At 42.6% G+C, this 72,089-nt stretch overlaps 2 protein-coding genes and 1 long non-coding RNA gene across 3 annotated transcripts; 1 reads left to right on the top strand and 2 right to left on the bottom strand.

The window, feature by feature from the left end:
• Positions 1 to 529: 529 nt before the first annotated feature.
• On the bottom strand, positions 530 to 3,726 carry LOC109758108 (F-box protein SKIP19-like). The gene is made up of 2 exons (XM_020316951.4): positions 3,073 to 3,726; positions 530 to 1,499 (listed from the first exon to the last, which is right to left on the bottom strand). The coding sequence occupies exons 1-2, from the start codon at positions 3,462 to 3,464 to the stop codon at positions 839 to 841; spliced, it is 1,053 nt and encodes a 350-aa protein (XP_020172540.1). The 5' UTR covers positions 3,465 to 3,726; the 3' UTR covers positions 530 to 838.
• Positions 3,727 to 14,550: 10,824 nt separating this feature from the next.
• Positions 14,551 to 17,300, bottom strand: LOC109758113 (NEP1-interacting protein-like 1). Its single transcript, XM_020316956.4, has 5 exons — positions 16,934 to 17,300; positions 16,296 to 16,474; positions 15,852 to 15,935; positions 15,104 to 15,271; positions 14,551 to 15,002 (listed from the first exon to the last, which is right to left on the bottom strand). Exons 1-5 carry the CDS (start codon positions 17,097 to 17,099, stop codon positions 14,859 to 14,861), a joined length of 741 nt encoding a protein of 246 aa, XP_020172545.1. The 5' UTR covers positions 17,100 to 17,300; the 3' UTR covers positions 14,551 to 14,858.
• Positions 17,301 to 39,557: 22,257 nt separating this feature from the next.
• On the top strand, positions 39,558 to 42,143 carry LOC120976189 (uncharacterized). Its single transcript, XR_012181040.1, has 4 exons — positions 39,558 to 40,538; positions 40,628 to 40,822; positions 40,896 to 41,175; positions 41,925 to 42,143. It is a non-coding gene; the product is annotated as an uncharacterized lncRNA (long non-coding RNA).
• The last annotated feature ends 29,946 nt before the right edge of the window (positions 42,144 to 72,089 follow it).

The following is a 72,089-nucleotide window of genomic DNA, read 5'->3' as shown; positions in this document are numbered from 1 at the left end:
TAACATTTATCAACAACCCAAGAAGCCAATACTTTCCGCAAGTACGACTTTATCAACTGTGATTCTAACCTCCAGATTTATGGTATGCATGTAACAACTTCAATCCTATACATGGAACCCAGGATTTACCTTCTACTATATGCCATCTCAACTGATCGAAACGGGAGACAAATAAATTCAGGGAAGAAAGATCAATAAAATGCAGCTAACCCCTGTCAATCAAAGAAAAACTGTGAAAGTTGGTCGATGCACACAGGCCGTGTGTTCCCTTTTAATTCCCCGGAAGTCTCATTTCACAGTTGATTAATAGTGAGGATTAACACCAGCATTATCATCATAGTCAACGGCAATGGTAGGGGAGCAAGTTGCCACGGGTCCATGCCAGGGCAATCAGAACTGGGAAGCTCCAACCTCCGGGGGCAGAGCTGCAGCAAACGTCACCGGAGCGATGACCAAAATCGCCTGACAGAGTTACGAGGTCCTGAAACTGCAACGTGGGCGGTATGCACCACAGGCACAGGCACCGATCAAACATATTGAGTTCTTCTTTACAACTAAGCAAATCGGTGCTTACTACAGAGCATATTTCACAGCGACTTCAACTAAACTGAAAAGGTAAAGGACTCCCAAAACACCACATGTTTCACTAGCAACTAGTAAGATGGCTGGACAAAGCACGAAACAGAGCCTACGATATTCTAGGGCAAGTCAACGCAGAAGCGGATCCACGGCACTGACAGAAGCGGCAAAGTACAGACCATGCCTAGCGTAGTGCAGATACTTCAGCAAAAGAAATGAGGAACATCCGGCCATTTCGATCGCAACATCGCGATGGAGCTCACTTAATAAGCATACACATGCCCCTGAGAATCATCCTCGCTTCATCATTAAGCTCGTCCTCATACACACCATCAAGGTAGCGTGAAGGATCGCAGTAGTCATCGTAATCATCCGAGCCAAGCTCGTAGTCAGAATCAGATCCCACATAATCACCCAGAAAGGACTCTGAATTCCTCCAAATAGGGCTCTTGACAATGAAGTCGTAGTCATCGGTTGAGTCATTCGGAAGCCTCAGTGTGCTTATCCTGGCACACTTTGCACGCAGGGCATCGTCCATGGTGACGTTGAAACAATGGCGGATGTCAAGGGACTCCAGGTGGTGGCAATTGTCCAGGATGGCTGTCAGCCCTTTGTTGGTGAGGCTATTGCTAAACAGCTGCAAAGAGCGTAGCTCGTGCATAGTCGCAATCCCCATGGCTTCCTCGTCCTTTTCCTGGTCACCAGCTTCATAATCAAAGAACACATTCTTACTCAGTCTGAAGCGTTTCAGCTGTGGGCATGCTTTGCCGATAACCCCAAAGACACCACTGTCATCCACATTTGGACACAGTGAAAGCTCGAGCTCCTCAAGCAAAGGGAACTTCATTATCGCCTCTGTGAGTCCATCATCAAAAACATCATAGCAAGAAATGAGGCGAAGGCTCTTAAGAGATGGTGCCCTGCAAATACAACACTTGGATCTCAATAACCAATAAATATGCCGTGTGTATGGAAAGGCATAAGCATGCTGTATAAAATAGGCAGCTAGAGTGAATGTTTTGGAAGACTTGCATGGCTCCAATCGCAGTCCATGCATAGAACATTTTATAAATTCAGATAATTGCATAGCATCATAGGTACACAATTTAGAGGGATTTAGTATAATTCAATTAATAATTAATTGCTAGGTTTAACAGAGAATATTTCAGGGATGCTAACTTGCCGATGCCTGCAATTGCAGATTGCATATAAAGATAAATTCTGCACTCTGGCACATGTACTCAGCTGAGTTTTTTCTGTTTAACCATATCATTAAACTCAAATTATTGCCAATTCGACAGTTTCACCAGGAAATGGTCAGAAGCCTGAAAAGCTAACTTCCAAATGATTTTTTTCTCGAACCAATCCAAAGAAGCCTCCCACATCGCATTAAGAAACGAAGATGTGAAGAACCCGGCTGAGTTCAATGCCAGACCATGCATAGGCTGACGACACAACATCAATGTTTTGGTTGGATGTAAAACTCAACATTCCTTTTAAATGAGAGGTGGACACAGAGGAATGGGTTCATGTGTGTGTTGCGGGGTACATCGATCACCTGCGGGTGGCTAAATGTTGGGATAAGAGAAATTCAGCAGAATAAAACTTGAGGCGGTGTCAGAATCATCCTGATTGGAAACTTTCAGAATCAATTGTTAGATTTAAGGGACGGTGAACATTTCAGGGATGCGAACTTGTCGACGCCTGTAACAGCAGGTTGCATATTAGGAAAAATTCTGCACTCTAGCATATGAACTCAACTGAGTTCGTTCTGTTTAAGAATCAACAGAACTAAAATGATTGCCAAATTGACTGCTTCCCTAGAAACTGCCCAGAAGCCCTGAAAAGTTAACTGGCAACTGTTTCTGTTTCGAACCAAACCAAAAAAGCCTTCCCAATTGTATAAGACCAATGCATACGATGCAAACACACATCAATGTTTGGTTGGATGGAAACTCAGCATTCCTATTGAATACGGGATTGAGTGCTGGCACAGAGGAATAGGTTCATGAGCATGTTACTGTTGCCTTTTACCCTTTGCTACTTAAATTCGCTGTAATCTGAAGAACCTATGGTTTCTAATGTTAGCAATCGGAGATGAAACTCTCTTTTATTAAAAAAAATCCCCATGTGAGCACCTCGTGTGCAGCAGCTGTATCATCACCAATCAGCATCAGATTTATGCACACCGTATCTTCAGTACAGACCTAGAAAGCTATCTTTACGAAGATGTATTTCAAATTGCAAGCATGCTGTTGTTAGTTTACACTAACCCCACTCTCCATTACACGATAAAATTGCATGATTCTTATTTCCTACAGACCCAAATTTCTACCGAATTTTTCCGCAGACAATAAACAAGACCCAAAGGTAACATACATTGCAGCAAATGGCAACGGTAACAGAGATATGTAGCCAATGCGAAACAAATCGAATCAAAACGAAAGCCCTTAAAATCAGGGGAGAGGGGAGGGTGGGGATTCAAAATCTCACTGGTCGGCGAGGTAGAGGAGGAAGTCGTGGTCGGCGGTGTACTCGCCCCAGAACGCCTCGCACCTCCCGGCGCTGCGGCGGACTGCGGCCTGCGCCATCCCGGGGAAGTTGAGCTCGTGCTCGAGGTCGGCGTGGCCTAGTATGTTGATGCGGCGCCACAGCTCGGGCTCGTCGCGGGCGGCGCCGCGCCAGGAGCGGCACACCTGGCCCGCCCCCATCAGGATGTCCACGTGGTCGAGCTTGTGGAGGACGGCCGAGATCGCGTCCAGCGGCAGCTCCGCCCAGTTCCTCGTCTCCGTTTCATCCGCGGCCGCCGGCGCCGTCGGCGCATTGCGGCCGCGTCGTCCGCGGCGCCCGCCTCGACGACGGCGGGACGAGGAGGACGAGGGCATCGCGCTGGGTAGGTTTGAGGGTTAGGGTTCGGGGGAAGGAAGGCGCGGGAATGGTGCGCCGTTTGGGGGGTGGTGGTGAGTGAGGAAGGTGGCAACAGGTAGTGTGGAAGAGTCGGGTCAGCTGAACGTGGGGCAATATTTGACGGGGAGTAATAGGCGCCGGCGCGCCGGCCGAAAGTTTCGGCCGGTCGCCTGCCAGCCGTGCCATACGAGTCATGTGGGCCATGCGATTCTGGCGTCATCCTCATAATACAACTGCTTCGCAGAAAAAAAAGGAAAAACGGCCCACGACCTCGTCGCTATTTTTTTAAAATAATACATTTTTTATTAATTCTCATAAAAATTACGCTGGATAAAAAAAATCAAAAATAATACAGCGTCGGCCCGCCGCCTAGTCGGCCCACAGCAGGCCGATTGACCGACTGGCCCCTGTCGGCCCACTGTGGGCTGATTGCGTCCTGAAGTTGGCTCGCTGTGGGCTAATTGTTTTTGCAAAAAAAGTAGGCATAAAAAATATATGTTTAAAAAAATGTTAATCATGTAATTAAAAAATGTTAAACGTGTATAAAAAATGTTCCTGATGTATACAAAAAATGTACAATATATATGAAAAAAGTTGACATAAAAAATATGTTTTAAAAAGTGTTAAGCATGTATTTAAAAATTGTTAAATGTGTGTATAAAAAATGTTCCTTATTTATAAAAAAATATAGAATGTGTATGAAAAAAAGTTGACACCAAAAAAATATGTTTGAAAAGTTGACATTTTTTCAAATACATGATTAAAAATTGTTAAATGTGTGTATAAAAAATGTTTCTTATCTATTCAAAAAATATAGAATGTGTATGAAAAAAGTTGACACCAAAAAAATATGTTTGAAAAAAATGTTCCAGTTCCATACAAAAAGAGCAACCAATCATGCTTAGGTCCGTGATGCTCCCATACCGGATCCGGAGCTGGAACATTTTATTATACACGTTTAACCTTTCATTCCAATACATGAAACATTTTTGTGTACTCGTTGAACATTTTTTCAAATACATGATTAACATCTTTTTCAAACATAATTTTTTGGTGTCAACTTTTTTTCATACACATTCTATATCTTTTGTATTTATAAGGAACATTTTTTCAAATACATGATTAACATTTTTTTTCAAACATATTTTTTTGGTGTCAACTTTTTTCATACACATTCTATATTTTTTTATAGATAAGGAACATTTTTTATACACACATTTAACAATTTTTAAATACATGATTAACACTTTTTAAAACATATTTTTAGTCAACTTTTTTGCATATATATTGTACATTTTTTGTATACATCAAGAACATTTTTTATACACGTTTAACATTTTTTATTAATAATTAACATTTTTTAAACATATATTTTTTATGCCTACTTTTTTGCAAAAACAATTAGCCCACAGCGAGCCAATTAGCTCCAGTCGGCCCACAGTGGGCCGACAGGACCCAATCAGCCCATAGTGGGCCGACAGGGGCCAGTCGACCAGCTGTAGGCCGACTGGAGTATTTATGAAAAAATTTACCCAGCGTAATATTTATGAAAATTAATAAAAAATGTATTATTTAAAAAAAATTAGCGACCTCGTCAAACCACCGCAAATCTGGGCTCGGGCGTGCACTTCGCCAACGCCCTGCTTCCAGCACATAGTGCGCGCTCATTGGCGCTACACTCTTAGGCTCCATCGTGCGCCGCCGAATCCAGTTGTAGCGCTTCGTGGCCCTCGCCGAGCTAGCACTATGTCGTCGGCGAGCTCGTTGCTCCACGCCGCCCCGGTCGCAGCACCCGCCGTCGTGCTCGCGGCACACGTCGCTGCAGTCGCTGGACGTACTCCATGGCTCGTCACCGTCCTGCTCCATTAAACACATGCAGCAAAAAAAGCTCATTAGTCACAGCAAAAAAAATTGTTAGGTCAGTGCTGGGACATGAATGGTTGAAGCTTTCTTCATCGCCGGTTGTAGCTTTTGTCACCGACAGTTGTAGCTTTTCATCGCCGTTCATAACTTCCGTAGTCTATGGTTGAAGCTTTTCTCATCGCCGGTTGAAGCTTTTCTCATCACCGTTTCCAGCATAAAAATCATTGTAGCATCTTCTTCTCGCCCACCCCGGTCACCGGTTGTAGCAATTGTGATCACCGGTCGTGCTTTCCCCCCGGTTGCAGTTGCAACTTTCCCATGGCCATGGACGCTTCTGCTATCACCGGTTGCAGCACCCCATGATGCCGCTTCCAGCAAATGCGCAGCTCGTGGTCACCGCCGATGTAGCTCGTGGTCACCGCCGATGTACCCCATGACAATGGTTGAAGCTTTTTTGTTTGCCGGTTGTAACTTTTCACATAGCCGGTTCCAGCTTTTTTCATGGCAGCAGCTTCCGCCATTCTCTGACGCAACAAAAAAACTCGCCGGTCCCAGCAAAAACTCTTGCCAGTTGTAGCCCTGTGTTATGCCGGTTGAAGCACATCGACTCGCCGCCTGTGCCATACAACGTCTACGCTCCAGTCATCTACGGGTGCCCCCGTTTTGCAGCCGCCGGTGGTCATCGTTCCCAGCTCCGGCGAGTGCTGGTTGCAGCACCCGTCGTCGTGCGCCCCCTGTTGTAGGATCTCCTGCTGACGGCCATGGCGTCCGTAGCAAAGGAGCAGCGCGAGGTGTGCGGGACGAACACTGGGCAGAGAGATTTGGGAAGGGGAAGACGAGACAGAGGTGGGAGGAGATAAGGCGAATCTGTCAATGGGTGGGCCTCCCTCGGGCCCGCGTGGGCGCAACCAATTAGGCGCGTGTGAGCGGGAGCGTCCGGCCGAGCTTTCCGCCGGCGCGCCGTTCCCAAACGATTCCCATATTTGACGTGTATGTACACGCGTAGCTCACGGGGCCTAATACTCACTCCGTACCGGTGCTTATAGTTTTTTTTAAGTCAAACCTCATCAACTTTAATCAAATTAGTGGTGAAAAACATTTACTCCGAAAAAGCTTGTCCCTTAAATGGATATATCTAGCATCAACTTAGTGCTAGATACATCCATTTGAAAAACAAGATTTTTGATACGAAGGAAGTACATGTAGTATGGCAAATATTTATAATTAAATTCATCATAAGACGTAGTTTGGCATGTGTGGGCAGGAGCATTTCTTTTTCGGAAGAAGTTGTCTGGTAGTCCATGGATTTTTTTGTCTCCCTGCCTTACAGCTTCTGTAGACGGACCCCTCAAATCACCTCTATGCGTTCTGGGCGGACGACTTGATCTTGAAAATGCGACCCAATTGTCCCCTTTAAACCGGCACGGTATGTTTGGATTGTCCTACACCTCTCAAAACCAGCCCATATCTGGGATGCAAATGAGGAAGCCCTGGCGCACCGAACACGTCCGTCAAGACAGATCATGCCAAAATCCCTTCAAATTGTTTCTAACCTAGTCCGACATGCCCTCTTCGTCTCCTCTCTTCTGCCTCGTCCGCGCCTCTCCTTCACTAGCTCTGTCTTCGTCCCGACCCCATAGCGTCATCATCACCGGCACAAAAACGCTCCCGTCATCCTCGTCGCCCCTGACATAGTCGCCAGCTTGGATGCAGATGCAATACGTCCTGCTCCTTCGGTCATACACCTTGCCCTCTATTGTTCGAGAAAATGTCCAAATTGTTATTTTATTCTTTTGTAGGTAAAATAATGGATTCGTCAGATGGGAGTTTCAGAACAATGAGTTTGATGAACGTAATCAGAAAGAGTTTGTCGATTAGTCGGATTCGTCCGATGAAGAGTGCATGATGATGATGAGCATCCAAGAGGTAATGGAGAAGAAAGTGGAGCATTGTACACGAGGTGGCTCAAGTTTTGCCGCAACGCTCTCAAATTTTTACCACACCCCACATGGGTCCAATGAAGACATAATGCCAAGTTTCATCTCTTTCGAAGCTCGTTTCCCCCGCTATTTTGTACCGAAGAGTGTTCTGCTTTTTTTAGTGGTCGAAAATTAGTTAATGCCTTGAAAATAGTAGACCAACTCAAAAAGTTCTCAAATTTGAGCATGGGGCTTTGGATCGTGTGTAGTAATCATATAAAAAGTTTGAAGTTGAAATGATTTAAAAAATTGAGTTGTGTGTGAAAGGCGGCGTTTTCGTTCAAAACCCTGACACTTCGCGGGAGAATGTCCGTTTTGTACAGTAGGTGGATCAAGTTAAACTTCAAGGGTTTGATCAAGGGGACGAGAATAGTACATCGGGATAAGATTGATGACGCATGCCTGCTCTACAAGGACTAGTTTCAACCCAAATCAAAGTTCTATGATGGGTTTTTTCATAGTAGGATTGCATGGCGCACTGCTGATCTATCCTCAGTGGGCGGCGTTTGTCAAATATCATATTCGGTCTCCCTGGCAATAAACAATGCCACTTTGCAACAATGTAAGAAGGAGCTAGGAAGGATGTGGAGAGAGCACTCAGAGTGCTCCAAACTCGTTGGGGGTATTGTTCGAGGAGCTAATGACATGGGAATCGGAGACATTGTGTCATTTTGCAAAACATGATTGTCAAGAATGATGGTGAAGGGGTAGTCCGAACGCATGATTTTGAGATGTCCGAAGTACATGTCCGCCTCTCAGAACAAGATGCCGAGCATATTGTGAACTTTCTGGAGATGCTCTCTATCCGAATCTTCGAGATCAAAACGTGCACGTGCAACTATTCAGCGATCTTGTGAAGCATATGTAGACTCACAATGAAAACCAAGGAATCTAATGTTTGAACTGTGCAGTCGGAATAATTTTTATGTTTGAAATATGTATTTTTCACTATGAACAAATGTTATTTGCTATGATATTCTTGTGTATGATGGACACACATGTGTTTGCATGAATTCAAGGATTTGAAAGTGGGGGTTGTGATTGGAAGGGGGTCATTTGAGGGATTGTTTGACGCCATCCGGGGTTGCGTCTGTAGACGTTTAGGGGGAGACAAGTTTGCAGATATGTCTAGGAGACAAGTTTCAGAATGAACTATTAGTAGAACTGGGAGGAGCTTGTGGAGTTATAGCTGATGGATCTACATACTTGAGTGGAATTAAAGGGAGTCTACTCTGTCTTCAACACTTGCAAAAAATTTCTCTATATCATACATATGAGCTGCCCTTTTTTGAGAAAGACTTCTGTGGGATGAGATTCTAAATTGCATGTACACACAGATGCACCGAGGAAGGCAGATACACACTTATCCACCTCCCAAGTACTCCCTCCATCCCATAATATAAAAGCGGTTTTACACCAGTGTCTCGGTTCTTATACAAAAGAGGATGATAATGCTTGTTCCCATATAGTTCTATGATAATTCCCAGTTCGATAATGTATACCTTAGTGGCCTTTGAACCATTATTTTGAGCCTACTATAATTGGCGGTTATTCTGAAGCTCGATTTTGTGAGCTACTGGTCATTCTCCTACAAGCTAGCACTAAGAACATCTTTAATATATGATGTATATTTAGAGATGTAAAAGTGGGTGTTGTATAATTTACATCACCAAAAGATTTTTTTACATCTTCAAAAAAGACCCGACTCCAACAGATATATATTTGAAGATTTAAACCTTCTACTCCGACAGATGATGTAAAAACGGCTAATAGCCACACGGCGGCAGTGACGCAGCCACTGTATAGTGGATGCTCTCGTGCTGTGGACCAAACACTTCTACCATAGTCTTTGCAAATTGTTTGACATAAAAGATAGAAGTGCTCTCCGCCATTGCCAAATTGTCATCAATGTAGTCTGCCGGCACATCATAGGCCATCATGCGCAAAGTGGCAGTGACCTTCTGCTCGGTGTTGTCCAAGCAAACCGGCACAATTCCTCCTCTGCTGAAAGGCTCGATCATGTTGCTTCACGGAATCGCAAATGTTGTTGAACAAATCCTTGGACATCCTGAACCGACGACAAAAGTACCTCTTTGGAAAAACGGGTGGTGTGCCAATATAGTTGTGCATCAACCTCTTGTGCGCCTCAATCCGTTCTCTCCGGCTGAACTCGCGGCCAAACATGGAACCTTCGTGCTTCGGCTTCTTCCTCTTGTGCATCGCCACTAGCATAGCAATGTCCTCTTCTTCGGCCAAATCAAATTCCTCATCTGATGAGGAATCGTCCATGAAAGAGGAGTCGCGCGAGCTCATCTACAATACGAAAATTACCATCAAACTACATCTTCATGCCCGATAAAAAAACTCCTAATTTGCATAATTTTTTTCCTTGGGGGAATTTTGTCGAACATGTTGCATGCGGGGTGGAAGAAACTGGCCGGCGGCTGGTCGGAACCTTCATGGTGCTCACAAAGGCCGTCTGGCGTGGGTGGCGGCTGCCTCTGGACAGCCGCGCGGCTGCCAGAGGACTCGTTTTGCAGTGACGCACCGCCGGCGGCAACGACCGAATAACCGCCCGCTTGGTGGGTTCGGTGGTCGCACGACTGCCCCTACTAGCTCCGGCAGCGGGCAACAACTACCACAGAAGGCGTTTGTAAGCTGCTGCAGCCATTATGGCTGCCGGAGCTCCAGCGAACCTCCGAATCGGCCGGACAAAGTCGGCAGATTAGATCGTCGTCATCTTGCCACCGCCACTGCCGTCTATGTGTTGTATCGTCGTGTGCTTGTGTTGGGCTTGTTGTGTTGTGCCCACAACTGAATTTGGGTCTGTTTGTCTGTGTGTGTGTTGGACCGGGCCTGCAGTGGCGTTATGTTCGTGTGTGGTGTGTTCTGTTGTTACCTTGATACTTTGTGCTTGGTGGTTGCTTTATTTATAAAGTGGGGCGAAAGCCTTTTTGAGTAAAAAGTCGGCAGAGCGGGCTATAATCAGCAAGTCCTTTATGGCTAGGGTGGCACGGCTGGCGGCAGGGATAGGTGGTGGGGTCGGGGATGGACGAACAGGCGACGGCCGCGGCGTTTCCAGGCACAAATCGCCAGCGGCGGGAGGTGGGTGGGCGTCGGGCGAGCCAAGCATCCGCAGTTGTGTCACTTGTCGATAGATGTTATACTGTTCAAGCATTTGAGTTTCTGCAGCATTATTGACTCGGGAACTATCAGATAACATGTATTGCTACTAGACTTTGGGATTCATCGTATAGTTGTGCAAAGTTTGATATTGGTCACTCTTGCTCGTGTTAGCACATCAGAATCTACAACATGTAAGTTCCAACAAACACTAAAGGCTGCTCCGATTAGGTACTATACCACCATTAAGTTAAAGAACATGATTCAGTTGCTTTAATTGACCACTTTAGGAATTTTATATGTGGAGATCTGAGGTCATTGTTGCATGTGGCATATTCACAAAAAGGCAGATGGTGCTCCAGGGTATAGACATGTCTTGAGTATTTTGTCCATTGACCATTTTGGCAACCAAGCTTCGGTACACGACTTAGGATCGATATCTGCCGGCAGTTCTTGCGTTATCGATAGAGGTTACTGCAACTGACGCAAGGGATGATGTGATGGATCTTACTGCTTGCCGAGATTACAATGCAGAAATTATCATGTTGAGATTGCGACATGAGCATGTATTCTTTATCGGATCATAAAAACCTACTTTTTGAAGATCTCTTCCTTCTCTTCGAGATCGAACATCAATTGCAACGATTCGATAGACAGCTTATTGGGATAGATGTAGATAAACACCCCCCCCCCCCCCTAGAAACGTATAGGAGGTTTTCTCCTCATACGGCTCGAGAAAATGATCCGAATTTCCGTCGATAGTAATAGAAATTAGACTATGACGTGCATTAATTTCCTTAAAGAAAAAACAAATTTCATTTATACTCATGACTCAAGTGGGCTAATTTTTCATGAGAAACTTCGAAGGCAAAATCCTTCAAAACATTGCTTCGGGACAATCAATGTTTTGTCGGAGCGGGTAGGTCCTATTTGGCGCGCTGCACGCTGGGAGGGGGCGCAACACCTATAAATAATTTTTGGAATTTTAAAAAATGTGAATTTTGAAGAAAAACATGTTTAAGAAATCATAAAATGATCGAGGATTCAAAAAAATGGATTTAAAAAAATGTTCACGATTTTGAAAATAAATGTTGGGAAAATAAAAAATGTTCGTAAAATTCAAAAATTGTTAATGAACTACATAAACTTTCATCAATTAGAAAAATATTTGCTGATTCAAAAAATGTTCATCTATTTCAAAAATGTACTTCAAAACAAAAAATGTTTGTGACTTTTAAAAATTATTTCCCAATTTTTAGAAAATATTCATCGATTAAAAAACAATATTCACGGGTTTCATTAAAAATGTTCACAATTTTAACAAATTGTTCGCGAATTTAAAAAATGTTGACTTTTTAAATGTTCGTGAATTCGTCAAAATTGTTCAGGAATTTGATAAATATTCAGGATTATAAAAATTATTTGAAAATTCATAAAATGTTCATGATTTAAAAAATGGAAATAAAATACAATGAAATAAAAAAAGAAAAACAAACATGAAAAAAAGGAAAAGAAAAGAAAACATAAAAAGAAAATGAAAAAAGAGAGAAAAGAACAAGATTGGAAAAAAGAAAGGAAAAAAACCAGCTAAACCGCAAATAGCTCATGGGCCGGCCCAAATACACATAGTCGGGGTGGGTGGGGGGGTACGCGCTCGGTAGGCAAGTAATAGGGTCTCTCTCTCTCTCTCATATCCATGTACTCAGTTCCCCATTCCTTTTGCTTGTTTCTGATTCCCCATCTCCATGCTTGCTGACTTCTCATCCTTGATCCCTCTTGTATCCAGACAACTCATTAACTTTAGCCACAAACAACCGTTGTCAAGTTCAATTCCTTCTTGATTAGTGTGATTTGGCGCTGGTGTGTATCGATTTGTTGTGTGCTTATCTAGAGAAATGACACGGGAGGATCCGCGTGTCATTCTCATTCGCCTTTCCCTGGAGCACCAAGACCACACTGCTATGTGGCTCTCTTGCTTTGGTGTTTACCTAGCTCTCCCTCATGTTCATTGAATCCCTCTATCTTTTGTTTCCGTCTTTGCGAGCATCTTAAGGAAACCTTGGAACTGAGGAAACAATTATGCATTTATTTTTCACACCGGAAATACAATTATGTATGTTCCCGTCGATTACGGAGGTGTCTATGGTGACTCCGTCAATATCAAGATGATGTGCCGGCCCAGTCTCCAGAAGAGGCTCATCTGAGTAGGGTACTGTGTGCAATTATGTATGTGAGACATTCTAGCCGGGTCCTACTAGTAGTCCATATTGAGAATGGAATAAGAGGATTTATGGTTTAAACTCTTGGACACGAAGTAACGACAATGTCGACTGGTCACCTTACCATCAATAGCCATAAAACATGGTTATTAAAACCTTGATGGCTGTATCCATCTTGCAGCATCAATCAATTTCGCTGTTGCGTTGCATCTTCTGCGAGAAGGGACGTCACTTTTCTCCCTATAAACAGCATGATGGAGAGGTTCCGTTTGCTCCCAAGAAAGGAAAATGCCGCCGCTCCCACCATGTATTATCTCACAAAATGTATTGCAACTAGCAGCCTCAGTTTTTTTTCCCTCAGTCACATCATGAAGAAGTTCTTCCCATTTCAATCAGGATGGTAATGGCCAGACCGCTCCGGCCCGGACCTGGTCCGTGCTGTCCCCTATGTTATGTTCAAGGATATGGAGCCGGCCAATGGTCCAATACTAAGTAGCTTCATGTTCATTGGGCAACATGGTCCGACTCGTTTTAATACTCGATTGCACAACAAAACATTTACCCAAACACATTATTTCAACTAGTATCTTTTTTTTTCGAAACGGAGGTCAAGATTGCCTCATCTATTAATTAAGCAGAAGAGAATTGCCCAGTTAATTACGGAAAACCAGACAAAAACCGGAACAACAAGGGCCAAGCCCACTCCCATAGGCTGAAACACACAGGGCAAAGCCCACCCTAATCGACGACAAGTCGACCTGCGGCCAGACAACGTAGCTCCGGCTCTAACGGAGAACTCAGAAGAACAAAATCAGACACGGCTGGCGCCACGAAAGATCGCCGAATGGGCCACCTACAGCCAGTCATCGTACACCACAGGGCCTCGCCGCCGCAGCTTCAACTCCACAACAACAAGCAAACCGAGGCAAAACCGTGGACACGTCGGAGAAGAGCCGACTACCGCAACCATTGTCGCGTCACCAACATCACTCCCACCATCATCGTTGCCACAAAAGTCTGGTCGCCACAGTGATTCTCTTGGGGCCGCCGCCCCGACATCCACCGCTCCGTCGCGCCCACCGCAATCAACCGGCACCGCCTTCCGGGCCGCCGCCCCGACATACCACCACTCCCCTCGAGCAGCAACGCCGCACAACCCAGCTGCCCGCAGCCCACGCTGCTCAGGGCAACCGCTCGCAGACCACGAACATCGCACCATATCCGAGGCCGCCGCCCCGACGTAAAGTCAGACCGCCTCCTCTGAGGCGCATCGACCGAGCCGACATCCTTACCGCCCAAGCGGAACAAAAATGCCACCCAACCAATGTCGAGCCAGAGCCCCACCTCATAGAGCTGCCACTCGCATTGTTCCCGAGATCGTCATCTCAACGCACAATCAGAAACCACCCGGAGCCGCCGCCCCGACGTCCATTGTCCCCGACGACGAAGAGATCCGTGCAAATTGCAAAATGCTGACTCTCCAAGGCGATGCCTCAAAGAAGGATACGACGTAGCCGCCCGACCACCGAAGCTAGGGATTTCTCCCGGTGAGTCGTGAAATGGAGCTCCACTAGCATCATTTTAGCTGTAGAGTATTTTGGTAAGTTGAGACATTTAGGACTTATTTGTTCAAACAAAAAAAGGAACATAGGCAGATCCGTTTCTATTTCTGCCATGAATCATTTGTATTATACTAACTTATAAGGTTGTTCCCCTTCAAAAAAATAGTTTGAAAATTTCAAAAGAACACAAGGGTAACTTGCAAAGCACAAACTACAACCTTGGGCAAGAAGTATGTGCGTTAAAAATCAACGACGCAAGCAGGCAGCTGTTGATTTGAAACACTTGCTGTCTGACCAAACAATGGCGGCACAGTACAATTAACACCAACCTTCAGTTGCACTGTATAAGACTCACTACTTGCAGCACTTGACAAGATTGCAAGCGAATTCACCTTTACAAAGTCAGTATCAGTAGCTATCAGCAGAGAAAAAACATGGTCCATAATTCTGTAGCTTGTTAGTGATTTCCATTTAGATAATCCACATATCACGTTATTGCTATGACAAGAACACGTGCAGCCGGAAACGTTGCCCCACTCCACAGACTGGCAAAAGAAAGAAAGAAAGAAAACCTCTATGTATACAAGACTATTTCACGATTATAGAACGCGAGCACGGGTATTCGACTATAAACACAGGTGGTCTATGTGAACACCACCCCTGCACAGTGGGCAGGAGGCGTTCCTCTGAAGCCAGTCGTCGATGCATCGCACGTGGAAAATGTGCTGGCACTGAGGCAAGGCTCTCACAAATTGCCGCGATCCGAAATCCTGGTCAGTAGTTTAGCATGTCATCAGCACGAGGAACTATTTTTCTTGGCTTCTATTTAGTTGGAGTCTGAGAATAATGCATGTCAAGAACAGTAACTAACCTGAAGGCATACAGAACAGCAGCTCTTATTGGTTTCCTGATCAGAATCGGTTGCAGCGCTCAACCTGATTGCTGGGATCTTGTTGATCAGGGCTCTTGACATACCACCCGTGCAGCCGGTTTCGAAAAGGTCATTGTTGTCAATGAAAGGTGTACTCATTAAACTCATCTGCGGTAGAAAAACATTGAATCAGATAGAGTATGTACACTGAAGGAAACATTCTATGGTCCTAAATAGCAGATGGTGTGAAATGATCACTCACAAGTTTAATCTTGGATAACGGTTTCTTTCTCTCAATTTAATACCATAGATTACTTATCTTGAGTATTTACCATCTATGCTGCTATATAGTATAGTTTTTATTTGTTTTATTGAGATAATAACACCCATACATATCTGAAGAATTTCACACTTTAGACGCCAAAACAAGACATTTAATGCTTTGGTCTCTCTAGCCCCACAATCTAGTTCTAGATATTCCTATGACTAGAAACTTCCTTTGCAGGAGAGTGGGAGAATGTTATTTTCCATGTACCTAACCATTTTAATGCTAAGAATCTGCTACATCATAAATTGTAGGTTTGAAAGTGTTTCACTCTTTTACTTATATTAGATGAATATAAGATTTGTTTCTCCTAGAATCTGCCACGGTTACTAGGTATCCTACCATTTTAGGCATTAGAGAGCACAGATATCACACAATCAATCATTATGGATTTACAACCAGCTTGTATGAAGAGCTATATACCTGACTTTGCACTGCACGCTGGAGTGCTGGACTGACCTTCTCCCAAACAATTCGTCCACTGAAGAGGCTAGAGATGATGTCTAGCTGAAAGACCCAAACACAAAATCAGAACAAGTAAAACCCAATTCTGCTTATGAATTGCTGCCTCACCTATTCTCACACAAAAATGTCCATAACATAGTGCAACAACTAATGAAATGCAAATAAATGATGTGGTTATTTCAAAAAAAAAAACTAATGAAATGCAATATGTTTCCCTTTTGAGAAAACATTTACTTGTAGCAAATGTTTCCATGGTTTCCTAAGTTAGCAAATTTCATAATTCCTGCCAGTCGGCATCGTAGTGACGTATGTGCTTGGGTAGGTACACGAAAATGATCCTCCACCTTTCTTGATGATAGTACATAAAGAAAAGAGGGCAACAGATGATTCTTCCATACTCACCACAAAGAGAAAGCTATACTTTCCGGATTCGCTAGATCTCCAAATCTCGATGCAGGATTCAACGGCCTCAATAGAAAAGACCGCGCCGGAGACCGCTCCCACGCCGGCGCCCCGGAGCATGCCGCTTTCGGTGGACATCCCCATGAAGGCACCGATGAAGATCCCGACCAGTGAACCCACTGAAAGACAAGATTACAACGATGAGAACTTTCAGATAAAATTGTTATTTGTACCAATCATTTACACACTACATGAACTACTCAATGGAACAATTGCAATGCAGATATGCAATACAACAGCCAATTAAACAGAGGACGAAAACAGAGGACGCCACGGTGATGGACCTAAACCTGCCTGTATAGAATTGAGAAGCGGAAGGTTTTAAAGATAAGCCTAGCATGTCTCGTGATCAAAGTGGCAAAGAATGATCCAAATTTCCTGCCTACAAGATTGAATTTTGCTGCCAAATCCAGCAGACCGCCGGGAAGCAAGAATGGCAGAGGAACCCAAAATTGGACCGGCAAGGGTGCCGTTCCACTCCACCCAATACTCAATTCGTGATCAGACGCCAATGCTACAGGTAACAAAACATTGAGCGAGAAGGAAGAGCAAGGAGCCAAAACAGGGCACGCACGCACCGACGGCGAAGACGAAGGCGAGCAGCGCGCCGAGCGCCCGCCCGAGGGCCGCCGCGGCCGCGGCGCCGCGGCGCCCGAGCGCCCTCCACGCCGCATCGAAGCGGCAGCGGGGGTTCGAGGCGCCGGAGAAGGAGGAAAGAGGAGGGGGAGGCGCCCGACGATCCATCAATTCAAGGCCGGCCGGCGAGTCCCAAGGAACGTGGCGCGCATGCCACCCCTGCGGCAGGCGTTGGAATGGCTCGGGTCGGGGCCGCGTGTATATGGCGCGGGTGGGAGGGAAATCTTGAGGGACACGGAGGGAGGTGGGGGAGAGTCTTGGGGCGAGACGAAGCAGAGGAAGAGAGAGATGGGGAGAGATAGGGCGGAGCAGGGGAAGGGAGGGATGGGGGCGCAATTAATGGGGAGCGAGGGGGCGAAACCGCCGTTGCTTGCGTGCGATGAATGGTGTTTTGGGTCGGTTCGGTCGTGGTCTGGTCAGGGTTAGGGCTGCGGCACGCTCCCCGCCTGACCAGGATGATCCTTCTTCGGTTCAAAGCTTGACTCGATATATCTGTATCTATCTATAGCATTATGCAGCGTACGGACAATTTTGAATGTAAATCGTTTGATGAATTTGATCTGGCGAATCCGAGTGTTGTCGACCATGCAACCTCCTCTTTATTGCGAACCAATTTTTGGTTGGATGGTTAGAGGGAATGTGGTATCCCCATCTCATCAGGGTTCAAGTCCTGGTGCTCGCATTTATTTCTGAATTTATTTCAGCATTTCCGGCGATGCGCATTCAGTGAGAGGAGACGTTCCCCTCGACAACGAGGTGCTTACGGTGACTTCGTAAATTTGAAGATGATATGTCGGCTCGGTCTTTCGGAGGTGCTCATAGGGATAGGGTGTGCATATGTGTTCATATGGACGAGTGTATGCGCGTGTATATGAGCGCTTGCGTGTGTACTGTGTTAAAAAAACCTCCTCTTTATTTTATTGTAGATTATAGATATACATTCTGTCATGTCGTACTATAATATAGAAGCATTTATGATTGTACTGGGTACACTATTTCTAATGGAGATCCACTATATCCGCAGCCTTCTCATCCATTCTAGACTCTCCCATGCATGTTCGGGGCAGAGGCGTCGCATCCGTGCAAGTGCGCACCATCGTTAGTTTAACTATGCTTATTCGATTGTTTTTGTTGCTTAAATTCAAAACTAAGTAGGAGCGATGCATACTTAGGGCCAGTTTTTTTGGGTGGCTTAAAAAATAAGCTGCCTCTTCTCAGCTTAAAAAATAAGCCGCTCATAAATTTGTTGAGACTTCTAAATTAGTAATTTCATAACTAATTCAAAAGCCTCCATGAATAAGGAAGACGGCTTATCAAAAAAGCTGAAGAGGAGGCGGCTTGTTTTTTAAGCAAAAAAAAAACTGACCCTTAGGGTCGGATGCCCAAAAAAAAACGTTTGTAGAACTTTTACCTTTGAAAAAACACTATATGAGACGGCGCTCTGTCACGCCCAGCTATGTTTACCTAGTCGGAATGTGATTTTAAGTCGATCGAGTAGACATATTTTTTTTCTACGGGGTTGTCAGGACGATGTACATTAAGGCTTGTGTACCTCTATGTCCTACCTTTTCTTTTCTTTTTTTGGATGGTCAACACGAGCAGCTGACAGCTGGAAGATGGTGCATCTTGTGTTGAGTTTGTGGTTGGAGGCTGACAGTTCTGGTTTCCTCCGACGTCGTAGTCGTGCGGGGTGTCAGTTCTGGAGTTCGATAGCGTGTCCGGGGACACGTTGCCCCGGTCTGATTCTTTCAATGTCAATGGTTTTGCATCAGACAAACTACTTTGGAGGTCCGTAAAGCTGCTGATCAACGATGGAGGCGCATCGAGCTCGGGTGAAGAGGTGATCTGTCTCCTTTTCCTTAGTGGAGAGGGCCACGCGCTGGTTTTTTACATAGGATTATTCTATCTTTTCAGTCCTGTAATATTGATGTTTACATGGCTTGTAACTGAATCTTTATGTTATTAATGAGACACGTATTACTAGAAAAAAACACGAGCAGCATACTGATTTGTGGCCGTATTTGGTATGGGAGCAAATGTTATTTCTTGCTCATATCGGCGAGTAGCGCGCGAGCAACCGCGTCGCTCGGGGCATGGACCGTGGCCCAAGCATCGATAATGTGTTTGATTTTGCGTGATTCTTCATGGATAGTTCCGGTTTTTGCTGGTGTAATGTTGATAGCACTGTCTTTGCGCTTTTCTTTTTGCGGTTCATGTTCCTTTTCTTCTGTTTTCACTTCTATTTTATTTTTATTTTTCCTTTTTAATCTTCTTATTCATTTTTCTCATTTTTCTTTTTACCCCTTGCTAGAAATTAAATGATTTTAAAAACATGAACATTTCCTAAAAGTCTCAAACGATTTTTAGAGCATTTTAAAAAAAATGTGTGAATGTGTTTTCAGAAATACATGAACACTTTTAGAAATGTGTTTTCCAAAAAGTATGAACATTTTGAGAAAAATGAGTGAACCTTCTCTCAAATGCATGAGGGTTTTTAAAACAAATGCGATTTTTTTCTAAGAAGTGTAAACATTTAAAAATTGAATGGATATTTTTGAAAATATGTGAAATTTTTAATTACATAAAATATTTTAAAACCCATGGAAATTTTCTTAATATTTATTAAAAAATATGAACATTTTAAGACACATGAACACCGTTTCAAATTCCATCAATTTATAAACATTTTCAAGATGCGCGGCCATTTGTTAAAAGTACGCTAAATTTTTTAAAATATGTCGTAACTTTTTTAAATACTTAAATATTATTCAAAAGTTAAAGTGAAATAAGAAGTAACAATAAAAGGAAGGAAAAAAGGCTTGTGAATGCAGAAGGGTTGTTCTGTTCGCTTACTCCCTGTCGCTCGCTTGGTTGTTGCTATCGCTCAAATGGGCTGGCTAGATAGATAACCCAAGCACCTAGTCTCCATAGTTAAAGGAAGGAGGCCCACACCGAAATCACTAAGTATTCCTTGCAAAGATCACTTTCACCTTTTCATGTTACGACAAATGGCGCGATGCATGTGCGTCACTTGTCGTAACATGAGAGTTTTCTCTTTTTTCGTAAATCTGTTTATTCAAAACGTTTTATCTCTTAAACCGTGCGTCCAAATCTCAAATCATTTTTATCGTTTGATTCCTTATGTCGAGATCTTCAAAACTAGATCTCATGTTGATAGGTTTTGATAAAAAAAATTATGAAAAAACCATACAAAAAATCAAACCGGGAGCATGATTTTTTTTCCTTTTCGAAAGCGCCACGGCCGTGCCTCTCGCAGAAGCAAAACCGTGCCTCTCACCAAAGGAAAAAAACAGACATGATTTTTTTTCGTTTCCGAGCGGCACGGCTGTGCCTCTCATGAAAGAACAATCGTACCTCTCGCGGAAGGAAAAAAATAGAAAACATGTTTTTTTTGTTTTCGAGAGGTACGGCCGTGCCTCTCGCGAAAGCACAACCATGCCTTTGATGGAAGCAAAACCGTGCCTCTCATGAAAGAAAAAAAAATAGAAAACGCGTTTTTTCCCATTTCCGAGAGGCACGGCCGTGCCTCTCGCGAAAGCACAACCGTGCCTCTGGTGGAAGGAAAACCGTGTCTCTCGCGGAAGACAAAAACATAAAACATGTTTTTTCCCGTTTCCGAGAGGCACGGCCATGCCTCTCCCGAAAGCAAAACCGTGTCTTTCACGAAAGAAAAAACGTGTTTTCTCAAGGAAAAAAATTGGGGACATTTTTTTTGTCCAAAAGCTAAGGAAGACCGGTGAAAAACCAAAATGTCAAAAAAATCAGAAAAAATCATTTAAAAGCCAAAAACGTGTGTGGAAAAAAATACAAAATCTGAAGGGAGCGCCCAGAGCGCGACACGTTACGGCGGCTGAGAGTGCGCCAAGTGGCGCGCTCTCCGCCCATCCGCAAGTGATCGTTGCGAGACTCCCGAAGGAGCGCTCGTCAACTAGTTGGTCCCGACCCACACTGCAGCCACACTGCAGGCGCAAATGTAAGGTAGGCCCAATTGGTTGACGAGTCGTTAACAGGCTGAAAACTTGATTCGGACGCAATAATGGAAACGAGCCAACGGGCCATTAGCATGCCGAAATATACCTCGGTTCATGTTTCGCCCATTTTCATGTCGGGTCGTTAACAGGTTGAAAGCTAATCGGGCCATAAGTGGGCCAATATACAACCCGGGCCTTTAACAGGCCAAAAGTCAGATCGGGCTAGGATTGTGCCATGGAGAACATGGGCCGTTAATAGGCCAAAAGTCAGTTTGGACCATAAATGGCCCAACTGTGGTGTGGGCTGTTAATAGGCCGAAAGACACACCATGCTGGAAATTGGCCCAACTCCAGAATGAGCCGCTAAAAGGCCAAAAGACACACCATGCTGGAAATTGGCCCAACTCTGGAATGGGCCTCTAACAGGCCGAAAGAACATCGGGCCACAAATGAGCCCAAAGACATAGCAGGTTGTTAACAGGCTGGAACTGACGATGAACTGCAATAGTGTCAAATCGTTGATGTCTACTACGCAGCCTTCTTCTTGTAGACGTTGTTGGGCCTCCAAGTGCAGAGGTTTGCAGGACAGTAGCAAATTTCCCTCAAGTGGATGACCTAAGGTTTATCAATCCGTGGGAGGCGTAGGATGAAGATGGTCTCTCTCAAACAACCCTACAACCAAATAACAAAGAGTCTCTTGTGTCCCCAACACACCCAATACAATGGTAAATTGCATAGGTGCAGTAGTTCGGTGAAGAGATGGTGATACAAGTGCAAAATGGATAGTAGATATGGGTATTTGTAATATGAAAATATGAAAACAGCAAGGTAACTAGTGATAAAAGTGAGCGTAAATGGTATTGCAATGCTAGGAAACAAGGCCTAGGGTTCATACTTTCACTAGTGCAAGTTCTCTCAACAATAATAGCATAATTAGATCATATAACAATCCCTCAACATGCAACAAAGAGTCACTCCAAAGACACTAATAGCGGAGAACAAACGAAGAGATTATGGTAGGGTACGGAACCACCTCAAAGTTATTCTTTCGGATCGATCTATTCAAGAGTTTGTACTAGAATAACACCTTAAGACACATATCAACCAAAACCCTAATGTCACCTAGATACTCCAGTGTCACCTCAAGTATCCGTGGGCATGATTATACAATATGCATCACACAATCTCATATTCATCTATTCAACCAACACAAAGTACTTCAAAGAGTGCCCCAAAGTTTCTACCGGAGAGTCAAGACGAGAACGTGTGCGAACCCCTATGCATAGGTTCATGGGCGGAACCCGCAAGTTGATCACCAAAACATACATCAAGTGGATCACGTGATATCCCATTGTCACCACAGATAAGCACGACAAGACATACATCAAGTGTTCTCAAATCCTTAAAGACTCAATCCGATAAGATAACTTCAAAGGGAAAACTCAATCCATTACAAGAGAGTAGAGGGGGAGAAACATCATAAGATCCAACTATAATAGCAAAGCTCGCGATACATCAAGATCCTATCACCTCAAGAACACGAGAGAGAGAGAGAGATCAAACACATAGCTACTGGTACATGCCCTCAGCCCGGAGGGTGAGCTACTCCCTCCTCGTCATGGAGAGCGCCGGGATGATGAAGATGGCCACCGGTGAGGGATCCCCCCTCCGGCAGGGTGCCGAAACAGGGTCCCGATTGGTTTTTGGTGGCTACAGAGGCTTGCGGCGGCGGAACTCCCGATCTATTTTGTTCCCTGATGGTTTTAGGGTATATGGGTATATATAGGTGAAAGAAATACATCAAGGGAGCCACGAGGGGCCCACGAGGGTGGAGGGCGCGCCCAGGGGGGTGGGCGCGCCCCCTGATGACCCACAAGTATAGGGGATCTACCGTAGTCCTTTCAATAAGTAAGAGTGTCGAACCCAACAAGGAGCAGAAGGAAATGATAAGCGGTTTTCAGCAAGGTGTTCTCTGCAAGCACTGAAATTATAGGTAACAGATAGTTTTTTGACAAGATAATTTGTAAAGAGCAACAAGTAACAAAAGTAAATAAAGTGCAGCAAGGTGACCCAATCCTTTTTGTAGCAAAGGACAAGCCTGGACAAACTCTTATATAAAGGAAAAGCGCTCCCGAGGACACATGGGAATTATCGTCAAGCTAGTTTTCATCACGTTCATATGATTCGCGTTCGGTACTTTGATAATTTGATATGTGGATGGACCGGTGCTCGGGTGCTGTCCTTACTTGGACAAGCATCCCACTTATGATTAACCTCTATTGCAAGCATCTACAACTACAACAAAAGTATTAAGGTAAACCTAACCATAGCATGAAACATATGGATCCAAATCAGCCCCTTACGAAGCAACGCATAAACTAGGGTTTAAGCTTCTGTCACTCTAGCAACCCATCATCTACTTATTACTTCCCAATGCCTTCCTCTAGGCCCAAATAATGGTGAAGTGTTATGTAGTCGACGTTCACATAACACCACTAGAGGATAGACAACATACATCTCATCAAAATATCGAACGAATACCAAATTCACATGACTACTAATAGCAAGACTTCTCCCATGTCCTCAGGAACAAAGGTAACTACTCACAAAGCATATTCATGTTCATAATCAGAGGAGTATTAATATGCATAAAGGATCTGAACATATGATCTTTCACCAAATAAACCAACTAGCATCAACTACAAGGAGTAATCAACACTACTAGCAACCTACAGGTACCAATCCCAGACTTGGAGACAAGAATTGGATACAAGAGATGAACTAGGGTTTGAGAGGAGATGGTGCTGGTGAAGATGTTGATGGAGATTGCCCTCTCCCGATGAGAGGAGCGTTGGTGATGGCGATGGCGATGATTTCCCCCTCCCGGAGGGAAGTGTCCCCGGCAGAACAGCTCTGCCGGAGCCCTAGATTGGTTCCGCCTCGTGGCGGCGGAGTCTCGTCCCGAAAGCTTGCTTATGATTTTTCTTCGGACGAAAGACTTCATATAGCAGAAGATGGGCACCGGAGGGCCAACAGGGGGCCCACGAGGCAGGGGGCGCGCCCAGGGGGGTAGGGCGCGCCCCCACCCTCGTGGCCAGGTGGAGGCCCCCCTGACGTATTTCTTCCGCTCAATATTTTTTATTATTTCCAAAAATAACTTTCGTGGAGTTTCAGGACTTTTGGAGTTGTGCAGAATATGTCGCTCCTTATGTAAACCTTGTAAAATAAGAGAGAATAGGCATAAGTATTGTGAAATAATGTGTAATAACAGCCCATAATGCAATAAATATCGATATAAAAGCATGATGCAAAATGGACGTATCAACTCCCCCAAGCTTAGACCTCGCTTGTCCTCAAGCGAAAGCCGATAACGATAAATATGTCCACATGTTTAGAGGTAGAGGTGTCGATAAAATAAAATACGGACATGATGGCATCATGATTATTCTCATAGCAGCAACATATATGGATATTGTCATATGATTTCTTATGCTCAAGTAATAATCTATTCACAATGCAAAGTATAAGTCAGAAACTTTATTGAGAACTAACAAACTATAATCTCAGTCATTGAGGCAATTGCAATTTATCATAACATCAGAAAGAGTCTATGTCAGAGCTTTCTAGCAAGTCCACATACTCAACTATCATTTAGTCTTTCATAATTGCTAACACTCACACAATACTTGTGGTTACGGAGTTTTAATCGGGCACAGAGAAAGATAGGGGCTTATAGTTTCGCCTCCCAACCTTTTACCTCAAGGGTAATGTCAACAATAAGAATTCATGCTAACCCACATCCAATTTTTTATATATATATATATATATATATATATATATATATATATATATATATATATATATCAGAATCTTTCCAACATCCTGTGCTTGCCAAAGGATAAAATGTAAAAAGGAAAGGTGAAGATCACCATGACTCTTGCATAAGGTAGAAGATAATAATAAAAGATAGGCCCTTCGCAGAGGGAAGCAGAGGTTGCCATGCGCTTTCAAGGTTGGATGCACAAAATCTTAATGCGAAAGAACGTCACTTTATATTGCCACTTGTGATATGAACCTTTATTATGCAGTCCGTCGCTTTTATTTCTTCCACATCACAAGATCGTATAAAGCTTATTTCCTCCACGCCAATCAATCATACATATTTAGAGAGCAATTTTTATTGCTTGCACCGATGACAACTTACTTGAAGGATCTTACTCAATCCATAGGTAGATATGGTGGACTCTCATGGCAAAACTGGGTTTAGGGGTATTTGGAAGCACAAGTAGTATCTCTACTTGGTGCAAAGAATTTGGCTAGCATGAGGGGGAAAGGCAAGCTCAACATGTTGGATGATCCATGACAATATACTTTATCTCAAATATAAGAAAACATAACCCATTACGTTGTCTTCCTTGTCCAACATCAACTCTTTAGCATGTCATATTTTAATGAGCATAAAAGATGTCCAAGATAGTATATTTATATGTGAAACCTCTCTTTCTTTATTACTTCCTATTAATTGCAACGATGACCAAAGCTATGTTTGTCAACTCTCAACAATTTTTAATCATCATACTCTTTCTATGTGAAGTCATTACTCTTCATAAGATCAATATGATCTCTTTGTTTCTTTTTATTATTTTTTTCTCTTTTCTTTTATTCACTCAAGATCATAGCAAGATAATCAAGCCCTTGACTCAACACCAATTTTTATTATATAGCTCACGGACTCGATTACAAAGAGAGATCATAAAGCAAAACTCAAAACTAGATCATACCAAAACTTTTATTCTACTAGATCAAGATACTACTAAATAGGATCGAACTAAGAAAAACGGTAAAGATAGGAGATGTGGTTGTGATACGATACTGGGGCATCTCCCCCAAGCTTGGCAGTTGCCAAGGGGAGTGCCCATACCCATGTGATTATGTCTCCTTTGTTGGTGAAGAGGATGGTGGTGATGATGGGTAGTCGCACATCAAGCGTAAGAGATCCTCCAGCTTGCGGATAATGCCCTTGAGTGCAACAATATGCTCCTTCAACAAAATATTTTCACGTGTGAGATACTTGTTTTGTATACGAGCTAGCTCAATCATCTTGAAAGCTTCGATCTCAGTTGGGGTAAGAAGATTGTGATCAAGTTGAAGGATGTCTTCTGTTGCCGGAACTTGGTCCTCCGTGGCCTTCTTGATCCCTTCATCCTTGTTGATCTCCATGGGTTCTTCCTTCTTCAGCTCTATCTTCATTAGCCAAGCATCATTGTCACCATTGTTGGAGGCGGGGGAAGACATGATGCCTGGCCTTGACAACCCTGACAGAGAACAGCTCGAAACAAGAACAGAGGACAATTGCGTGATACAGGAGTCAAAACCTTCGGGAGATTATATAATGAATTTTTACCGACCAAAATGCGTAACGTGCAAGAAAACGGAGTCCGGAGAGCACACGAGGTGCCCACGAGGTAGGGGGGCACGCCCAGTAGGGTAGGGCGCTCCCTCCACCCTCGTGGAGGCCTCGTGTCCTTCCCGACTTCTTCTTATTTTTCTATTTTTCTAAATATTCCAAAACGGAGAAATATTGCCATAAAAACTGTTTTGGAGTCGGTTTACTTACCGTACCACATACCTACTCCTTTTCGGAGTCTGAAACGTTCCGGAAAGTGTCCCTTATGTATTCCTCCGGGGTTACGGTTTCAATAACATTAGTTTCCACATTTATGGGATTACCTGAGATATAATGTTTGATTCTTTGACCGTTCACCACCTTCGGGTTTGTGCCTTCGAAGTTGTTGATTTTTATGGCACCGGAACGATTGACCTCCTCGATAACGTAAGGGCCTTCCCATTTAGAGAGAAGTTTTCCTGCAAAAAATCTTAAACGAGAGTTGTATAGCAATACATAATCACCTACATTAAACTCACGCTTTTGTATTCTTTTGTCATGCCATCTTTTAACTTTTTCTTTAAACAATTTGGCATTCTCATAGGCTTGGGTTCTCCATTCATCAAGTGAGCTAATGTCAAATAACCTCTTCTCACCAGCAAGTTTGAAATCATAATTGAGCTCTTTAATAGCCCAATAAGCCTTATGTTCTAGTTCGAGAGGTAAGTGACATGCTTTTACATAAACCATTTTATACGGAGACATACCCATAGGATTTTTATATGCAGTTCTATAGGCCCATAATGCATCATCAAGTTTCTTGGACCAATTCTTTCTAGATCTATTAACAGTCTTTTGCAAAATTAATTTGAGCTCTCTGTTACTCAATTCTACTTGACCACTAGACTGCGGGTGATAGGGAGATGCAATTCTATGATTAACATCATATTTAGCAAGCATTTTTCGAAAAGCACCATGAATAAAATGTGAACCACCATCAGTCATTAAATATCTAGGGACTCCAAACCTCGGAAAAATAACTTCTTTAAGCATTTTAATAGAGGTGTTATGATCAGCACTACTAGTTGGAATAGCTTCTACCCACTTAGTAACATAATCACCAGCAACTAAAATATGTGTGTAACCATTAGAGGCAGGAAAAGGTCCCATATAGTCAAAGCCCCAAACCTCAAAATGGTTCAATAATGAGTGAATAGTTCATAGGCATTTCTTGACGTCTACTAATATTACCTATTCTTTGACATTCGTCACAAGATAAGACAAACTTATGGGCATCCTTGAAGAGAGTAGGCCAATAAAAACCGGATTGCAATACCTTATGTGCAGTTCTATCTCCAGCGTGGTGTCCTCCATAAGCCTCGGAGTGACACTTGCGTAGGATCTGTTCCTGTTCATGCTTAGGTACACAACGTCTAATAACACCATCTACTCCTTCTTTATAAAGATGTGGGTCATCCCAAAAGTAATGTCTCAAATCATAGAAAAACTTTTTCTTTTGCTGGTATGTGAAACTAGGTGGTATAAATTTAGCAACAATATAATTAGCATAATCAACATACCATGGAGCAGTACGAGAAGCATTTATGACATTTAATTGTTCATCCGGAAAGCTATCATCAATAGGTAGTGGGTCATCAAGAACATTTTCTAACATAGACAAGTTGTCTGCAACGGGGTTCTCAGCTCCCTTTCTATCAACAATATGCAAATCAAATTCTTGTAGCAAGAGAACCCATCTAATAAGTCTAGGTTTAGCATCTTTCTTTTCCATAAGATATTTAATAGCAGCATGATCCGTGTGAATAGTTACTTTAGAATCAACAATATAAGGCCTGAACTTATCACAAGCAAATACAACTGCTAAGAATTCTTTTTCAGTAGTAGCATAATTTGTCTGAGCATTGTCTAGAGTTTTACTAGCATATTGAATAACATTTAATTTCTTATCAACTCTTTGCCCTAGAATAGCACCTACAGCATAATCACTAGCATCACACATAATTTCAAAGGGTAAATTCCAATCAGGTGGCTGAACAATAGGTGCAGAGATCAATGCTTTCTTAAGTATTTCAAATGCTTCTACACAATCATTATCAAAGACAAATGGTATATCTTTTTGTAATAAATTAGTCAGAGGCCGAGAAATTTTTGAGAAGTCCTTAATGAACCTCCTATAAAATCCGGCGTGACCAAGGAAACTTCTTATACCTTTGATGTCCTTGGGACATGGCATCTTTTCAATAGCATCAACCTTGGCTTTATCAACTTCAATACCTCTTTCAGAAACCTTATGCCCCAAGACAATACCTTCATTAACCATAAAGTGGCACTTTTCCCAATTCAAGACAAGATTAGTTTCTTCACATCTCTGCAAAACTCGATCAAGGTTGCTCAAGCAATCATCAAAAGAGGATCTATAGACGGAAAAATCGTCCATGAAAACCTCACAAATCTTTTCACAAAAGTCAGAGAATATAGCCATCATGCATCTTTGAAAGGTAGCGGGTGCATTACATAAACCAAAAGGCATACGTCTATAAGAAAAAGTACCGAAAGGGCAAGTAAAAGTGGTCTTTGATTGATCATCAGCTGACACAGGTATTTGAGAGAAACCAGAATAACCATCTAGAAAGCAAAAATGTGTATGTTTGGATAATCTTTCTAGCATTTGATCAATAAAAGGTAAGGGGTAATGATCTTTTTAGTAGCCTTATTTAATTTGCGGAAATCAATTACCACCCTATAACCTGTAATAATTCTTTGCGGAATCAATTCATCTTTATCATTAGGAACGACAGTAATACCTCCTTTCTTAGGAAGACAATGGACAGGACTTACCCACTGACTATCAGCAACGGCATAAATTATACCTGCCTCAAGGAGCTTTAGTATTTCCTTTCTTACCACTTCTTTCATCTTAGGATTCAGCCGTCGTTGATGATCACGAACTGGTTTGGCATCTTTCTCCAAATTTATTTTGTGTTGGCATAGAGTGGGACTAATGCCCTTAAGATCATCAAGAGTATATCCAATAGCAGCACGGTGCTTCTTCAGAGTTTTCAATAATCTGGCTTCTTCATGCTCTGAAAGGTTAGCACTAATAATAACAGGATATATCTTTTTCTCATCAAGATAAGCATATTTAAGAGTATCAGGCAACGGTTTAAGCTCGAACACGGGATCACCCTTGGGTGGAGGAGGATCCCCTAGGATTTTAACAGGCAAATTGTGTTTCAGGATAGGTTCCTGTTTAAAGAATACTTCATCTATGTCCCTTCTTTCATTCATAAATATATCATTTTCATGGTCTAGCAAATATTGTTCTAAAGGATCACTAGGAGGTACATCAATAGAAGAAAGACCAATTATTTCATCCTTACTAGGCAATTCCTCTTCACGGTGTTGTCTACGAAATTTAGAGAAATTAAACTCATGAGACATATCACCTAGACCAATAGTAACAACATCCTTTTCGCAGTCTATCCTAGCATTAACAGTGTTCAAGAAGGGTCTACCAAATATAATGGGACAAAAGCTATCTTGTGGGGAACCAAGAACAATAAAATCAGCAGGATATTTAGTTTTCCCACACAAGACTTCAACATCTCTAACAATTCCCATTGGTGAAATAGTATCTCTATTGGCAAGTTTAATTGTGACATCAATATCTTCTAACTCAGTAGGTGCGATATCATGCTTAATTTCTTTGTATAAGTCAATAGGTATTGCACTAGCACTAGCACCCATATCACATAAGCCATGATAACAATGATCTCCTATTTTAACAGAAATAACAGGCATGCCTACCACACGTCTATGTTTATCTTTAGCACAAGGTTTGGCAATTCTAGCAGTTTCATCACGGAAATGAATAACATGCCCATCGATATTATCAGACAATAGATCTTTAACAATAGCAATATTGGGTTCAACTTTAATTTGCTCAGGAGGTGTATAAGTTCTAATATTGCTTTTACGGACCACAGTTGAAGCTTTAGCATGATCCTTTATCCTAACAGGGAAAGGTGGTTTCTCAACATAAGAAGTAGGAACAATAGGATCATTATAAGTGATAGTCTTTTATTCAACTTTAATAGGTGCAGCTACTTTTACTTCTATCGGAGGATGATATTTAAACCACTTCTCCTTAGGGAGATCAACATAAGCAGCAAAAGATTCACAGAAAGAAGCTACTATCTCAGAGTCAAGTCCATATTTAGTGCTAAACTTATGGAAAACATCGGTATCCATAAAAGATTTAACACAATCAAACTTAGGTGTCATACCTGACTCCTTACCTTTGTCGAGATCCCAATCTTCAGAGTTGCGTTTAATTCTATCCAATAAATCCCATTTGAATTCAATAGTCTTCATCATAAAAGAGCCAGCACAAGAAGTATCAAGCATGGTGCGATTGTTATCAGAAAGCCGAGCATAAAAACTTTGAATAATTATTTATCTTGGAAGCTCATGATTGGGGCATGAATATAACATTAATTTAAGCCTCCTCCAAGCTTGAGCGATGCTTTTTCCTTCATGAGGACAAAAATTATATATATAATTGCGATCATGATGAACAAGATGCATAGGATAAATTTCTAATGAAATTCCAATTTCAATCGTTTGTAGTTCTATGATCCCGTATCATCACATAGCCTATACCATGTCAATGCATCTCCCTTCAAAGATAAAGGGAAGACCTTCTTCTTAATAACATCACCGGGCACGGCTGCAAGCTTAAATAATCCACAAACTTCATCCACATAGATTAGGTGCTCATCAGAATGCTTTGTTCCGTCTCCTGCAAAAGGATTAGCTAGCGGTTTTTCTAACATACCCGAAGGAATTTCAAAGTAGACATTTTCATCTTTAGTAGGTTGAGGAGCAACTCTTTGCTCTACTGGTCGGGGTGAAGATACCCCGAACAAGCCCCTCAGAGGATTACTTTCCATAGTAACAAGTGACGGTAAATTTCAGCACACTATATAAATTTTTCCTTACCAAATACCACCTACCAAAGGCGCTTTACTCCCCAGCAACGACGCCAGAAAAGAGTCTTGATGACCCAGAAGTATAGGGGATCTATCGTAGTCCTTTCGATAAGTAAGAGTGTCGAACCCAACGAGGAGCAGAAGGAAATGATAAGTGGTTTTCAGCAAAGTGTTCTCTGCAAGCACTGAAATTATAGGTAACAGATAGTTTTGTGACAAGATAATTTGTAACGAGCAACAAGTAACAAAAGTAAATAAAGTGCAGAAAGGTGGCCCAATCCTTTTTGTAGCAAAGGACAAGCCTGGACAAACTCTTATATAAAGGAAAAACGCTCCCGAGGACACATGGGAATTATCGTCAAGCTAGTTTTCATCACGTTCATATGATTCGCGTTCGGTACTTTGATAATTTGATATGTGGGTGGACCGGTGCTCGGGTGCTGTCCTTACTTGGACAAGCATCCCACTTATGATTAACCTCTATTGCAAGCATCCGCAACTACAACAAAAGTATTAAGGTATACCTAACCATAGCATGAAACATATGGATCCAAATCAGCCCCTTACGAAGCAACGCATAAACTAGGGTTTAAGCTTCTGTCACTCTAGCAACCCATCATCTACTTATTACTTCCCAATGCCTTCCTCTAGGCCCAAATAATGGTGAAGTGTTATGTAGTCGACATTCACATAACACCACTAGAGGATAGACAACATACATCTCATCAAAATATCGAACGAATACCAAATTCACATGACTACTAATAGCAAGACTTCTCCCATGTCCTCAGGAACAAAGGTAACTACTCACAAAGCATATTCATGTTCATAATCAGAGGAGTATTAATATGCATAAAGGATCTGAACATATGATCTTTCACCAAATAAACCAACTAGCATCAACTACAAGGAGTAATCAACACTACTAGAAACCTACAGGTACCAATCCCAGACTTGGAGACAAGAATTGGATACAAGAGATGAACTAGGGTTTGAGAGGAGATGGTCCTAGTGAAGATGTTGATGGAGATTGCCCTCTCCCGATGAGAGGAGCGTTGGTGATGGCGATGGCGATGATTTCCCCCTCCCGGAGGGAAGTGTCCCCGGCAGAACAGCTCTGCCGGAGCCCTAGATTGGTTTCGCCAAGGTTCCGCCTCGTGGCGGCGGAGTCTCGTCCCGAAAGCTTGCTTATGATTTTTCTTCGGACGAAAGACTTCATATAGCAGAAGATGGGCACCGGAGGGCCAACAGGGGGCCCACGAGGCAGGGGGCGCGCCCAGGGGGGTAGGGCGCGCCCCCCACCCTCGTGGCCAGGTGGAGGGCCCCCTGACGTATTTCTTCTGCTCAATATTTTTTATTATTTCCAAAAATAACTTTCGTGGAGTTTCAGGACTTTTGGAGTTGTGCAGAATAGGTCTCTAATATTTGCTCCTTTTCCAGCCCAGAATTCCAGCAGCCGGCATTCTCCCTCCTTATGTAAACCTTGTAAATTACAATTCATCTTATTTTCAGGAAGAGTCTATGTTAGAGCTTTGATTTAGCAAACTCCACATACTCAACTATCATTTAGTCTTTCACAATTGCTAACACTCACACGATATTTATGGGTTCAAAGTTTTAATCAGACACAGAGAAAGATAGGGGCTTATAGATTCGCCTCCCAACCTTTTACCTCAAGGGTAATGTCAACAATAATAGTTCATGATGCCTTACATCCAATTGGATATATATATATCAGAATCTTTCCAACACGAGGTGCTTGCCAAAGGATAAAATGAAAAAAGGAAAGATGAAGATCACCATGACTCTTGCATAAAAGTAAAAGATAGGCCCTTCGCAGAGGGAAGCAGAGGTTGCCATGCGCTTTTATAGTTGGATGCACAAAATCTTAATGCGAGGGAATGTCACTTTATATTGCCACTTGTGATAGGGACCTTTATTATGCAGTCCATCGCTTTTATTTCTTCCATATCACAAGATCGTATAAAGCTTATTTTCTCCACACTAAAAGATCGTACATATTTAGAGAGCAATTTTTATTGCATGCACCGATGACAACTTACTTGAAGGATCTTACTCAATCCATAGGTAGGTATGGTGCACTCTCATGGCAATACTGGTTTAAGGGATGTTTGGAAGCACAAGTAGTATCTCTACTTGGTGCAAGGAATTTGGCTAGCATGAGGGGGAAAGGCAAGCTCAACGCGTTGGGCGATCCATGACAATATACTTTATTTCGGATATAAGAAAACATAACCCATTACCTTGTCTTCCTTGTCCAACATCAACCTTTTAGCATGTCATATTTTAATGAGTGCTCACAATTGCAAAAGATGTCCAAGATAGTATATTTATATGTGAAATCTCTCTTCCTTCAATATTCTTTCATGAATTGTTCAAGTGACCAATACAATGTTTGCTAACCTTCAATGAATTTACCACCTATACTTCTTATATGTAAAGTCATTACTCCCCATGGGATAAGCATATGAAACATATATAATTTCAGATTTATGATATTCAATTCATTCAACCATTTACTCATAGAATATAAGTGAAGCACACGAGTAAATGACAAACTACTCCAAAAAGATATAAGTGAAGATTAATGAGTAGTTAAATAATTATGTAGCTATGCGAGGACTCTCTCTCATTTAAGAATTTCAGATCTTGGTATTTTATTCAAACAGCAAGCAAAGATAAAGAAAATAAAATGACGCTCCAAGCAGAACACATATCATGTGGTGAATAAAAATATAGCTCCAAGTAAAGTTACCGACGAACAAAGACGAAAGAGCGGATGCCATCCGGGGCATCCCCAAGCTTAGGCTTTTGGTTGTCCTTGAATATTACCTTGGGGTTCCTTGGGCATCCCCAAGCTTAGGCTCTTGCCACTTCTTATTCCATAGTCCATCGAATCTTTACCCAAAACTTGAAAACTTCACAACACAAAACTTAACAGAAGATCTCGTGAGCTCCGTTAGCGAAAGAAAACAAAACACCACTTCAAGGTACTGTAATGAACTCATTATTTATTTGTATTGGTGTTAAATCTACTGTATTCCAACTTCTCTATGGTTCATACCCTCCGATACTATTCATAGATTCATCAAAATAAGCAAACAACACAATGAAAACAGAATCTTTCAAAAACAGAACAGTATGTAGTGATCTGTATCAAACGTATACTTCTGGAACTCCAAAAATTCTTAAATAAATTTATGGGCCTGAGGAATTTGTCTATTAATCATCTGCAAAAATAATCAACTAAATAGCACACTCCAGTAAAAAGTTTTAGCTAATCTCGTGAGAGCTAAAGTTTCTGTTTTTTACAGCATGATCATAAAGACTTCACCCCAAGTCTTCCCAAAGGTTCTACTTGGCACAAACACTAATTAAAACACAAAACCACATCTAAACAGAAGCTAGATGGATTATTTATTCCTAAGCAGAACCAAAAATCAAGAAACTAAAATAAAATTGGGTTGCCTCCCAACAAGCGCTAATGTTTAACGCCCCTAGCTAAGCATGATGATTTCAATGATGCTCACATAAAAGATAAGAATTGAAACATAAAGAGAGCATCATGAAGAATATGACTAGCACATTTAAGTCTAACCCACTTCCTATGCATAGGGATTTTGTGAGCAAACAACTTATGTGAACAAGAATCAACTTGCATAGGAAGGTAAAACAAGCATAACTTCAAGATTTTAAGCACATAGAGAGGAAACTTGATATTATTGCAATTCCTACAAGCATACATTCCTCCCTCATAATAACTTTCAGTAGCATCATGAATGAATTCAACAATATAACCAGCACCTAAAGCATTATTTTCATGATCTACTTGCATAGAAATTTTACTACTCTCCACATAAGCAAAATTCTTCTCATTCGGAATAGTGGGAGTATCATAAGAGACTTGAATACTATAAATTGTTTCCACATTAAAAGAGTAATGTTCAGAAAAAGGGTAATCATAATCATGACAAGTTTTATAAATATAATCATCACTACTTTTTATAGCATAAGTTTCATCACAATAATCATCATAAGTAGCAACTTTGTTCTCATCATAATCGATTGAAACCTCTTCCAAGATAGTGGACTCATCACTAAATAAAGTCATGACCTCTCCTAATCCACTTTCATAAATATTATAAGATTCAACATCCTCCAAAATAGTTGGATCATTACTTCCTAAAGTTGACACTCTTCCAAACCCACTTTCATCAATATAATCATCATAAGTAGGAGGCATGCTATCATCATTATAAATTTGCATATCAAAACTTGGGAGGCTAAAAATATCATCTTCATTAAACGTAACATCCCCAAGCTTGGGATAAACATTAATTGCATAAAATATATTCTCAAAAACATCATCTTCTTCAAACATAGCATCCCCAAGCTTGGGCCTTTTCATATCATAAGCATAATCACTCTCATCATTAATAGTATGGATAGCGCCAATAGTATAGCAATTATCATATTCTTCCAAGCAAGTGCCAAAAAGATTTTCAAGATCATAAGAAGTATCATTATCTTCCCAATCATAATCATCACAACAAGCAATAGGCATAACGAGATCATCATCAAGTGCATCATCTTCCACAATTATTTTTGATTCATTTTCATGAGGCACAACAATAATAGGAGCAACATTATTTGGGGGAGATATCTTTTTACCTCTCTTCCTTTTTCTTTTCTTCTTCTTCACCACATCATGTGTGGGTTCAATCCTCTTTTTGGAGCTCCTTATTAATGAGATTGGTTGAATAGAAGGCTCCTCCTCGTTACCTGATTCATCATATATAGGAGGATATTGGGAAGTCTCTTCCCTTTCATTAGTATTCTCTTCATCTTCTATTTGTTTTCTTGTCTTTATGTAATTGGCAATATAAGGATTTTCAATGCAATTCACCGCACAATACATATAATTTTCTCTAGATCAAAATCAAGAAGTTTATAACGGGCAAATTCTGGAAGATGCTTAGTTATACGTTTCATTTCTTCGTAACCCATAAGAAAACTAAGTTCATTATAATGTGCAAGGGAAATCAAGTCATCACAATTTTTGGACACGATTAGATCATGAAACAATTTGCATCAGATAGTTAAATGACCCCGTTCATTGCAAAGTTCACAAGTACGGCTAAGAAAATTTAAATTTTCAGCACAAACATCTAGCCTTTCTTGCAACAATTTAGTTTCTAAATGCTTATGCCTCTTGCAATATCTATCTTCCCTATTTGGTGTGTACTTGCAAACCCAATGCACTTCACAAAAATTGACATGTTTATAGGAGACATTTTCATCATAACTAGTGCAATCATCATTAGTAATATGGATATTCAAAGAGTTCATACTAACAACATTGCAATCATGCTCATCATTCAAAGATTTAGTGCCAAACATTTTATAGGCTTCTTCTTCTAGCACTTGAGCACAATTTTCCTTTTCATCATACTTACGAAAGATATTAAAAAGATGAAGCGTATGAGACAAACTCAATTCCATTTTTTTAGTTTTATTTTATAAATTAAACTAGTGATAAAACAAGAAACTAAAATATTCGATTGCAAGATCTAAAGATATACCTTCAAGCACTCACCTCCCCGGCAACGGCGCCAGAAAAGAGCTTGATGTCTACTACGCAACCTTCTTCTTGTAGACGTTGTTGGGCCTCCAAGTGCAGAGGTTTGTAGGACAGTAGCAAATTTCCCTCAAGTGGATGACCTAAGGTTTATCAATCCGTGGGAGGCATAGGATGAAGATGGTCTCTCTCAAACAACCCTGCAACAAAATAACAAAGAGTCTCTTGTGTCCCCAACACACCCAATACAATGGTAAATTGTATAGGTGCACTAGTTCGGCGAAGAGATGGTGATACAAGTGCAAAATGGATAGTAGATATGGGTATTTATAATCTGAAAATATAAAAACAGCAAGGTAACTAGTGATAAAAGTGATCGTAAACGGTATTGCAATGCTAGGAAACAAGGCCTAGGGTTCATACTTTCACTAGTGCAAGTTCTCTCAACAATAATAGCATAATTAGATCATATAACAATCCCTCAACATGCAACAAAGAGTCACTCCAAAGACACTAATAGCGGAGAACAAACGAAGAGATTATGGTAGGGTACGGAACCACCTCAAAGTTATTCTTTCGGATCGATCTATTCAAGAGTTTGTACTAGAATAACACCTTAAGACACATATCAACCAAAACCCTAATGTCACCTAGATACTCCAGTGTCACCTCAAGTATCCGTGGGCATGATTATACAATATGCATCACACAATCTCATATTCATCTATTCAACCAACACAAAGTACTTCAAAGAGTGCCCCAAAGTTTCTACCGGAGAGTCAAGACGAGAACGTGTGCGAACCCCTATGCATAGGTTCATGGGCGGAACCCGCAAGTTGATCACCAAAACATACATCAAGTGGATCACGTGATATCCCATTGTCACCACAGATAAGCACGACAAGACATACATCAAGTGTTCTCAAATCCTTAAAGACTCAATCCGATAAGATAACTTCAAAGGGAAAACTCAATCCATTACAAGAGAGTAGAGGGGGAGAAACATCATAAGATCCAACTATAATAGCAAAGCTCGCGATACATCAAGATCCTATCACCTCAAGAACACGAGAGAGAGAGAGAGATCAAACACATAGCTACTGGTACTCCCTCCTCGTCATGGAGAGCGCCGGGATGATGAAGATGGCCACCGGAGAGGGATCCCCCCTCCGGCAGGGTCCCGGAACAGGGTCCCGATTGGTTTTTGGTGGCTACAGAGGCTTGCGGCGGCGGAACTCCCGATCTATTCTGTTCCCCGATGGTTTTAGGGTATATGGGTATATATAGGCGGAAGAAATACATAAGGGGAGCCACGAGCGGCCCACGAGGGTGGAGGGCGCGCCCAGGGGGTGGGCGCGCCCCCCTACTTCGTGCCTTCCTCGTTGCTTCCCTTACGTATACTCCAAGTCTTCTGGATTGCTCCCGTTCCAAAAATAACTTTCCCGAAGGTTTCATTCCGTTTGCACTCCGTTTGATATTCCTTTTCTGCGAAACACTGAAACAAGGGAAAAAACAGGAACTGGCACTGGGCTCTGGGTTAATAGGTTAGTCCCAAAAATAATATATAAGTGTTTAATAAAGCCCATAAACATCCAAAACAGATAATATAATAGCATGAATACTTCATAAATTATAGATACGTTGGAGACGTATCAATCGTTAATTGGGCCATTGACGGGACAAATTGGCAACACTCATATAGGTCATGGTTGTAAATGGGCCAGATGCAAACATGCCGTAAATGGGCTAGCCCGCTAACTTTGACTCAGACGTCCATTTTAACCTAAATTGACCACTGTTGGGTCATGTGCCACGTGTCAAAGTTTCATAGGTGCATCTCCTCCATTGGATGGCGACACCTATCGCAACACAGAGCTAACGCGTGGTACCATTGGAGAATGAGAAATTGACACATGGAAAACTGTTGGGTGTCGGTTTCGGACCCGATAGCTTAATGGCGACCCGTTACGTTGGCTGCCACGTGTCATTTACCCTTGACGAAGTCACTTTCATGATGCGCCATTTATCGTCATGAAAGTAAACACTTGCATGATGATAAATGTATTATTGTCCTGGAACACTTCTATGACAACACATATATGACTATCTTGATTCTGTCATAAAATCATCACTAATGTACATGCATGACAGAAAACGTGACCTACTGTGACAAACACGTATTATCACAGAAGTGTTTTTTAGTGTGTGAGGCTCTATTGAAGGCCAAGCTATTCATTGCAACTTTGCAAGGGGTGGGGAGATGAGCCATATGAAAATTTGCTAGATTGAGGCGGTGCTGGGAGAGAGGCATGTATCACGCGGGCGAGTAGCAGGGCTGACCCACATACAATAAGGGGTAATTTCATCCATGAAACAAAAAACCGACATGTCTGTAGTGACATATTAAGAATGAAATCTAGACCTAGCTTCAAGAACGAAGTTTGAAGTCTCCAGGGTCAAATATGGAATCCATAATTTTACCATCATCGAATAAGCAACTTTCCTCAAACAAATTGACGCCACCACACACCACCAAATCTCCGCTACCACCCATCCTCTCAACGCCACCAAACACCACCACTGCTTCACCCACTCCTCCCCCTCCCCTCTGCCCGGCGTCCTCCCCTTGGTTTCTTCCGCCCCCATCTCTCTTGGAGGGGAACAGTGGTGTTTTGCAAAAGCTTCGATGGATTTCAGATCTGGGTGTCGTCTGGGTTTTCTAGATCCAGATCACACCAGCACCCTTCCCGATGATCTACTCCTCCTCATCCTTGCTAGGCTCCCCTGCATCAGCGTTGCAGCACGCACAAGCATCCTCTCACGGTGATGGCGCGGCCTCTGGGCCTGCCTCCGCCAGATCATCTTTCGTGATGTCGTGTTCGACTCGATTGAGCCGGCACTCGGCCAGATCTCTTGTCCTCCTGCAGTTTCCCTGTTGGAGATCCGTGCCCCCAGGCAGGACATGGCAAGCACTGCCCAAGTCAACTCGTTGTTGTCCGTCGCCGCGGAACTTGAGCCGAAGGAGTTCGTCGCCTCCTTCCCTTCGAGCATGGGTCTATTAGGCAAGTCCATCATCATTGATCTGCCTTGCTTCCACCGCACCACCTCCATCATGTTGGACCATGTATTCATTCGCTCTGTGCCAGTCGGCGTCGAGTTCCCTATGCTCGAGATGTTGTCCCTATTACACTGTAATGGCAACCTCGATGCCTTGCTCTCATGTTGCCCACGGTTGTGCACCCTCCTCCTCAGCGGCATTTTATTCGAGACGTGTGATCTAAGGGTGAATTCGCCGTCACTCCAGGATCTTGTTGTGAGGCCCTTCTCGACAGAACGGGTCAACATTATAGCCCCCATGCTTAAGAAACTAGAGATTCTCTTTACCGTGATGTTGGACGTCAACATTTCGGTCTTTGCACCAATTATGGAGAAAGCTGGTGGTACTGCTACTACATAGAGGAGTCTATTGTTTTTTATCTTTGGTATCTCGAGTTGCTGGGACTGCAGGCGGCAGAGAGACAAGGACAACTCCCTTTGCTGCATATTCGTGCAAGTGTTGTACGTCCCCTCTCCTTTTCAATTTAGTGGAATAACATACTAAACTAAAGTTTATGAATTACATATATCTTGCAAAAATATTTTTTCAGAACTCGTCACTTTTCTCCGATGAGCCCAACTTTGCAGAGGAGATAGAGAAGCATATGGTTGTTGACTTCTCTCTTTTGGATCTAGATCTCAAAACAGATGGACATGTTTTTGGAGCACTCGTGTTTTATCTCCTTAATATTAATCGAATTCCTAGTTCACTGCAGAGGCTTAAGATCATCAAATTAAGATCAGTGGTAATTAATATATGCTTTCACTATATATTGATAATTGATTGTGTAGTAGTTTACATTTACTTTTTGGTCCTAGGTAAAAGAAACATGCCCAACGGATTGTCCTTGTGAGTCCACAAACTGGAGATCCCAACCGATCTCCTTGACTGCTCTTGAAGAAGTGGAAATTGACGGATTTGAAGGAGTGGACCATGAGTTTGATTTACTCAAACTACTACTTGTATCTGCGCCGATGCTTAAGAAAATTATAGTGAGGCTCTCACAGGAGGCCTCAACAAGTAACACTAGATGCACAAAAATACACAACATCTTCAAAACCTATGGTTCAACAAAATGTTTTGTCTATCTTAGCTCCGGTGAGTATGTTTTTTCGGAATTTATGATTAGCATGCTCCTACATGAAGTAGATATATAAATATTAATTCTTATAAGTTTTGTTGAAACCTAATGTCAAGCTTGCATTGCTTTACATGTTTAGGGTGGTTGAAATGTGGCACTGATATCTCAATCGTGGAGTTTAGTTGTGCATGTATTTCCATTAGTAGCCAATTCTAAATGCTCTATTCCCACGACATTTCTGTGCCCACACCCTCATATTTTTGTAGAAATAAAAGCTGAATGGTGGAGTGAATGATAAATATCAATATTTATATTCAGGTTTCCTTACCTTTGTTTCCCTTTTTCATTTACAATCTTCTCTAATGGTCAAGCCCTCATGTTTTGCATATGTATTCGGGTTTCTAGGTTAAAGAACTGGGCATCAACTAGTTGTATAGGTAGAGTAGGATATAATTTGTGCATCCCGTCGGGCCTCCGCTGGGTGCATGCTTTTGTTCATCAAAAAGTTCCATCAAGGGCTAGTCCTGGTTGGTATGATTTTAATTTCTAGTTTATTTGAGGCTACCTTACCTGAATTGGCTGTCCTCGGGATTTGGCAAAAAATATTAGTTCCAAATAAATTATGTCGGCATGCACTTTTCTATTTATATTTGCTCTAAGCATGTACTGCATTTTATTTGCCAGTGAGAACAATCCAAACACATACTTCAACTAAATTTGCATGTTGTAATAGTGACCAGAGTTCTTCAAATTGCCTCTGTTGCAGGGTTAATGGACGACATCCAAAATTGACCATCGACATGATTATCATCCTCTTGCATATGTGGTTTCTTGGTGCGCATCGACAAGATCATCCTTTCCATTCCAACTAACTCCATTCAACATGTTTTTTTGCCAGTGTACTGTAAAAATGTTGCTAGTTAAATCCTTAATGGTCTTGTGCAATTCAATTACTAAAGGTAATGTGTCAACTTATGCGAGTCAATTACTATAGCTAGTTACTGCATATTTCCGCCGAATTATGCTTATAACTCTGGTTAGATGAACCAAAGAGCTTTGTGAAAGCTGAGGGTCTTAAACAAAGAATTACCTTCCATTTCCTCTCTTTTCTAACTATTGCACCCTATAATGAACAGAAGATGCATCTTCTGTTACTTAGATAGCTAATCCGACATATTTATTTGTGATATTTGGTTTGGATATATGACAGTGTTATGTCTTAGGGGTGCCTCATCATACCGGAAACCGGACCAAGCAGGCCGGTCCATGGCCCCCTAGGTCAGTTTATGCCCTGGGCCGATGTCTCGGGCAAGGGGCCTTATGAAGGAAGGACTCGAAAGACTTGGAGTATATGGCAAGGAAGTCGACATCCAGCATGACTCCTCAACTACCCTAACCGACTAAGATCCTGTAAATCCTAGACCCTGGTATCCTGTATAAGCCAGGAAGGTGTTGGGGAACGTAGTAATTTCAAAAAAAATCCTACGCACACGCAAGATCATGGTGATGCATAGCAACAAGAGGGGAGAGTGTTGTCCACGTACCCTCGTAGACCGACAATGGAAGCGTTATCACAACGCGGTTGATGTAATCGTACATCTTCACGATCCGACCGATCAAGTACCGAACGCACGACACCTCCGAGTTCTACACACGTTCAGCTCGATGACGTCCCTCGAACTCCGATCCAGCCGAGTGTTGAGGGAGAGTTTCGTCAGCACAACGGCGTGGTGACGATGATGATGTTCCACCGACGCAGGGCTTCGCCTAAGCTCCGCAACGGTATTATCGAGGTGTAATATGGTGGAGGGGGGCACCGCACACGGCTAAGAGATCTCAAGGATCAATTGTTGTGTCTCTGGAGTGCCCCTGCCCCCGTATATAAAGGAGCAAGGGAGGAGGAGGCCAGCCCTAGGAGGGGACGCACCAAGTGTGGAGTCCTACTAGGACTCCCTAGTCCTAGTAGGATTCCACCTCCCATATGGAATAGGAAAAGAGGAAGGGAAAAAGAGAAGGAAGGAAGGAGGCGCCCCCCTTCCCTAGTCCAATTCGGACCAGACCAAGGGGAGGAGTGCGGCCACTCTTGAGGCCCTTTTCCTTCTTTCCCGTATGGCCCAATAAGGCCCAATACGTATTCCCGTAACTCTCCGGTACTCCGAAAAATACCCAAATCACTCGGAACCTTTCCGAAGTCTGAATATAGTCGTCCAATATATCGATCTTTACGTCTCGACCATTTCGAGACTCCTCGTCATATCCCCGATCTCATCCGGGACTCCAAACTCCTTCGGTACATCAAAACTCAATAAAACTGTCATCGTAACGTTAAGCGTGCGGACCCTACGGGTTCGAGAACTATGTAGACATGACCGAGACACGTCTCCGGTCAATAACCAATAGCGGGACCTGGATGCCCATATTGGCTCCCACATATTCTACGAAGATCTTTATCGGTCAGACCGCATAACAACATACGTTGTTCCCTTTGTCACCGGTATGTTACTTGCCCGAGATTTGATCGTCGGTATCTCGATACCTAGTTCAATCTCGTTACCGGCAAGTCTCTTTACTCGTTCTGTAACACATCATCCCGCAACTAACTCATTAGTCACAATGCTTGCAAGGCTTATAGTGATGTGCATTACCGAGTGGGCCCAGAGATACCTCTCCGACAATTGGAGTGACAAATCCTAATCTCGAAATACGCCAACCCAACAAGTACCTTTGGAGACACCTGTAGAGCACCTTTATAATCACCCATTTACGTTGTGACGTTTGGTAGCACACAAAGTGTTCCTCCGGTAAACGGGAGTTGCATAATCTCATAGTCATAGGAACATGTATAAGTCATGAAGAAAGCAATAGCAACATACTAAACGATCGGGTGCTAAGCTAACGGAATGGGTCATGTCAATCACGTCATTCTCCTAATGAGGTGATCCCGTTAATCAAATGACAACTCATGTCTATGGCTAGGAAACATAACCATCTTTGATTAATGAGCTAGTCAAGTAGAGGCATACTAGTGACACTCTGTTTGTCTATGTATTCACACATGTATTATGTTTCCGGTTAATACAATTCTAGCATGAATAATAAACATTTATCATGATATAAGGAAATATATAATACTTTATTATTGCCTCTAGGGCATATTTCCTTCAGTCTCCCACTTGCACTAGAGTCAATAATCTAGTTCACATCGCCATGTGATTTAACATCAATAATTCACATCACCATGTGATTAACACCCATAGTTCACATCTCTATGTGACCAACACTCAAAGGGTTTACTAGAGTCAATAATCTAGTTCACATCGCTATGCGATTAACACCCAAAGAGTACTAAGGTGTGATCATGTTTTGATTGTGAGATAATTTTAGTCAACGGGTCTGCCACATTCAGATCCATAAGTATTTTGCAAATTTCTATGTCTACAATGCTCTGCACGGCGCTACTCTAGCTAATTGCTTCCACTTTCAATATGTATCTAGACCGAGACTTAGAGTCATCTAGATTTAGTGTCAAAACTTGTATCGACGTAACCCTTTACGACGAACCTTTTTGTCACTTCCATAATCGAGGAATATATCCTTATTCCAGCAAGTATAATTTTGACCGCTGTCCAGTGATCTACTATTGTACTCCCTTGCCAAAATCAGTGTAGGGTATACAATAGATCTGGTACACAGCATGGCATACTTTATAGAACCTATGGCCAAGGCATAGGGAATGACTTTCACTCTCTTTCTATCTTCTGCCGTGGTCGGGCTTTGAGTCTTACTCAATTTCACACCTTGAAACACAGGCAAGAACTCTTTCTTTGACTGTTCTATTTTGAACTACTTCAAAATCTTGTTAAGGTATGTACTCATGGAAAAACTCATCAAGCGTCTTCATCTATCTCTATAGATCTTTATGCTCAATATGTAAGCAGCTTCACCGAGGTCTTTCTTTGAAAAACTCCTTTCAAACATTCCTTTATGCTTTGCAGAATAATTCTACATTATTTCCGATCAACAATATGTCATTCACATATACTTATCAGAAATGCTGTAGTGCTCCCACTCACTTTCTTGTAAATACAGGCTTCACCGCAAGTCTGTATAAAACTATATCCTTTGATCAACTTATCAAAGTGTATATTCCAACTCCGAGATGCTTGCACCAGTCCATAGATGGATCGCTGGAGCTTGCATATTTTGTTAGCACCTTTAGGGTTGACAAAACCTCCTGGTTGCATCATATACAACTCTTCTTTAATAAATCCACTAAGGAATGCAGTTTTTTTATCCATTTGCCATATTTCATAAAATGCGGCAATTGCTAACATGATTCAGACAGACTTAAGCATAGATACGAGTGAGAAACTCTTATCGTAGTCAACATCTTGAACTTGTCGAAAACCTTTTTGCGACAATTCTAGCTTTGTAGATAGTGACACTACTATCAGCGTCCGTCTTCCTCTTGAAGATCCATTTAATCTCAATGGCTCGCCGACCATTGGGCAAGTCAATCAAAGTCCATACTTTGTTCTCATACATGGATCTCATCTCAGATTTCATGGCCTCAAGCCATTTTGCGGAATCTGGGCTCACCATCGCTTCTTCATAGTTCGTAGGTTCGTCATGGTCAAATAACATGACCTCTAGAACAGGATTACCGTACCACTCTGGTGTGGATCTCACTCTGGTTTACCTACGAGTTTTTGGTAGTAACTTGATCTGAAGTTACATGATCATCATCATTAACTTCCTCACTAATTGGTGTAGAAGTCACAGGAACAGATTTCTGTGATGAACTACTTTCCAATAAGGGAGCAGGTACAGTTACCTCATCAAGTTCTACTTTCCTCCCACTCACTTCTTTCAAGAGAAACTCCTTCTCTAGAAAGGATCCATACTAAGCAACGAATGTCTTGCCTTCGGATCTGTGATAGAAGGTGTACCCAACTGTCTCCTTTGGGTATCCTATGAAGACACATTTCTCCGATTTGGGTTTGAGCTTATCAGGATGAAACTTTTTTCACATAAGCATCGCAACCCCAAACTTTAAGAAACGACAACTTTGGTTTCTTGCCAAACCACAGTTCATAATGCGTCGTCTCAACGGATTTTGATGGTGCCCTATTTAACGTGAATGTAGCTGTCTCTAATGCATAACCCCAAAACGATAGTGGTAAATTGGTAAGAGACATCATAGATTGCACTATATCCAATAAAGTACGGTTATGACGTTCGGACACACCATTACACTGTGGTGTTCCAGGTGGCGTGAGTAGTGAAACTATTTCACATTGTTTTAACTGAAGTCCAAACTCGTAACTCAAATATTTTACCTCTGCGATCATATCGTAGAAACTTTTATTTTCTTGTTACGATGATTCTCCACTTCACTCTGAAATTCTTTGAACTTTTCAAATGTTTCAGACTTTGTGTTTCATCAAGTAGATATACCCATATCTGCTCAAAACATCTGTGAAGGTCAGAAAATAATGATACCTGCTACGAGCCTCAATATTCGTCGGACATACATCTGTATGTATGATTTCCAACAAATCTGTTGCTCTCTCCATAGTTCCGGAGAACGGCGTTTCAGTCATCTTGCCCATGAGGCACGGTTCGCAAGCATCAAGTGATTCATAATCAAGTGATTCCAAAATCCCATCAGTATGGAGTTTCTTCATGCGCTTTACATCAATATGACCTAAACGGCAGTGCCGCAAATAAGTTGCACTATCATTATTAACTTTGCATCTTTTGGTTTCATTATTATGAATATGTGTATCACTATGATCGAGATCCAACAAACCATTTTTCGTTGGTGTGTATGACCATAAAGGTTTTATTCATGTAAACAGAACAACAATTGTTCTCTAACTTAAATGAATAACCGTATTGCAATAAACATGATCAAATCATATTCATGCTCAACGGAAACACCAAATAACACTTATTTAGTTTCAACACTAATCCCGAAAGTACAGGGAGTGTGCGATGATGATCATATCAATCTTGGAACTACTTCCAACACACATCGTCACCTCGCCTTTTACTAGTCTCTGTTTATTCTGCAACTCCCGTTTTCGAGTTACTACTCTTTAGCAACTGAACCAGTATCAATTACCGAGGGGTTGCTATAAACACTAGTAAAGTACACATCAATAATCAAATATACCTTTGTTCACTTTTACTAGTCTCTGTTTATTCTGCAACTCCCGTTTCGAGTTACTACTCTTAGCAACTGAACCGGTATCAATTACCGAGGGGTTGCTATAAACACTAGTAAAGTACACATCAATAATCTGTATATCAAATATACCTTTGTTCACTTTGCCATCCTTCTTATCCACCAAATAGTTGGGGTAGTTCCGCTTCCAGTGACCAGTCCCTTTGCAGTAGAAGCACTTAGTCTCAGGCTTAGGACCAGACTTAGGCTTCTTCACTTGAGTAGCAACTTGCTTGCCGTTCTTTTTGAAGTTCCCCTTCTTCCCTTTGCCCTTTTCTTGAAACTAGTGGTCTCGTCAACCATCAACACTTGAAGTGGTCTCGTCAACCATCAACACTTGATGTTTTTCTTGATTTCTACCTTCGTCGATTTCAGCATCACGAAGAGCTCGGGAATTACTTTCGTCATCCCTTGCATACCATAGTTCATCACGAAGTTCTACTAACTTGGTGATGGTGACTAGAGAATTCTGTCAATCACTATTTTATCTGGAAGATAAACTCCCACTTGATTCAAGCGATTGTAGTACCCAGACAATCTGAGCACATGCTCACTAGTTGAGCGATTCTCCTCCATCTTTTTGCTATAGAACTTGTTGGAGATTTCATATCTCTCAACTCAGGTATTTGCTTGAAATATTAACTTCAACTCCTGGAACATCTCATATGGTCCATGACGTTCAAAACGTCTTTGAAGTCCCGATTCTAAGCCGTTAAGCATGGTGCACTAAACTATCAAGTAGTCATCATATTGAGCTAGCCAAATGTTCATAACGTCTGCATCTGCTCCTGCAATAGGTCTGTCACCTAGCGGTGCATCAAGGACATAATTTTTCTGTGCAGCAATGAGGATAATCCTCAGATCACGGATCCAATCCGCATCTTTGCTACTAACATCTTTCAACATAATTTTTCTCTAGGAACATATCAAAAATAAACACAGGGAAGCAACAACGCGAGCTATTGATCTACAACATAATTTGCAAAATACTATCAGGACTAAGTTCATGATAAATTTAAGTTCAATTAATCATATTACTTAAGAACTCCCACTTAGATAGACATCTCTCTAATCATCTAAGTGATTAGGTGATCCAAAGCAACTAAACCATGTCCGATTAACACGTGAGATGGAGAAGTTTCAATGGTGAACATCACTATGTTGATCATATCTACTACATGATTCACGTTCGACCTTTCGGTCTCTGTGTTCCGAGGCCATATCTGTATATGCTAGGCTCGTCAAGTTTAACCTGAGTATTCCGCATGTGCAACTGTTTTGCACCCGTTGTATTTGAACGTAGAGCCTATCACACCCGATTAACACGTGGTGTCTTAGCACGAAGAACTTTTGCAACGGTGCATACTCAGGGAGAACACTTTTATCTTGAAATTTTAGTGAGAGATCATCTTATAATGCTACCGTCAATCAAAGCAAGATAAGATGCATAAAGGATTAACATCACATGCAATCAATATAAGTGATATGATATGGCCATCATCATCTTGTGCTTGTGATCTCCATCCCCGAAGCACCGTGCTCGTGATCTCCATCTCCGAAGCACCGTCATGATCACCATCGTCACCGGCGCGACACCTTGATCTCCATCGTAGTATCGTTGTTGTCTCGCCAAATAATTGCTTTTACGACTATCGCTACCGCTTAGTGATAAAGTAAAACTATTACATGGTGATAGCATCTCATACAATAAAGCGACAACCATATGGCTCCTGCCAGTTGCCGATAACTCGGTTACAAAACATGATCATCTCATACAACAAATTATATCACATCATGTCTTGACCATATCACATCACAACATGCCCTGCAAAAACAAGTTAGACGTCCTCTACTTTGTTGTTGCATGTTTTACGTGGCTGCTACGGGCTTAGCAAGAACCGTTCTTACCTACGCATCAAAACCACAACGATAGTTTGTCAAGTTGGTGCTGTTTTAACCTTCGCAAGGACCGGGCGTAGCCACACTCGGTTCAACTAAAGTGAGAGAGACAGACACCCGCCAGTCACCTTTAAGCAACGAGTGCTCCAAACGGTGAAACCAGTCTCACGTAAGCGTACGCATAATGTCGGTCCGGGCCGCTTCATCTCACAATACCGCTGAACCAAAGTATGACATGCTGGTAAGCAGTATGACTTATATCGCCCACAACTCACTTGTGTTCTACTCGTGCATAGCATCAACGCATAAAACCAGGCTCGGATGCCACTGTTGGGGAACGTAGTAATTTCAAAAAAATTCCTACGCACACGCAAGATCATGGTGATGCATAGCAACGAGAGGGGAGAGTGTTGTCCACGTACCCTCGTAGACCGAAAGCGGAAGCGTTATCACAACGCGGTTGATGTAGTCGTACGTCTTCACGATCCGACCGATCAAGTACCGAACGCACGGCACCTCCGAGTTCTACACACGTTCAGCTCGATGACGTCCCTCGAACTCCGATCCAGCCGAGTGTTGAGGGAGAGTTTCGTCAGCACGACGGCGTGGTGACGATGATGATATTCCACCGACGCAGGGCTTCGCCTAAGCTCCGCAACGGTATTATCGAGGTGTAATATGGTGGAGGGGGGCACCGCACACGGCTAAGAGATCTCAAGGATCAATTGTTGTGTCTCTGGGGTGCCCCCTGCCCCCGTATATAAAGGAGCAAGGGAGGAGGAGGCCGGCCCTAGGAGGGGGCGCACCAAGTGTGGAGTCCTACTAGGACTCCCTAGTCCTAGTAGGATTCCACCTCCCATATGGAATAGGAAAAGAGGAAGGGAAAAAGAGAAGGAAGGAAGGAGGCGCCCCCCTTCCCTAGTCCAATTCGGACCAGACCAAGGGGAGGGGTGCGGCCACTCTTGAGGCCCTTTTCCTTCTTTCCCGTATGGCCCAATAAGGCCCAATACGTATTCCCGTAACTCTCCGGTACTCCGAAAAATACCCGAATCACTCGGAACCTTTCCGAAGTCTGAATATAGTCGTCCAATATATCGATCTTTACATCTCGACCATTTCGAGACTCCTCGTCATATCCCCGATCTCATCCGGGACTCCAAACTCCTTCGGTACATCAAAACTCAATAAAACTGTCATCGTAACGTTAAGCGTGCAGACCCTACGGGTTCGAGAACTATGTAGACATGACCGAGACACGTCTCCGGTCAATAACCAATAGCGGGACCTGGATGCCCATATTGGCTCCCACATATTCTACGAAGATCTTTATCGGTCAGACCGCATAACAACATACGTTGTTCCCTTTGTCACCGGTATGTTACTTGCCCGAGATTTGATCGTCGGTATCTCGATACCTAGTTCAATCTCGTTACCGGCAAGTCTCTTTACTCGTTCTGTAACACATCATCCCGCAACTAACTCATTAGTCACAATGCTTGCAAGGCTTATAGTGATGTGCATTACCGAGTGGGCCCAGAGATACCTCTCCGACAATTGGAGTGACAAATCCTAATCTCGAAATACGCCAACCCAACAAGTACCTTTGGAGACACCTGTAGAGCACCTTTATAATCACCCATTTACGTTGTGACGTTTGGTAGCACACAAAGTGTTCCTCCGGTAAACGGGAGTTGCATAATCTCATAGTCATAGGAACATCTATAAGTCATGAAGAAAGCAATAGCAACATACTAAACGATCGGGTGCTAAGCTAACGGAATGGGTCATGTCAATCACGTCATTCTCCTAATGAGGTGATCCCGTTAATCAAATGACAACTCATGTCTATGGCTAGGAAACATAACCATCTTTGATTAACGAGCTAGTCAAGTAGAGGCATACTAGTGACACTCTGTTTGTCTATGTATTCACACATGCATTATGTTTCCGGTTAATACAATTCTAGCATGAATAATAAACATTTATCATGATATAAGGAAATATATAATACTTTATTATTGCCTCTAGGGCATATTTCCTTCAGTCTCCCACTTGCACTAGAGTCAATAATCTAGTTCACATCGCCATGTGATTTAACATCAATAATTCACATCACCATGTGATTAACACCCATAGTTCACATCTCTATGTGACCAACACTCAAAGGGTTTACTAGAGTCAATAATCTAGTTCACATCGCTATGCGATTAACACCCAAAGAGTACTAAGGTGTGATCATGTTTTGATTGTGAGATAATTTTAGTCAACGGGTCTGCCACATTCAGATCCATAAGTATTTTGCAAATTTCTATGTCTACAATGCTCTGCACGGCGCTACTCTAGCTAATTGCTTCCACTTTCAATATGTATCTAGACCGAGACTTAGAGTCATCTAGATTTAGTGTCAAAACTTGTATCGACGTAACCCTTTACGACGAACCTTTTTGTCACTTCCATAATCGAGGAATATATCCTTATTCCACCAGATAATTTTGACCGCTGTCCAGTGATCTACTATTGTACTCCCTTGCCAAAATCAGTGTAGGGTATACAATAGATCTGGTACACAGCATGGCATACTTTATAGAACCTATGGCCAAGGCATAGGGAATGACTTTCACTCTCTTTCTATCTTCTGCCGTGGTCGGGCTTTGAGTCTTACTCAATTTCACCTTGTAACACAGGCAAGAACTCTTTCTTTGACTGTTCTATTTTGAACTACTTCAAAATCTTGTTAAGGTATGTACTCATGGAAAAACTCATCAAGCGTCTTCATCTATCTCTATAGATCTTTATGCTCAATACGTAAGCAGCTTCACCGAGGTCTTTCTTTGAAAAACTCCTTTCAAACATTCCTTTATGCTTTGCAGAATAATTCTACATTATTTCCGATCAACAATATGTCATTCACATATACTTATCAGAAATGTTGTAGTGCTCCCACTCACTCTCTTTTAAATACAGGCTTCACCGCAAGTCTGTATAAAACTATATCCTTTGATCAACTTATCAAAGTGTATATTCCAACTCCGAGATGCTTGCACCAGTCCATAGATGGATCACTGGAGCTTGCATATTTTGTTAGCACCTTTAGGATTGACAAAACCTCCTGGTTGGATCATATACAACTCTTCTATAATAAATCACCATTAAGGAATGCAGTTTTGTTTATCCATTTGCCATATTTCATAAAATGCGGCAATTGCTAACATGATTCAGACAGAAAGCATAGATATGAGTGAGAAACTCTCATCGTAGTCAACATCTTGAACTTGTCGAAAACCTCCGCGTTCAACACACATACGGAGTCGTACTCGTCGTGATCCAAATCACCGATGACCGAGCGCCGAACAGACGACACCTCCGCGTTCAACACACATACGGAGCAGCGACGTCTCCTCCTTCTTGATCCAGCAAGGGGGAAGGAGAGGTTGATGGAGTTCCAGCAGCACGACGGCGTGGTGGTGGAAGTAGCGGGGATCTCGGCAGGGCTTCGCCAAGCACAACGAGAGGGAGAGGTGTCACGGGAGGGAGAGGGAGGCGCCAGGGCGGTGGTGCGGCTGCCCTTCCTCCCCCTCCTATATATAGGCCTCCTGGGGGGGCGCCGGCCCTGGGAGATCTGATCTCCAAGGGGGCGGCGGCCAAGGGGTGGCTTCCCCCCCAAGCCAAGTGGGGGGGCGCCCCCACCCCTAGGGTTTCCAACCCTAGGCGCAGGGGGAGGCCCAAGGGGGGCGCACCAGCCCACCAGGGGCTGGTTCCCCTCCCACTTCAGCCCATGGGGCCCTCCGGGATAGGTGGCCCCACTTGGTGGACCCCCGGGACCCTTCCGGTGGTCCCGGTACAATACCGGTAACCCCCGAAACTTTCCCGGTGGCCGAAACTGGACTTCCTATATATAATTCTTCACCTCCGGACCATTCCGGAACTCCTCGTGACGTCCGGTATCTCATCCGGGACTCTGAACAACTTTCGGGTTACCGCATACTAATATCTCTACAACCCTAGCATCACCGAACCTTAAGTGTGTAGACCCTACGGGTTCGGGAGACACGCAGACATGACCGAGACGACTCTCCGGTCAATAACCAACAGCGGGATCTGGATACCCATGTTGGCTCCCACATGTTCCATGATGATCTCATCGGATGAACCACGATGTCGAGGATTCAATCAATCTCGTATACAATTCCCTTTGTCAATCGGTACGTTACTTGCCTGAGATTCGATTGTCGGTATCCCGATACCTCGTTCAATCTCGTTACCGGCAAGTCACTTTACTCGTACCGTAATGCATGATCCCGTGACCAACAACTTGGTCACTTTGAGCTCATTATGATGATGCATTACCGAGTGGGCCCAGAAATACCTCTCCGTCATACGGAGTGACAAATCCCAGTCTCGATGCGTGTCAACCCAACAGACACTTTCAGAGATACCTGTAGTGTACCTTTATAGTCACCCAGTTACGTTGTGACGTTTGGTAAACCCAAAGCACTCCTACGGCATCCGGGAGTTACACGATCTCATGGTCTAAGGAAATGATACTTGACATTGGAAAAGCTCTAGCAAACGAACTACACGATCTTTGTGCTATGCTTAGGATTGGGTCTTGTCCATCACATCATTCTCCTAATGATGTGATCCCGTTATCAATGACATCCAATGTCCATAGTCAGGAAACCATGACTATCTGTTGATCAACGAGCTAGTCAACTAGAGGCTTACTAGGGACACGTTGTGGTCTATGTATTCACACATGTATTACGATTTCCGGATAACACAATTATAGCATGAACAATAGACAATTATCATGAACAAGGAAATATAATAATAACCATTTTATTATTGCCTCTAGGGCATATTTCCAACAGTCTCCCACTTGCACTAGAGTCAATAATCTAGTTACATTGTGATGAATCGAACACCCATAGAGTTCTGGTGTTGATCATGTTTTGCTCTAGGGAGAGGTTTAGTCAACGGATCTGCTACATTCAGGTTCGTATGTACTTTACAAATATCTATGTCTCCATTTTGAACACTTTCACGAATGGAGTTGAAGCGACGCTTGATATGCCTGGTCTTCCTGTGAAACCTGGGCTCCTTGGCAAGGGCAATAGCTCCAGTGTTGTCACAGAAGAGAGTCATCGGGCCCGACGCATTGGGAATCACCCCTAGGTCGGTAATGAACTCCTTCATCCAGATTGCTTCTTGCGCTGCCTCTGAGGCCGCCATGTACTCCGCTTCACATGTAGATCCCGCCATGACGCTTTGCTTGCAACTACACCAGCTTACTGCCCCTCCATTCAAAATATACACGTATCCGGTTTGTGACTTAGAGTCATCCAGATCTGTGTCGAAGCTAGCATCGACGTAACCCTTTACGATGAGCTCTTCGTCACCTCCATAAACGAGAAACATATCCTTAGTCCTCTTCAGGTACTTCAGGATATTCTTGACCGCTGTCCAGTGTTCCATGCCGGGATTACTTTGGTACCTTCCTACCAAACTTACGGCAAGGTTTACATCAGGTCTGGTACACAGCATGGCATACATAATAGACCCTATGGCCGAGGCATAGGGGATGACACTCATCTTTTCTCTATCTTCTGCCATGGTCGGGCATTGAGCCGTGCTCAATTGCACACCTTGCAATACAGGCAAGAACCCCTTCTTGGACTGATCCATATTGAACTTCTTCAATATCTTGTCAAGGTACGTACTCTGTGAAAGACCAATGAGGCGTCTTGATCTATCTCTATAGATCTTGATGCCTAATATATAAGCAGCTTCTCCAAGGTCCTTCATTGAAAAACACTTATTCAAATAGGCCTTTATACTTTCCAAGAATTCTATATCATTTCCCATCAATAGTATGTCATCCACATATAATAAGAGAAATGCTACAGAGCTCCCACTCACTTTCTTGTAAACACAGGCTTCTCCATAAGTCTGTGTAAACCCAAACGCTTTGATCATCTCATCAAATCGAATGTTCCAACTCCGAGATGCTTGCACCAGCCCATAGATGGAGCGCTGGAGCTTGCATACCTTGTTAGCATTCTTAGGATCAACAAAACCTTCCGGCTGCATCATATACAATTCTTCCTTAAGAAAGCTGTTAAGGAATGCCGTTTTGACGTCCATTTGCCATATCTCATAATCATAGAATGCGGCAATTGCTAACATGATTCGGACGGACTTCAGCTTCGCTACGGGTGAGAAAGTCTCATCGTAGTCAACCCCTTGAACTTGTCGATAACCCTTAGCGACAAGTCGAGCCTTATAGATGGTCACGTTACCATCCGCGTCTGTCTTCTTCTTAAAGATCCATTTATTTTCTATGGCTCGCCGATCATCGGGCAAGTCAGTCAAAGTCCATACTTCATTTTCATACATGGATCCTATCTCGGATTGCATGGCTTCAAGCCATTTGTTGGAATCCGGGCCCGCCATCGCTTCTTCATAGTTCGAAGGTTCACCGTTGTCTAACAACATGATTTCCATGATAGGGTTGCCGTACCACTCTGGTGCGGAACGTGTCCTTGTGGACCTACGAAGTTCAGCAGTAACTTGATTTGAAGCTTCATGATCATCATCATTAACTTCCTCCCCAGTCGGTGCAGGCACCACAGGAACATCTTCCCGCGCTGCGCTACTTTCCGGTTCGGAAGGGCTGACTATCACCTCATCAAGTTCCACTTTCCTCCCACTCACTTCTTTCGAGAGAAACTCTTTCTCCAGAAAGGACCCGTTCTTGGCAACAAAGATTTTGCCTTTGGATCTGAGGTAGAAGGTATACCCAATGGTTTCCTTAGGGTATCCTATGAAGACGCATTTTTCCGACTTGGGTTCGAGCTTTTCAGGTTGAAGTTTCTTGACATAAGCATCGCATCCCCAAACTTTTAGAAACGACAGCTTAGGTTTCTTCTCAAACCATAATTCATACGGTGTCGTCTCAACGGATTTCGACGGAGCCCTATTTAAAGTGAATGCGGCAGTCTCTAAAGCATAGCCCCAAAATGAGAGCGGTAGATCGGTAAGAGACATCATAGATCGCACCATATCCAATAGAGTGCGATTACGATGTTCGGACACACCATTTCGCTGAGGTGTTCCAGGCGGCGTGAGTTGTGAAACTATTCCACATGTCCTTAAGTGTGTGCCAAATTCGTGACTCAAATATTCTCCTCCATGATCTAATCGTAAGAACTTTATTTTCCTGTCACGTTGATTCTCAACCTCACTCTGAAATTCCTTGAACTTTTCAAAGGTTTCAGACTTGTGTTTCATTAGGTAGACATACCCATATCTACTCAAGTCATCAGTGAGAGGAGAACATAACGATAGCCTCCGCGAGCCTCAACACTCATTGGACCGCACACATCGGTATGTATGATTTCCAATAAGTTGGTTGCTCGCTCCATTGTTCCGGAGAACGGAGTCTTGGTCATCTTACCCATGAGGCATGGTTCGCACGTGTCAAATGATTCGTAATCAAGAGACTCCAAAAGTCCATCTGCATGGAGCTTCTTCATGCGCTTGACACCAATGTGACCAAGGCGGCAGTGCCACAAGTATGTGGGACTATCGTTATCAACTTTACATCTTTTGGTATTCACACTATGAATATGTGTAACATCACGTTCGAGATTCATTAAGAATAAACCATTGACCAGCGGGGCATGACCATAAAACATATCTCTCATATAAATAAAACAACCATTATTCTCGGATTTAAATGAGTAGCCATCTCGCATTAAACGAGATCCTGATACAATGTTCATGCTCAAAGCTGGCACTAAATAACAATTATTGAGGTTTAAAACTAATCCCGTAGGTAAATGTAGAGGTAGCGTGCCGACGGTGATCACATCGACCTTGGAACCATTCCCGACGCGCATCGTCACCTCGTCCTTCGCCAGTCTCCGCTTATTCCGCAGCTCCTGTTTTGAGTTACAAATATGAGCAACCGCACCGTTATCAAATACCCAGGAGCTACTACGAGTACTGGTAAGGTACACATCAATTACATGTATATCACATATACCTTTGGTGTTGCCGGCCTTCTTGTCCGCTAAGTATTTGGGGCAGTTCCGCTTCCAGTGACCACTTCCCTTGCAATAAAAGCACTCAGTCTCAGGCTTGGGTCCATTCTTTGGCTTCTTCCCGGCAACTGGCTTACCGGGCGTGGCAACTCCCTTGTCGTCCTTCTTGAAGTTCTTCTTACCCTTGCCTTTCTTGAACTTAGTGGTTTTATTCACCATCAACACTTGATGTTCCTTTCTGATCTCCACCTCCGCTGATTTCAGCATTGAATATACCTCAGGAATGGTCTTTTCCATCCCCTGCATATTGAAGTTCATCACAAAGCTCTTGTAGCTTGGTGGAAGCGACTGAAGGATTCTGTCAATGACCGCATCATCCGGGAGATTAACTCCCAGCTGAGTCAAGCGGTTGTGCAACCCAGACATTTTGAGTATGTGCTCACTGACAGAACTGTTTTCCTCCATCTTACAACTGAAGAACTTGTCGGAGACTTCATATCTCTCGACCCGGGCATGAGCTTGGAAAACCATTTTCAGCTCTTCGAACATCTCATATGCTCCGTGTTGCTCAAAACGCTTTTGGAGCCCCGGTTCTAAGCTGTAAAGCATGCCGCACTGAACGAGGGAGTAATCATCAGCACGTGATTGCCAAGCGTTCATAACGTCTTGGTTCTCTGGGATGGGTGCTTCACCTAGCGGTGCTTCTAGGACATAATCTTTCTTGGCAGCTATGAGGATGATCCTCAGGTTTCGGACCCAGTCCGTATAGTTGCTGCCATCATCTTTCAGCTTGGTTTTCTCTAGGAACGCGTTGAAGTTGAGGGCAACGTGGGCCATTTGATCTACAAGACATATTGTAAAGATTTTAGACTAAGTTCATGATAATTAAGTTCATCTAATCAAATTATTCAGTGAACTCCCACTCAGATAGACATCCCTCTAGTCATCTAAGTGAAACATGATCCGAGTCAACTAGGCCATGTCCGATCATCACGTGAGACGGACTAGTCAACATCGGTGAACATCTTCATGTTGATCGTATCTTCTATACGACTCATGCTCGACCTTTCGGTCTTCCGTGTTCCGAGGCCATGTCTGTACATGCTAGGCTCGTCAAGTCAACCTAAGTGTATTGCGTGTGTAAATCTGGCTTACACCCGTTGTATTCGAACGTTAGAATCTATCACACCCGATCATCACGTGGTGCTTCGAAACAACGAACCTTCGCAACGGTGCACAGTTAGGGGGAACACTTTCTTGAAATTATTGCGAGGGATCATCTTATTTAAGCTACTGTCGTTCTAAGCAAATAAGATGTAAAACATGATAAACATCACATGCAATCAAATAGTGACATGATATGGCCAATATCATTTTGCTCCTTTGATCTCCATCTTCGGGGCGCCATGATCATCTTCGTCACCGGCATGACACCATGATCTCCATCATCGTGTCTTCATGAAGTTGTCACGCCAACGATTACTTCTACTTCTATGGCTAACGTGTTTAGCAATAAAGTAAAGTAATTTACATGGCGTTATTCAATGACACGCAGGTCATACAAAAAATAAAGACAACTCCTATGGCTCCTGCCGGTTGTCATACTCATCGACATGCAAGTCGTGATTCCTATTACAAGAACATGATCAATCTCATACATCACATATATCTCATTCATCACATCCTTTTGGCCATATCACACCACAAGGCATATGCTGCAAAAACAAGTTAGACGTCCTCTAATTGTTGTTGCATGTTTTTACGTGGCTTCTATAGGTTTCTAGCAAGAACGTTTCTTACCTACGTAAAACCACAACGTGATATGCCAATTTCTATTTACCCTTCATAAGGACCCTTTTCATCGAATCCGTTCCGACTAAAGTGGGAGAGACAGACACCCGCTAGCCACCTTATGCAACTAGTGCATGTCAGTCGGTGGAACCTGTCTCACGTAAGCGTACGTGTAAGGTCGGTCCGGGCCGCTTCATTCCACAATGCCGCCGAAACAAGATAAGACTAGTAGTGGCAAGAAAATTGACAACATCTACGCCCACAACAAGTTTGTGTTCTACTCGTGCATAGAAACTACGCATAGGCCTGGCTCTGATGCCACTGTTGGGAATCGTAGCAGAAATTTAAAATTTTCTACGCATCACCAAGATCAATCTATGGAGTCATCTAGCAACGAGAGAGAGGAGTGCATCTACATACCCTTGTAGATCGCGAGCGGAAGCGTTCAAGTGAACGGGGTTGATGGAGTCGTACTCGTCGTGATCCAAATCACCGATGACCGAGCGCCGAACGGACGGCACCTCCGCGTTCAACACACGTACGGAGCAGCAACGTCTCCTCCTTCTTGATCCAGCAAGGGGGAAGGAGAGGTTGATGGAGATCCAGCAGCACGACGGCGTGGTGGTGGAAGTAGCGGGGATCTCGGCAGGGCTTCGCCAAGCTCAGCGAGAGGGAGAGGTGTCACGGGAGGGAGAGGGAGGCGCCAGGGCTGTGGTGCGGCTGCCCTCCCTCCCCCTCCTATATATAGGCCTCCTGGGGGGGGGGCGCCGGCCCTGGGAGATCTGATCTCCAAGGGGGCGGCAGCCAAGGGGTGGCTTCCCCCCCAAGCCAAGTGGGGGGGGCGCCCCCACCCCTAGGGTTTCCAACCCTAGTCGCAGGGGGAGGCCCAAGGGGGGGCGCACCAGCCCACCAGGGGCTGGTTTCCCTCCCACTTCAGCCCATGGGGCCCTCCGGGATAGGTGGCCCCACCCGGTGGACCCCCGGGACCCTTCCGGTGGTCCCGGTACAATACCGGTAACCCCCGAAACTTTCCCGGTGGCCGAAACTGGACTTCCTATATATAATTCTTCACCTCCGTACCATTCCGGAACTCCTCGTGACGTCCGGGATCTCATCCGGGACTCCGAACAACTTTCGGGTTACCGCATACTAATATCTCTACAACCCTAGCGTCACCGAACCTTAAGTGTGTAGACCCTACGGGTTCGGGAGACACCCAGACATGACCGAGACGACTCTCCGGTCAATAACCAACAGCGGGATCTGGATACCCATGTTGGCTCCCACATGTTCCACGATGATCTCATCGGATGAACCACGATGTCGAGGATTCAATCAATCCCGTATACAATTCCCTTTGTCAATCGGTACGTTACTTGCCCGAGATTCGATCGTCGGTATCCCAATACCTCGTTCAATCTCGTTACCGGCAAGTCACTTTACTCGTACCGTAATGCATGATCCCGTGACCAACAACTTGGTCACTTTGAGCTCATTATGATGATGCATTACCGAGTGGGCCCAGAGATACCTCTCCGTCATACGGAGTGACAAATCCCAGTCTCGATCCGTGTCAACCCAACAGACACTTTCAGAGATACCTGTAGTGTACCTTTATAGTCACCCAGTTACGTTGTGACGTTTGGTAAACCCAAAGCACTCCTACGGCATCCGGGAGTTACACGATCTCATGGTCTAAGGAAATGATACTTGACATTGGAAAAGCTCTAGCAAACGAACTACACGATCTTTGTGCTATGCTTAGGATTGGGTCTTGTCCATCACATCATTCTCCTAATGATGTGATCCCGTTATCAATGACATCCAATGTCCATAGTCAGGAAACCATGACTATCTGTTGATCAACGAGCTACTCAACTAGAGGCTTACTAGGGACACGTTGTGGTCTATGTATTCACACATGTATTACGATTTCCGGATAACACGATTATAGAATGAACAATAGACAATTATCATGAACAAGGAAATATAATAATAACCATTTTATTATTGCCTCTAGGGCATATTTCCAACAATAGAGCCGACCCATTAGCTCACCACCCGTGCGCTTCTCAGGTTCGCTTGCATCGCTCACACTCGTTGTTCCATGTAGTGGTTTTAGCCCTTTTATTTGTTTCCTTTTTTTCTGTTTTTTTGTTTCTCCACCAGTTTTACTTTGGTTTTTTATTTTTCCACATTTATTTGTTTCTTTCGCTGTTTATTTTCTTTTGTTCTCATTGTTTTTCTTTGTTTCTATCTCTCTTTCACTGGTTTTTTGCTTTTTTCTTTCTTTCTCTGTTTTCTTTCTTTTTCTTTGTTATCTTTCTCGATTTTCTTTGTTTTGTTCTTGGGTTTCATTAATTTAATTCGTTTGCACTGGTTTCCTTTTTGGTTTATTTTTTTTCCATTTTTGTTTTTATCGGTTTTCATTATTAGTCGTTCTTTTGTTTATTTCTTGGTTTTCAACTTTTTTCTTTTGTTTCTGTATCGGTTTTAACTATTTTTCATTCTTTTTGAACTTTTTTCTTTGGTTTTATTTTCTGTTTTTTTGGTTTATTTTGTTTCTTTTTCGACTTTCATTGTTTTTTGTTTTTCTTTGTTTCTATTCGTTCTAAACTTTTTGTATACGTCAAGAAGATCATGATTATACACGTTCAACTTTTTCGAATACAAGTTTAACATTTTTTAATACATGTTCAACATTTTCTATACATATTTAATATTTTCAAATGCTTGATTAACATTTTTACAAGATAAACATTTTCTTATACATTTTTGATATTTTTTATACACAGTTAACCTTTTTGCATGCTTGATTAACATTTTTCAAATACTTATTTCACATTTGTTCAAATGATTGACTAACATTTTCTAAATAGAATAGATGATCAACTTTTTTCACACAGATTATATTTTTATACATTTTTTGTATTCATGACAAATAGATTCTTTATACTCATTTAACATTTTTCCAATATGTCGTCAACATTTTTTGTACACATTTTAACATTTTTAAACGCCTGATTAACATTTTTCAAATACAAGATTAACATTTATTAATACATGATCAACTTTTTTATACACCTTTAAAAAAATTCATATGCCTGATTAAAATTTTCCAAACACTTGTTTAATATTTATTCAAATGATTGACTAAATTTTTTTAATAGATGATCAACTTCTTTCACCCAAATTCTATATTTTCGTATACACGAAAAGAAATCTTTATAGACATTTAACATTTTTCATATACAAGTTTAACATTTTCTGAATACATGGTCAGTGTTTTCGCATTGCTAATATTTTTAAATTCTTGATTAATAATTTTCAACTACAAGATTAACATTTTTTAATACATAGTCAATATTTTTTATACACAATTTTAACATTTTTATGCACATTTTTGAAGAACTCTGGTGACTATTGCAACATGCAAATTTAGTTGAAGTATGTGTTTGGATTGCTCTCATTGACATATAAAATGCAATACATGCTTAGAGCGGATATAAATAGAAAGTGCAGGTCGACAAAATTTATTTGGAACTATTAATTTGTGCCAAATCCCAAGGACAGTCAACTTATTTCAGATAACTTCAAATAAACTACAAACTAAATCCATACAAATCAGGACTAGCCCTTGATGGAACTTTTTGATGAACAAAAGCATGCACCCAACGGAGGGCGGGCCTTGAACATGGATCAACAAGCTGCACATATTATAGCCCACTCTAGCTAGACAACTACTTGATGCCTAGTTCTTCAACCTGGAAATCGGATACATATGCAAAACACGAGGGCTTGACCATTAAAGAAAGATTGTAAATGTAAAAGAGAAACAAAGGTAAGGAATCCTGAATATAAATATTGTTTTTTACCATTCACTCCACCATTCAGTTTTTATGTCTATAAAAATATGAGGGCGTGGGCACACAAATGTGTGGGAATATAGCATTTAGAATTAGCTACTAATGGAAATACATGCACAACGAAACTCTACAATTGGGATGTCAGTGCCACATTTCAACCGCCCTAAACATGTAAAGCAATGAAAGCTTGATATTAAGGTTTAACGAATCTTACAAGAATTAACATTTATATCTCTACTTCATGTAGGAGCATGCTAATCATAAATGCCAAAAAACACGCACAAGAGCTAAGATAGACAAAGCATTCTGCTCAACCATAGGTCTCGAAGATGTTGTATACTTTAGTGCATCTAGTGTTACTTGATGAGACCTCCCGTGAGAGCCTCACATTATTTTTTTAAAGCTTTCGTGCAAATACAAGTAGTAGTTTCAGAAAATCAAACTCATGATCCACTCTTTCAAATCCGTTGATTTCCAATTCTTCAAGAGCATTCAAGGAGATCGCTTGGGATCTCCAGTTTGTGGACTCACAGGGACAATCTGTTGGGCATTTTTTTAAATGTAAGAACATTTTTCTTAAAATCATGAACATTTTTTATTTCACGAATGTTTTTCAAAAACATGAACATTTTTCGAGTATGCGAACATTTTTTGTAAATCACGAACAGTTTTTATAATCGAGATTTTTTTTATGATTTCCTGAACATTTTCTAGATTTCAGAACTTTCTGTAATCCCAAATTATTTAGAATAGAAAAAAGGAAACACAAAAGAAAATGAAAAAACTCAAAAAAAGACAGTCGGCCAAACAGGCGTGCTGGGTGAGCGAGGGGTGCCGCTGCATTTCCGCGAATGCTATTTCTCGCATTAAGTGTGCCCTATGGGAACTCTCACTATGACGTCCACCAGTAACGGCCTGGACCACTCGCACACACTTCAAAGGAAAAAGGGAGCTGTGCGGGGGGGGGGGGGGGGGGGGGGGGTGGGGGGGATTCGAACCATGGTTGCGAAGATACATTTCACAGGTGCTAGCCACCAGGCTTGGGTCGGGGTTCTGATCACATAAGCGGGGCCTACTTGAGGCAAAGGTAGCCCGAGTTTCATTAGTTCTTTTTTCTGTTTTTTGATAGGGTTTTCTTCATTTTTTGTTTTTTTGCTCTTCATTGGTTTCCTCTTTATTCAACATTCTTTGTTTGGTTTTCTTTTTTTTATTCTCCATTTTTTTGTTTTTCTATTGTTTTTTCTTATGTTTATTTTAGTTTTCACTCTACATTTTTGTATATGTCAAAAATATTTTTTGTAGACACGTTCTGTCCGAACGCTTATTCAACATGTTTCAAATACTTGTTCGACATTTTTATACATATTTCAACATTTTAAAAATATTTACTCAATATTTTTTCAAATACACGTTCAACATTTTTCAAATACTCGTTCAACATTTTTAATACTTATTCAACATTTTGAAATACTTGTTAAACATTTTTTAAATACTCGTCCAACAGTTTTAATACTTATTCAACATTTTTTGAATTGTGTTTTGAAGAGTGTTTTCTGTAATATATGTGCTTGTGTGTGTGTGTAGAATATTTTAAACTATATATGAAAGTACAAAAAATAAAGCAGAAAACGAGAACATGAAACAGAAAAAAAAGGCCGCGGCCTCCCGCGTGGCTGGGCCGGCCCATCTGGGGCTCTCCCCCGACGCGAGGGTTCGCCCTCGTCTCGCATAACGCAAGGGAGCTCCTAAACAGCGCTACAGGCGCTCGAAGACATGGCGAGTGGGCCAGTCCAGAAAACGCTTTTTTTGTCGATTATTCATCAAGAAAGCAAAAAGGGTTCTTATCAAATCCACCATAAAATTGGAAAGAAGCAACAAACTAAATCTCGCAAAAAACAACAAACAGAAATGAGTTTCGAACTCACGCGCATCCACTAAACATACAAGACCGAGTAGCCAGCCGAGCTACCTGACATTAGTGATTAGTAACAGCGGCAAGAGCATAATAACAATATCGTCGCGCTATTTTATTGCATAGAACCATCCATCTATTATATCACTTAAGTTTTTTGAAATATTTTTTAAAAAGTGAATTTGAAAAAATTCATGGATATTGAGAATAGTTCACAAACCTGAAAATAGTTCATTGATTTTCAGAAAAAAATCATCGAATTTGAAAAAAAGAAGATGTACATCAAATTTGAAAAAAGTTCATCAGATTTGCAGAAAGGTTCAGCAAATTCAAAAAAACGTTCATTGATTTTGACAAAAGTCATAAAATTTGATCGAATTTTAAAAAAGTTCGTCAATTTTCAAAAAAAGTTTACCAAATTTGGAAAAAAGTGCACCGATTTGAAATTTTTTCATCAATTTTCAAAAAAGGTTCATCAATTTTAAAAAAATGGTTCATGATTTTTGAAAAAAAAAATCTTTCAATTTAGTAAAAGAAATAAGAATAAAAAACCGGACAAAACCAAAACAAAAAAGGAAATAAAATAGAATTACGAAGAAAATACTAAAGAAAGTCTAATTTAGCGCATGATGTGAGGCCGGTGGGGTGGTTAGTACGGGGAAGTAACGACCAAGAGGTCACTGGTTCGAATACGACGGGATCTGGCCAGCCCGCGAAGGTAGAGCGTAGCGAACAAAAATCGACAGAAAAGCGCAATAAAAGGAGCTGCTTCAAATATCGAACTCGCATCACTCACGAAGTCAGGCCTTGTTCAACCTTAGCGGACCACCACAGTAATTGGACAACTATGATTTTAATAGCGCTAACAGTACATGAACTACTATGCCCGCGTGTCTTATTTATCATTTAGATTTACTATTATTATTTAAAAACGTTAATTTAAAATCATTTTTGAGACAAAAGTTCATAAACCTAAAAAAGGTTCATCGATTTTGAGAAATAGTTCATCATTTTTGAAGAAAAGTTCACAAACATAAAAAAGTTCAACGATTTTGGAAAAAGTTTAAAAAGTTCATCGTTTTCGAAAAATAGTTCATCAATTTTGAAAAAAAGTTCATCAGTTTTGAAAAAAGTTCATCGAGTTTGAAAAAATAGTTCATCGAGTTTGAAAAATGTTCACAAATTTGAAGGAACAATTCATCAATCTTGAAAAAAGTTCATCGGATTTGGAAAAAGTTCATCGAATTTGGAAAAAAATATCAAAGTTGAAAAAAGTTCATTGAGTTAAAAAAGTTCATTGAATTTTAAAAAGCTCATCAATTTTAGAAATGTGGATGTATTTGAACAAAAACATCGAATGAGGAAGAAGGAAAAATAAAAAATAAAACTGAAAAACGTAAATAGAAAACCGAGAAAATGAAAACAAAAAAAGGAAAAAGGAAAGAAAAGATGATAAGTAAAGGAAGTGATGGAACTTAGCAACATCAAGGTCTTGTGGAGGGGTGGTTACCATTGTGAAAGAAAGGGCTAAACGGGCCGAGCCCAATTAAAGCGCCTGCAGGCGCCGGTTTGCAGAAAACCAAAGAAACCGGCGCGTGCAGCGCCAAATAGGTTTTGCCATAACGCAAGGAATAGGCGCGCTCGCACATTTGCACCTAAGCACGCAGAACGCCGAAAGAGCTCCCATATCTCGCTATCGCTGCCCGTATTTGGCGCGTGACGCGCTGACGAATGGGCTAGCGCGCACCTCCCCTCCCGCGTGCCCTATTGGGCCGGCCCATGATAGCGACTCGAAAATGCCCAGTTTTTTTTTCGTTTTTATGCTATTTTTATTTTTCCTTCTTTAAAATAATTCAGAATTTTAAAAGAGTTCTATATTTAAAATGTTCCAGAAATTATAAAATGTTCATAGTTTAAAAAGTAGTTCATGATTTTTAAGAAATGTTTGCGTATTGAAAAATGCTTGTGAATTAGAAGAAAAGTTCCCTGAGTTAAAAAACGTTCATTAATTTTAGAAAACTTTCATCAATTTAAAAAATGTTCATGATTTCAAAAACAAATGTTCAGGTATTAAAAAATGTTCGTGATTTCAAAAATGTCCATGAATTTAAAATATTCAAACAAATGTCGGGGAATTTCAAAAAATTGCTCTCAATTAAAGTTCACAAAAATCCAAAAAAGTTTGCTGATTCAAGAATATATTAATGAGTTTATAAAATGTTGGTAAAGTAAAAACATGTTTATGAATTTGAAAAGTTGTTCCTAAATTTCAAAAAATGTTCACCCATGCAAAAAAAAACTTGTTCATGATATGCAAAAAAATGCACGCAATTTCAGCATGAAAAATGGGAAATGGCCACAAAATTAAATGATAGGCCTTGTTTTCAGGGAGTCTTATGCAAAATCTTTCACATGGTGGTGATCAGCATGTAACGTATGTAAATCAAAGCTAGGCCCACATAGAGATGTGTGATTTTATAAATATTAAGATGAGCTATTTTTTCATTCAAGAAGAAAAAAGACTAGCTATTTTTTGGCGGTTTAGACTTACTTTTTTAAGCTTATGAAGAATCACCCCCTCGAATATGGTCTAGGGCTTGTGGCGTATTTCACTCGCATAAGGGCATACCAACAGATGATGTAAAAATTTGATGCCCTAAAATTGTTTTAGGGTAGGAGAGAAGATTTTTGACATCGCTGTTGCTATTATTTTTCAGATGCCCAAAATAATTAGCCTTATTCTTCGCTAATCCACAATTGCATATATAATTAAACAATGACATGATAATTAAAACCGTGTGGGATCGTAACACACAAAATCAACAACAATTCAAATTCAAATTCAAATCCACTAATCAAATTCAAATTCAAATTCAAACTGCATTATGCATCACAACCACAAAAAAATGTGTAGAACATGAATGCATAGCCATCTCAAATGTTATTGCTTCCATTGCCATCACTAGTGCTTGCATTGTCTCCATGACTTGCTTACTCTCCATTGGCACCATTATTTTCATTGTCACCCAGGCCTCCCATGCCTTCCCCATGCCTCCTCACATGCGACCCATGACACCATCCATGGCACTATCCATGCCTCCCATGGCACCTAAGGATGAAAATGGACATGGTATGGTGCAAGTACAGTAATCGCATGCCATACCCATGTGTCTCATGGGCATAAAAATCCTACCCATGCCCTATCTATCACGCAAAATCCATGATCGTGTCAATACCAAATGGATATCCATGCCCGAAGGGTACGCATCGGACCTATCAACACATCAATGAAGGGTGGCAGCGTAATTACTAGATCCATTGGCTCAATTGCGAGGTTTCTAGGGTTGGGGAAGTGGTGATTGTTAGGAGGATGAGGCAACGTATGGTTTGGGAGTGCGAGTAGAGGATGGAGGAGGACTATGGTATAAATCTCTAGTGCTTCAGTGCTTATATACACAGATTGAGGTTTGTGATACATCTGGCCCACCTATAAGATCATCGGTTCGGTTTTGGGCATATCCATGGGCACATAACCGTATCCATGCCCTACCCATGACTAGTATGGTAGGGTTCGGGTACTACCATGAGCACGAAAATGTGTCAATATCTTATCCATTCAAGTTGGGTACCCATGCCCATGGGTAAAACTGCCATCCTTAGGGCGTCTCCAACGCCGACCGTCAAACCGCCGGCATACGTCTGGACCACGCGGTTCAGACATGTTGTGCCATCCAATGCGGGCATATATCTGTCCGCCGATTGGTCCGGACGCACTTTTTCCCACAAATTGGAAGCAAAGTTGTGGGGGCTTTGCGGGAGTCCGGACAGCAGCCACATAGGACTCCGACGCCCTCGGCCCATCCCCTCGACCCATTCTCTTCCAATCCGTCCCTTCTCCCTCTTACTTTGCATCCGCAACCTCCTTCTTTGACACTGTTGATGTACCTCTCCGGTCGCCGTGTTAGAAATATGCCCTAGAGGCAATAATAAAATGGTTATTATTATATTTCCTTGTTCATGATAATTGTCTATTATTCATGCTATAATTGTATTAATCGGAAACCGTAATACATGTGTGAATACATAGACCATAATATGTCCCTAGTAAGCCTCTAGTTAACTAGCTCGTTGATCAATACATGGTCGTGGTTTCCTGGCCATGGACATTGGATGTCGTTAATAATGGGATCACATCATTGGGAGAATGATGTGATGGACAAGACCCAATCCTAAGCATAGCACAAGATCGTGTAGTTCGTTTTGCTAGAGCTTTTCTAATGTCAAGTATCGTTTCCTTAGACCATGAGATTGTGCAACTCCCGGATACCGTAGGAGTGCTTTGGGTGCATCAAACGTCACAACGTAACTGGGTGACTATAAAGGTGCACTACAGGTATCTCCGAAAGTGTCTGTTGGGTTGGCACGAATCGAGACTGGGATTTGTCACTCCGTATGACGGAGAGGTATCTCTGGGCCCACTCGGCAATGCATCATCATAATGAGCTCAATGTGACTAATGAGTTAGCCACGGGATCATGCGTTGCGGAACGAGTAAAGAGACTTGCCGGTAACGAGATTGAACGAGGTATGGGGATACCGACGGTCGAATCTCGGGCAAGTAACATACCGAAAGACAAAGGGAATTGAATACGAGATTGATTGAATCCCCGACATCGTGGTTCATCCGATGAGATCATCGTGGAACATGTGGGAGCCAACATGGGTATCCAGATCCCGCTGTTGGTTATTGGCTGGAGAACGTCTCGGTCATGTCTGCATGGTTCCCGAACCCGTAGGGTCTACACACTTAAGGTTCGGCGACGCTAGAGTTGTTATGGAAAATAGTATGTGGTTACCGAAGGTTGTTCGGAGTCCCGGATGAGATCCCGGACGTGACGAGGAACTCCGGAATGGTCCGGAGGTGAAGATCGATATATTGGACGAAGGGTATTGGAGTCCGGAATTGTTCCAGGGGTACCGGGTGACGACCAGCGTGTCCGAAAGGGGTTTCGGAGGCCCGACAAGCGTTGGGGGGCCTTATGGGCCAAGGGGAGGGGGCACACCAGCACACTAAGGGGCTGTGCGCCCCTCCCACCCCCTCTCACGTAACCTAGAGAGGTGGGGGCGCCTCCCCTAGGGCTTGGGGGGCAAGTTTCCTAGGGGTGGGGGCGCCCAAACCCATCTAGGGTTTCCCCTGTGGCCGCCGCCCCCCCTAGGGAACCCTAGGGCGCCTCCTCCACCCCCTTCCCCCTATATATAGTGAGGGAGAGAGAGGGCAGCCGCACCCTTCCCTGGCGCAGCCCTCTCCTCCTCCAACTCCTCCTCCTCCTCCGTAGTGCTTAGCGAAGCTCTGCCGGAGAACCACGAGCTCCATCGCCACCATGTCGTCGTGTTGCTGGAGTTCTTCCTCAACTTCTCCTCTCCCTTTGCTGGATCAAGAAGGAGGAGACGTCCCCGGGCTGTACGTGTGTTGAACGCAGAGGCGCTGTCCGTTCGACGCTTGGATCGGATCATCCACGATTTGAATCGCCGCGAGTACGACTCCATCAACCGCGTTCTTGTAACGCTTTCGCTTAGCGATCTTCAAGGGTATGAAGATGCACTCCTTCTCTCTCGTTGCTAGCATCTCCTAGATTGATCTTGGTGACACGTAGGAAAATTTTGAATTATTACTACGTTCCCCAACACGCCGTACAAGCATTGCCAGACTTTCACAACTAGCACGGACGCACCCACTCACCTTTTACGAAGGCACCGTCCACCTAGGACCCGTCCATAACCAGCTACACTCCTGTTGGTGAACGTAGCAGAAATTCAAAATTTTCTACGCATCACCAAGATCAATCTATGGAGTAATCTAGCAACGAGGGGAAGGGGAGTGCATCTACATACCATTGTAGATCGCGATGCGGAAGTGTTGCAAGAACGCGGATGAGGGAGTCGTACTCGTAGCAATTCAGATCGCGGTTGATTCCGATCTGAGCACCGAAGAACGGTGCCTCCGCGTTCAACACACGTGCAGCCCGTGACATCTCCCACGCCTTGATCCAGCAAGGAGAGAGGGAGAGGTTGGGGAAGACTCCATCCAGCAGCAGCACGGTGGCGTGGTGGTGATGGAGGAGCGTGGCAATCCCGCAGGGCTTCGCCAAGCACTGCGGGAGAGGAGGAGGAGGGAGAGGGGTAGGGCTGCGCCGAAAGAGAGACATTCTCGTGTCTTGGGCAGCCCCAAACCTCAACTATATATAGGGGGGGAGGGGGCTGCGCCCCCTCTAGGGTTCCCACCCCAAGGGGTGGCGGCCAGCCCTAGATCCCATCTAGGGGGGCAGCCAAGGGGAGGAGAGGGGGGGGGGGCGCCACTAGGGTGGGCCTTAAGGCCCATCTGGACCTAGGGTTTGCCCCCTCCCACTCTCCCATGCGCCTTGGGCCTTGGTGGGGGGGGGGGCACACCAGCCCACCTGGGGCTGGTCCCCTCCCACACTTGGCCCACGCAGCCTTCTGGGGCTGGTGGCCCCACTTGGTGGACCCCCGGGACCCTCCCGGTGGTCCCGGTACATTACCGATATCACCCGAAACTTTTCCGGTGACCAAAACAGGACTTTCCATATATAAATCTTTACCTCCGGACCATTCCGGAACTCCTCGTGACGTCCGGGATCTCATCCGGGACTCCGAACAACATTCGGTAACCACGTATATCTATTCCCTATAACCCTAGCGTCATCGAACCTTAAGTGTGTAGACCCTACGGGTTCGGGAACCATGCAGACATGACCGAGACATTCTCTGGTCAATAACCAACAGCGGGATATGGATACCCATGTTGGCTCCCACATGTTCCACGATGATCTCATCGGATGAACCACGATGTCGGGGATTCAATCAATCCCGTATGCAATTCCCTTTGTCTATCGGTATGTTACTTGCCCGAGATTCGATCGTCGGGTATCCCTATACCTTGTTCCATCTCATTACCGGCAAGTCTCTTTACTCGTTCCGTAACTCACATCATCCCGTGATCAACTCCTTGGTCACATTGTGCACATTATGATGATGTCCTACCGAGTGGGCCCAGAGATACCTCTCCGTTTACACGGAGTGACAAATCCCAGTCTCGATTCGTGCCAACCCAACAGACACTTTCGGAGATACCTGTAGTGCACCTTTATAGCCACCCAGTTACGTTGTGACG

This window comes from Aegilops tauschii, chromosome 3, assembly GCF_002575655.3.
Source record: "Aegilops tauschii subsp. strangulata cultivar AL8/78 chromosome 3, Aet v6.0, whole genome shotgun sequence".
In the NCBI taxonomy this organism is placed as follows: Eukaryota; Viridiplantae; Streptophyta; class Magnoliopsida; order Poales; family Poaceae; genus Aegilops; species Aegilops tauschii.
This window is presented reverse-complemented; position numbering and strand designations above follow the sequence as displayed.

Coding starts and splice junctions, on each gene's coding strand:
- LOC109758108 (XM_020316951.4), bottom strand. CDS start 3,464: ATGCCCTCGTCCTCCTCGTCCCGCCGTCGTCGAGGCGGGCGCCGCGGA. Junction 1,500..3,072: donor CTCCTCTACCTCGCCGACCA/GTGAGATTTTGA, acceptor TTGTATTTGCAG/GGCACCATCTCTTAAGAGCC.
- LOC109758113 (XM_020316956.4), bottom strand. CDS start 17,099: ATGGATCGTCGGGCGCCTCCCCCTCCTCTTTCCTCCTTCTCCGGCGCC. Junction 15,936..16,295: donor AGTATAGCTTTCTCTTTGTG/GTGAGTATGGAA, acceptor TGGGTCTTTCAG/CTAGACATCATCTCTAGCCT. Junction 15,272..15,851: donor AGCGTGCAGTGCAAAGTCAG/GTATATAGCTCT, acceptor TTTCTACCGCAG/ATGAGTTTAATGAGTACACC.